Here is a 72089-nt window from a genome sequence, read left to right on the forward strand (position 1 = left end):
ATTCAACAACAAGGTACTGCAATGGGGGCGGCATGTGCCCCAGCCTATGCAAACCTTTTCCTGGGGGCATGGGAAAGGGAGATTTTCCTCACGGAACCAGACGTCAACATCCATAAAGTTAACAACTGGATGAGATATATTGATGACGTCTGGTTCCTGTGGGATGGTACCCCCGGGGAATTGAAGGAATTTATTGACAGACTGAATCACAACTCTGTCAATATATTTCTTACATACCGGTTTGGTCGGGAGATAGATTTTTTAGACCTCAGTATTCAGACTTCTGAGGATGGGAGAATAACAACTGAGATATATAGAAAACCGACGGCAACAAATGCATTTTTGCATGCTCAATCGTCACATCTTCCAGCAACAGTTAAGAGCATCCCGATAGCACAATTCTTGAGAGCTCGTAGAATTTGCTCTTCTGAGGAGGCATTCTCGGTGCAGGCGGAAGATCTTAAACAAAGATTCCTGCACCGAGGATACAGCAGAAGAGCAATTAAACACGGTTATGATCGGGCAAAAAAACGCACAAGGGAGTCCTTACTATATTGCAACTATGGGCAATTAAATAGACAAAAGCAAGACGGGGTCCGCCTTATTACAACATACAACAACCGCTGGAAGGATATTGTGGAGATTTGTAAAAAACATTGGGGAATTTTAGCAACAGACCCAGCACTGAGATCTACTATTCCACAATACCCATTAGTTACGGCACGTCGGGCCAGAAATATGAGGGACTACCTTGTGCGTAGCCATTATAATCCCACAATGAATCAACATAATGTGGGAACAATTGGATTTTACCCGTGTGGACTGTGCAAAGCTTGCAGCAATATGCGGAAAGGAAAAACCTTTCGCGGAGCTAGGGACAACAGAGAATATGTCATCAGGGCGTTTTTAAGCTGCTCTTCCAAAGCCGTTATATATCAAGCCTCCTGCCCATGCGGCTTGCTCTATATAGGTATGACCACCCGGGAGCTAAAAGTCAGAGTGGGTGAGCACGTCAGGGATATAAAAAACTCAAAAGAAACATCTAGTAGTGAGAAATTGAAGACCATCCCTCGACATTTTAGGGAGTGCCACAACTCTGACTCTCGACAGCTGAGTGTAAAAGCCATCGATCAAATTAGGATCGATGCACGAGGTGGTGACATCGGTAGAACTCTCGCACGCTTAGAAAGCCGGTGGATTTATAGGCTGGGCACTGTGACCCCTGAAGGTCTAAATGAAAATTTTGGATTCAATGCCTTTTTGTGAACATATGTCTTATCCTGTGGGGGACATCTTGTTTTTAATATTTTTATATTGTTTTAGTTATTTCTACATTCTATTGGCAAGATTTGTATTTATTGAATAGAGGAAAGTATACCTTGCTTGAGTCGTAATTTGTATTCTTATTTTTCTTGAGGTCATTGCAACGCGCGAATCTTGTACCTAATCGGTAGAATTGGTACATATACTGTGAATACCCTGGAATTGAAAAAATCAGTTACCGGCACTGGATGATCGACTTATGAAGCATTATGCGTTGAGCGATCGTCAAGATGGATGAATGTCGCAATATTATGGATTTCATCAAGTGGTCAAAGAATGGAAGACTAACCAATGAATGACCTATAATCAAGTTTAGCGTTATCCCATGTACTGGACATTGTTCTGGATGAGGGATTATGTGTGGTTATTTATGATTTTTTTGATTATAGGTGTATGGGTCTTGCTTCCCCTCATAATTAATCTGGCCCCTGTTTGTAACCTTCCCCTGGTATTGGATGGATTAAGGGTTTTGGTGATACATTAGTGCATCTAAGTAAACAGTGGTAACAGTGGCCTTAGGTTTTAGTGAAGTGGGGCTTTTAGTGTGGGTGGTTGGTCGTGTTTAGGTAACTATATGGGGGGGTTGTATAGTATATGTAAGGGGGCATCACTAACAGAAATTTGATATGGGATGTAGCCCATTGTATGGTAGCTGTTTTTTGCCGTTTGGGTGTATAAATTTATATATATCTGGCTCGAGGTTATGATAAGCATGTAAGAAATATGTAATATGTTGCTCGTGTGTAGCTGCAAATGGCTTGCTAATGTAAATAACCTCGAGCAAACACAATTTGTGCGCATTTTGCTACCTTAAAACTATGATTATAATGTGCATATGGCCCTTTATTTTAGGCATCAAGTGGCCTTTGTGTTCCTCCGATTTTTGAATAATATATTTATGAGATCGGATAGCAATAGGGTCTGCGCGTGGTTGGCCTCGATCGTGGTTTTTTCCACTTTATGAACACATGTGGTGGTTGCTGCTGCTCGGTGAGCCACGCTGAGCGCAGCTGGTATCCGGGAGGAGAACTCCTTACCTCTCAGTACGGCCACAACAAGCGGGCCGCGCGCATGCTCGGTAGCCTTGGCACCGCGTTGCCATGGTGGCCGGGTCTGCTCGCGTCCCGCCTCAGGCCGGAAGTGAGGTGAGGCAACTTCCGGAATCTCCTCCGACTGGAACCAGGCTGCGCCGACGTTAGCGTGGAGCCGGATATGCGATTATGCACCACATGTGCTCAATTTTAATAGAATATAAAAGGTGAGAGCTCAGCAAGGTGTGCATTAGCCTCCTGAGGAAGCCCTAGGCGGTGAAACGCGTCGAGGCGTGGTGGGTGGAGAGCAAACTACTCTGGTCAGGTCTGTACTCTATTGTATGATGTTACTAGTTATGCAGTAAATTACGATTACTATTAGTGTGGTGTGCCCCTGTAGGTTGCTTACATGGGCTGGTGGTATGTAAAGAATGACCCCTATGTATTGAGGCATGATCTAATATTGGTTTTGTTTAACTAGGTATGTTTGTAAGTTCACTGAATAACTCATAGTGGAATTTGGAGGGATTGATAGATGCTTAAGGCAGTCAGTGTATTAGGTAAGAATATTGTTACCAGACTGGCCTTTTTTTAGCCATTACCTGTGTACCCCTCTGTGAGAACAGATTGTTATTTGTGGCTATGAATCTAGGCATATATAGCCTCTTATGATTTACTATTAGAGGCCTGTCCTTGTTATTTTGATTGGTAAAATCTGCAGGGAGGTATAGAGACTTGGCCTAGGATTTGATTGCACCTTATTATGTGTACATGTGAGCGCATTTAATAGTCCATGGTGGAATTTTGAGGGACTAATAGATATTTAGGGCAATCAATGTACTAGGTGAGATTATTGTTATTAAATTGGCCTGTCTGTAGCTTCCAGTTTTCATAGCCCTATGGAGGAGCAAATCTGTATGCCCGACAATATCAAGGTCAACTAGGGAAGAACATAGAGGATGTGAATTTGTGACTGACCAATACAGGCATATATAACCGTTCATGACCAATTACGAGAGGTTTTCCCAGGTATTGTCCCTATGTGACCTTTATGGTTGCACATCACGCTATGGTGATATCTGCAAGTATAAGCAATTGTGAAATTAGGAAATAAAGTGCTGATTGAGGACCTGAGAGATTTGTTTTTGATCCCTAACCCACCTTCCCTCTAATTTGGGGGAGTTACATTTGCACTCTTGCTACCCTGTCGTGCCATTAAGTCCAAAAATGTGTGTTTTTATTATATGAAATAAAGTTTATTTTTATGGAAGTATGGCATCATTTGTATATTCTTGGTTCAAGGATATAAGTGGTTATATCAGTTGATAGGATGCATCTTTTGAGCACTTTTTTGATACAAAATGTGGAAAGTGTGGTTATATTCACATGACCGTACCATCTTTGCGGTCCGCTAAAAACAGTCCGTTTTTTTCACGGATGCATCCGTGTGGCATCTGTGTGCCTTCCGCTTTTTTTGCGGACCTCAAAAAAACGGAAGCAGCTAGAAAGATAAATAGATGGTTAGATATAGAGATGGATAGATAGATAGATATAGAGACAGAGAGATAGAGGGATTGATGGATGAATGAATGAATGAATGAATAGAGGGATAGACAGATAGACATATATAATGTCCTACCCCCCTGTATATTCTAAGCTGGCACCCTTTAGTGACTTTCATGTGGCACTAAAGGGTGTTTAGCCTTGTATTTAGCCAAAAAATAAATAATTTAAAAAAAAAAACACGTAGGGTTCCCCCTATCTTTTGTAGCCAGCTAGGGTAAAGCAAACGGCTGCAGCCTGCAAACCACAGCTGGCAGCTTTACCTTGGCTGGTAATCCAAAACAGAGGGCACCCCACAATGACATTTTAAATTAAATAAATAATTTAAAACAAAAAACGTGGGGTGCCCCCCAAATTGGATCACCAGCCAAGGTAAAGCAGACAGCTGTGGTCTGGTATTCTCAGACTAGGGAGGTCCACCGTTATTGGACATTCCCCAGCCTAAAAATAGCAGGCCACAGCTGCCCAAGAAGTGGCGCATCCATTACATGTGCCAATCCTGGCGCTTCGCCCCAACTCATCCCACTGCCCTGGTGCGGTGGCAAATGGGGTAATATATGATGTTGATGCCCGATGTGTAATGTCACCTGGAATCAAGCCCTGGGGTTAGTGATGTCATGGCATCTATCAGATACCCAACATCACTAACCCAGTTAGTAATTAAAAAAAATAGACAACAAAAAAGTTTTATTTGAAAAAACATTCCCCAAAACGTTCCCTCTTTCACCAATTTATTGAAAAGAACAATCAAATCCGGGTCCGACGTAATCCAATAAGGGGGTGCCACGACGATCCATACCATAGTCACTGTCCCAGTCAATGAAGAACAGAATGTTCCCCATTGGCTGGGAGAGTAGTGCAGTGACCTGAGCTAACATCAATAGGTCAGCCCAGGTCACTGCAGGGGATGACGAGCGCTGCTGTCAGGAGGTTAGATGAGATCATTACCTGCTGTGACGATCTCCTGCACTCCTGACGTCAGCGCTGTAACTGACTTCTATGCCCCTCGCGTTCACAGCGAAGGATCGCGGTAGCCCGTGACGTCACCGCTAATTGACGTAACGTGACGTTATGTGAGAACACAGCGGGCATAGAAGGCAGTGACAGCGCTGATGTCAGGAGTGTAGGAGATCGTCACAGCATCTAACCTCCTGACATCAGTGCTCGTCATCCCCGCAGCTGCCCGCACTGCAGTGTGAGAAGCTGCTGATACTGTAGTGCGGACAGCAGTCCATCTTGCGCTCTGTGCTCTCAGCACAGCAGTCACACCGGAGTAACGTCACCGCGCACAGGGGAGAATGACGGAGCATGGAGCGCCACTCTATGCTTCATCATTGCTGTGCGCGATGATGGGGAGGGGGCCTTATGCCACCGCTGATGACACCGGCAGGAGGGCCCGATGCCGCCGCTGATGACACCGGGCAGGAGGGCCCGATGCCGCCGCTGATGACACCGGGCAGAGGGCCTGATGCCGCTGCTGATGACACCAGGCAGGAAGGCCCGATGCCGCCGCTGATGACACCAGGCAGGAGGGCCCGATGCCGCAGCTGATGACACCGGGCAGGAGGGCCCGATGCCGCTGCTGATGACACCGGTATATATAGCGGCCGCGTGGTCTGCAGAGTGGGCCCCTATGCTGCCGGGCCCGGTCGCAATGGCGACTTCTGCGACCGTGGAAGTTACGCCCCTGTGTAAATTGTATCAAGTTTGTTTGGAAGCCTTTTATACCACTGTCCAATAAAGTAGCCAAACAATGACAACCAATATGCCACACATCCAGGGGTCACTTTTTCAGAAATGGACAAACAAAAATGGCAATTTCCAGGCTTGGATTGGCCCACAGGGAACAGGGGAATCTCCCGAAGGGCCCCTGTGCTGACGTAAGCCACTTATCCCCCAATATGGGCAGTATTTGGCCCCATTACATTATTCACTATGTACAGAAAAAAACAGCATGTCATTCACTAAACAAACTACTCAGTGCATTATTATATAGAAGCCCAGATAAATGTGTGAATGAGTTAAGCTGACCAGTGGGCTCCCAGAGTCAGTGTTACTAGTGGGCCCTTGGCAGCCCAGTCCGACAAAGGCAATGTCTGTAAGGCCTGTTTCAGACATCAGTGATTCTGGTACGCATGTGATAGTTTTTATACATACCAGAATCACTGACATACGCAGACCCATTATAATCAATGGGTCTGCTCACACATAAGTGATTTTTCACTGACCGTGTCTCCGTGCGGCGTACACGCGTGTCTGTGATTGCCGCACGGAGACAAGTCCATTTTTTTCTGGCATCATTGATGTCCCATGGACCACACTATAGTGTGATCCATGAAACACGAACCCGAAAATCACAGACATTGAAAATAAAAAACATTTTTAACTCACCTTTTCCAGCGAACCTGTGTTCTGCCTCTGCAGCTTCCTGAATGGCTCATTACTGTCGTGTATATTCATTATGCACGACATAGCTGACCCGGAAGTAGCTGCAGAGGTGATACAGCGGCGGCCGGATGCTGCATCGTGGAACTTTTCAGCACCACGGACAGCAGGAGTGGGGGCAGGTGAGTATACGTCCATGTGCAATCACGGATCACAGATCATGTATCACGGATTGCACATGGACAACCCACGTGTGCCGTGAATCACGGCACACGGAGGGACATATGCGTGTTTAACATGTCAGTGAAAAACGTCTGTGTTTTTCACTGACGTGTGAAACAGGACTATCTAAAATCAAACAGAAAGGTCATACTTTGCTATTGTTTTAACTTTTAGGTAGAAAAGTCTCTAAAGTCACTAAACTATGATATTTGTTGATCAGACAGTCAATTTCTGTCTTTTATGACTATGACTTTCTGTATATGGTTATCATGTTTGTATCCCAACGAATCGAAACGGAAAAATGAAGCAACTTTGCAATTAATTTGAAGTTATAGCTCCTATGGTTTTGCTTGTAGCTCCATATAGAACTATGCGTCTCCATGGTAACAAGCAACAAACAAACCCTGTGTCATCTGTGATTCTCTAATTATACTGCCTGCAGTCTGAAGTCTATGCTAACTGACCTTTGGTAGGTGAGCAATAAGTGGATGAAGAATGAAAAAAAATAGGACTGCAGGATTAAACTATATGGGATTTGGGAATTGTTTAACTAAACCATAAGGGTATGTGCACGTTGCGTTCTCTGCAGTGCAGAAAAGAACGCACCCTCTGGCAGACTGGACACTGCGTTTGTAAAAAAAAATGCATCTAAAACGCATGTATTTTGGATGCATTTTGCTTGCATCTTACATGCGTTTTGGATGCATTTTTTTCAGTGCGGTCCCCCGGCAATTCAGCTCTGCTACATTCCGGCTGACAGCAGACATAGACAGAGTCACGCGATGAGAATGAACTTGGGTGAACTTCACCTGACTTCATTGTCATACCGCGGCTCTGTCTGTGTGTGGCATCCTGATTAGCGGTCACCCGTGAAGGACTCACCCGTGACCGCTAATCCCCTGAGTGACTGAAGTGAGCAAGGGAGATCAGCGCTGCCATCACTCAGGTTACCCGTGGCCAGCTGAAGTCCTCCACCCGAGACAGCAACTCACCTGTGACTTCATCGCTGATCGCGCGGCTCACTTCAGTTGCTGTGTGGAGCTGACAGAGAGCGGTCTGGTCTGTGACCGCTCTTGTCAGCTTCATGTAACAGAACTGAGAGCGTAGCGGGACCTCGTGTGGATTACGTCGGACCTGGAGGGGTATTTAAGGATTTTAATAAAGTGGTGAAAGAGGGTGTTTTTTTGTGTTTTATTCCAAATAAAGGATTTTTTGGATGTGTGTGTTTATTTTCTTTAACTTACAAGTTAATCATGGAAGGTATCTCGGGGAGACGCCTGCCATGATTAACCTAGGACTTAGTGGCAGCTATGGGCTGCTGCCATTAACTGCTTATTACCTCGACTGCCACCACACCAGGGCAATTCGGGATGAGCTGGCTAAAAGTCCCGGGACTGTTGCATCTAAAGGATGCGGCAATTCCGGGTGGCTGCTGGCTAATATTGTTAGGCTGGGGGGCTCCCCACAACATGGCGCTCCCCATCCTAAGAATACCAGCCTTCAGCCGTTTGGCTTTACCCTGGCTGGTATCAAAATTGGGGGGAACCGCACGTTGTTTTTTTATTATTTATTTATTTTACTGCACGATATAGACCCGCCCACCTGCGGCTGTGATTGGTTGCAGTGAGACAGCCGTCATTCAGCGTGGGGGGGTGTCTGACTGCAACCAATCATAGGCGCCAGTGGGCAGGGAAAGCAGGGAATACCAGATTGAATAATGAGCGGCCGGCATTTTCAAAAGAGGAAAAGCCGCCGGAGCATTGTGACAGCCGTGCAGCGCCGCTCTGGTGATCGGGGATCGGTGAGTATGAGAGAGGGGGAGAAACTGACCGACGGATAGACAGAGGGACAGACAGAGAGAGAGACCGACCGACAGAGAGAGAGACAGACAGAGCGACCAACTGACAGAGAAAGAGACCGACCGACAGACAGAGGGAGATTCATCGACATCCACAGACAGAGATTAACCGACATTGACAGAGAGAGACTGAAAAGACCTGTGTTTTGTTTGTCAAAAAAGCATGCCGAATGCAACAAAAATGCAGTCCAAGTGCATTTTGGTTGCGTTTTGACCCACATCATTGATTTCAATGGGTGGAGAACGCAGCTGCAACGCACAAAAGAAGTGACATGCTGCTTTTTTTCCACAGAGATTTTGGGCATCCAAATCGCTGCGTTTACAAACGCAGCGTGTGCATTGATTTTTCGGTTTTCTCATAGACTTTGCTGGGGAAGCTGAACACATGCAATTTGGCACCGAAACGCTGCAGTTCAAAACGCAGCGTTTCCGCAGAAAAAAACGCAACGTGCGCACATAGCCAAACAGTAACTATAATACAATTAAAGTGAACATGTCAGCAGCAAATCACCTAGTATTTACATCAGGTTTTGCTGATGGATCTATTCTTTAAAACAAATTGATCATTTTTCTTCACTTTTTCATATCATAATCTATATAGGGGGGGAAAATAGAAATCTCCCACTTTTCATCCTGGTCTAATGATAAATTTATACTTCTAGTTCTTTTCAGCAGCCAAAAAGACTGGCCCTTACCTTATTGGCTTGATTAAAAGATTTTTCTGCTCACATTTTGATCTGGGTAAAGCTCATAGTGAAGTAAAGGGGAGGCGGTAGCTGTGACCATCACGTATTGTGAATGGCAGATTCTGCATTTACTACTGTGTATTCATTATAATCCTAGTCTAATACCAGGCTTAAGGCGGCATTACACGCTACGATTTATCTGACGATATGTCGTCGGGGTCACGGATTCCGTGACGCTCATCCGGCATCGTTAGCGACGTGGTTGCGTGTGACACCTACGAGCGACTCCAAACGATCGCAAATAGGTTGAAAATCGTTGATCGTTGACACGTCGTTCAATTTCAAAATATTGTTCGTCGTTTGGAACGCAGCAGACATATTGGTACGTTTGACACCCTGCCAACAACAAACAACATCCAAATGACCGCCTTGGTCAAACAATATCGTTATGTGTGACCGCTAATAAACGACCTATGTGCGATCTCGGCAAATCGTATCCGCGATCTGGGCATGTCACATCGTTTAAGAGATCGTCAGATAAATGATAGCGTGTAAAGCGGCCTTTAGTTAGCCAGTGACAATTACAAAATTTCCCCCAAAACTGTAGTCATCAACATGGAAAATAGGAAAAAAAAAACATTATCATTAAAAAATGTAACATTTAACAATAAAATTTTATTTAAACAATAGGTCATTTTCTGATAAAACATTTCCATTAAAAAGTAAGTTCACGTTCATAAAACTTTTGACATGTCAGAGGCACGTTAAAAGCTTTGATCATTGGGGGTCCAGGTGCTGAAACTCCCACTATTGACTACAATATAAGAGCAGAAGTGATCAGCAAATGGCTGTGCTCAACAGAGACTGAAAATAGGTCCAGCTGAACCCACCAAACATAACTTCTGATATGTGTCTATGGAAAAGAAAAATAGGGCCCACACACTAAGGCCCTGTGCGCACACTGAGTTTTTACCCGCAATTTTTTGCTGCAGAAATTTCTTGAGAAAATGGTTGTAATCTTTCTGCAGACATTTCCAAGCAAAACCTATGGAAAAAAAATAGCTGTGAGCACACTGCTTTTTTTTCTCAAGAAAATTCTTTCTGCAGAATTTCTTGAGAAAAATAATGTGCATGTCACTTCTTTTCTGCAGGTACCTGCGTTTTTTGCCATAGATAATGGTAAAAAACCACAGGGACCAACCAACCTGTGAAAAAAAACGCATCAAAAACGCATGCGTAATTGGTGCGTTTTTTGAACGCAGGTACGCTAATCTTTCACTCTCAAGAAATTTCTTGAGAAAACTCCTTTTTCTAGTGCACACAGGGCCTTAGTATTAAATTAATCTACATATGCACAAAAATGCTATGTGGCCAATATACAAACATACTGTATTGTCATTGGTGTAAGGGATCTCTGGCGAGTCTGGGACTAGAAGGTCACAGTATCTTATTGTGCAAAGGTCTGCATCTGATGTTTACATGTTAAATATAAATGTGACTGCTGCGCTAATAGAATTGAAAAGTCCTAAAGAAAATGATGACGATTGATACCTGCAAGGCCTGGAGGTTGATTATGTCGTCCGAAAAGAGGTGGCGCAGACCCCAATGGTAGTGCAGGGCTGGTGGTAATAAAGAGGACACAAATGAATAAGGCTGCTTTCACACATCCGGTTTTTGCTGAGCGGCAAAATCCGGCGCTTTGCAGAAAAAACGCAACCGTTTTTTTTTGCCGCAGGTTGCGTTTTTTCCGCATAGACTTGCATTAGCGCCGTATTGTGCCGCATGGCCTTGCGTTACATCCTGGTTTTGCCGGATGCGGCATATTTAGCCCATGCGGCGGCCGAATGAAACGTTGCCTGGCACGTTTTTTTGTGCGGCGAAAAAAAACGCATTGCACCGGGTGTGGCGCTGTGCAGCATGGTGCATAATGAAAGTCTATGCACGCCGAATCCGGTGGCATGCATCAAATGCCGGAAGTATGTACCGGATTCGTTTTTTACTTCTGAGCATGCACAGAAGTGATCTAATTCATTGCTTGTCAGAAAATCATTCTCTCTCTCACACACACACTGACTCACTCACTCACCGATCACGGGCGCCTCGCTGCATGGCTGTCACACTGACTCACTCACTCTCTCTCTCTCACTCACACTGACTCACTCACTCACTCTCTCTCACTCACACTGACTCACTCACTCTCACCCACTCACCGATCACCGTCGCGGCGCTGCACGGCGTTCACACTGCTCTGGTGGTTTCTCCTGATTAGAAAAAGCCGGCCACCCATTATTCAATCTCGTATTCCCTGCTTTCCCCGCCAACCGGCGCCTATGATTGGTTGCAGTGAGACAGCTGTCACTCAGCGTGGGGGCGTGTCTGACTGCAACCAATCACAGCTGCCGGTAGGTGGGTCTATATCTTGCAGTAAAATAAATAAATAAATAATTTAAAAAAATGGCGTGCGGTCCCCCTCAATTTTGATACCAGCCAGGGTAAAGCCACATGGCTGAAGGCTGGTATTCTCAGGATGGGGAGCTCCACGTTATGGGGAGCCCCCCAGCCTAACAATATCAGCCAGCAGCTGCCCAGAATTGCCGCATCCATTAGATGTGACAGTCCCGGGACTGTACCCGGCTTATCCCGAATTGCCCTGGTGCGGTGGCAATCGGGGTAATAAGGGGTTAATCATGGCAGGCGTCTATGAGACACCCTCAATGATTAACCTGTAAGTGAAAGTAAATAAACACATACACCCTAAAAAATACTTTATTTGGAATAAAAGACAAACAAACACCCTCTTTAACCATTTTATTAAAATCCACAAATACCCCTCCAGGTCCGATCCACAGAGGTCCCGCGACACTCTCAGCTCTGCTACATGAAGCTGACAGGAGCGGCAGTAGAACACCGCTGCTCTCTATCAGCTCCACGCAGCAACTGAAGGGAGTCGAAGTCAGCGGGGTCGTCACTGAGGTAATGCCGGGGTGTGTGCGGTGATGATGCATGCAGGTGTGCCGGTGTATGTGCGGTGATGGTACATGCGGGAGTGCCGGGGTGTGTGCGGGGATGATGCATGCGGGAGTGTCGGGGTGTGTGCGGTGATGATGATGGGTGCGGGAGTGCCGGGTTGTGTGCGGTGATGGTGCATGCGGGAGTGCCAGTGTATGTGCGGTGATGGTGCGTGCGGGAGTGCCGGGGTGTGTGCGGGGATGATGAGTGCGGGAGTGCCGGTGTATGTGCCGAGATGATGAGTGCGGGAGTACCGGTGTATGTGCGGGGATGATGAGTGCGGGAGTGTCGGTGTAGGTGCGGTGATGGTGCATGCGGGAGTGTCGGTGTAGGTGCGGTGATGGTGCGTGCGGGAGTGCCGGTGTAGGTGCGGTGATGGTGCATGCGGGAGTGTCGGTGTAGGTGCGGTGATGGTGCGTGCGGGAGTGCCGGTGTAGGTGCGGTGATGATGGGGTCTCTCTCTCTCAGCCTTTAAAAAAACAAAAAAAGGGGGGCGTGGCCTGCTTGCTAATGGCACCGGTCACCTAGCTGCTGAGCTCCAGCCACCTCGACTCCTAACCGGCTCACTGCGGCTCACCAGTGGCACCAATCTCTCTGCACACGGGGGGAAAGTGCTGCGGAGGTACCCAGGAACGAGGCATGCCAAGGGGAAAGTCCCAGAAGAAGCCGTCCCCGGCGAAAGTTACAGACTTCTTCTCCAGCACGGGAAGAGGGAAAATGGCAGCAGCATCCTCCTCCACAGCTTCCTCACGCTCATCCAGGAGGGGATCCACAGCAGGCCCAGACTTGGACACAGACGCTGCAGATATACCGCTTACCAAAGGTACCATGCAGAAACTGCTCAGTGCCCTCCGCTCATCACTGCAGCAGGATTGGAAAGATATGGTGGCTGAGCTGAGGGGAGATATCACTGCCATAGGCAGTCGCACAGCACACATTGAAACTAAAATGCAGGAGCTGACAAAGTCACACAATAGCCTCATTGATGCCAATGCAGCACTGGAGGAACAAGTGCAAAAGCTCCATACCAAGGTCTTGGATTTAGAGGACAGGTCCCGCAGAAACAACATAAGAATCAGAGGAATTCCAGAGGCCATACCAGACAAGGGGCTGCAGAGCTTTCTAGGCTCCTTGCTGCAGGAGCTGCTCCCAGACCTGTCTGCAACTGATTTCCTGGTGGACAGAATACACAGAGTCCCTAAGCCTAAATCCCTCAGTGCTGATGCCCCCCGGGACACTTTGGCTCGCCTGCACTTTTACAAGACCAAAGAAGCCCTGCTGCAAGCCCTGAGAAGGAGGCCGCCTCTGTCTGAGCAATTCCAGCACCTGTCCATTTTTCCGGATCTGTCTGCAGGAACCCTGGCAAAAAGGAGGGCATTTGCCCCTTATACCAAAATTCTCAGGGATGAAGCTATATCTTATAGATGGGGTTTCCCTGTAAAGATCCTGCTTTTCCGTGCAGGAAACACCCACGTCTGCCATTCCCCACAACAGTTGGCAAAGCTCCTATCCTCATGGAACATGGCAAATCTCCCGGCCAGATCTCCAAGAGCCACAGGATCATCCCAAAGGGATAAAGTGAATGAAGATTGGTCCGTCGCGTGAGTTATGTGATATGTCTGAGTCGCGGCTGAGACTTAGTTGCTACTTTTAAGGTCCACTGGTTCTGTTCAACCAGGACCCTGAGCCCCCATGGCGGTACATTTCCACCATACCGCAGGCCCCCTTTTTGGGCTTTTTTCTATGTGGACTGATGCTCCCTACATCAGTAATGTTAGTGATGTTAATGTTGTCAGTGTTACCTCTTTCCTGCCTAACCTTCCTTTCTCCCCCCGCAGCTCTAGGCAAGAGACTTTTTTTCATGTACAATGGTACTGAACTGTATGTCTATAAATGTTAGGGGCCTGAACTCGCCGGCCAAGAGATCCATGTTTTGGCGGGAAGTGGTTAAATCCAAATGTGACGTGATTTGTGGTCAAGAGTCTCATCTCCTCCAAGGGGACTCGCACAGGTTAAATAATGCTAAATTTCCTTTCATACTGCTGGCTTGTGGGAAAAAAAAAAAGGCTGGAGTATTCATTTGTGTAAAAAATACTGTTGCGTTCACACTACATTCCCAACATTTAGACCCTGAAGGTAGATACGCCATTATTAATTGCTCCATAAATGGCTCTAAGTATACTATTGCAACCCTTTACGCCCCCAACTCTGGTCAGATCAGCTTTCTGCGGAGGTTTCTTTCCAAGCTTTCATCCGTTACAGAGGGTAAGCAAATAATCTGCGGGGATTTTAACATGTTAATGTCCAGCACTCTGGATTGCTCCAATACTGCTGTAAAGAGGAAGGAAATGAGCACAATAATTTCAGAAAGGCATCTCCATGATATATGGAGATACCAACATGCAAATGAGAGGGACTACACATTCTTCTCACCTCGGTTCACCTCATACAGCAGATTGGACTACTTTCTGGTTGAAAGCTCACTTATTTTGGATTGCTCAGATTCAAAAATTGGACTTATAGCTTGGTCGGACCATGCCCCCATATACCTGACAGTCCAGGAGCAAAGCCGCACGCCCGTTTTTACCCGGTGGCGCATGAATGACTCCCTCCTAGCCTGTAGACAAATCTCTGAGGAGTTGCAGGCCGACCTCGCAGAGTTTTTTAAATTTAATGACAACAAGGAGGTGACAGAGGAAACGCTATGGTCTACACACAAGGCCTTTATTAGGGGGTCATTCATCAAAATTGCCACTAGGGAGAAAAGGAGGCGTCAGGCAACTTCCAAAGCTCTACTGTCCCACATAGCGCTTTTAGAAGCCCACAATAAATCTGCCCCAAACATGTCAACATCTGACGAACTCAGGAAACTAAGAACACAGCTCCGCCAATTGCTGATGGTAGACTATGAGAAAAATTTAAGATCCCTCAAACAGCGGTACTATATGATGGGTGACAGGGCGGGTGCCTTACTAGCCAGGAGGGTTAAAAAACGAGAAATGCAAAACAAAATTGAATACCTCGTGACGGGTTCTAATGCCACAATACGCAACCCAACGGAAATAGCCAATGCATTCGCTGATTTTTATCAGTCTCTCTACAACCTTAAAAATGACCCCAATGCCCCAAAGCCTACCCAATCGGCAATTAATTCCTTCTTAAACAATATTAATCTTCCTCGGTTATCTACAGTACATCTAGAGCAACTAAATTCCCCTTTCTCCCTGGAAGAGGTTCGCCAGGCGGTGATCACAGCCAAAAGAAATTCAGCTCCAGGCCCAGACGGCCTCACTAACTCCTATTATAGGCAATTCACTGAAACCCTGTCTCCTTTCCTCCTGAGACTTTTCTCCTCTTGGCGAGCCACAGCAGATATTTCACCAAATAATCTAGAGGCCATTATAACTACCCTGCCAAAGCCAGGAAAACCCCCTACATCACCAGGAAACTTCAGGCCAATATCCCTCCTAAACTGCGACTTAAAAATTGTACGCCAAAATAATCTCAGCTAGAATACATAAAGTCCTTCCATCACTGATTTCCCCGGATCAAGTGGGGTTTGTGGCGGGGAGGCAGGCGAAAGATGGGACGAGACGTATGCTGGACCTGATTGCGGTGGCTGAGGGGAGGAAAATCCCCAGTGTATTCCTGTCCTTGGACGCAGAGAAGGCGTTTGACAGGGTGCACTGGGGATATCTGAAATCTGTACTGGCCAAGTTTGGATTTGAAGGCCCCATACTTACCGCCATAATGGCACTATACTCTAACCCTAACGCCAAAGTTCTGGCATCCGGATTTATATCTCGGAGTTTTGAATTATCCAATGGGACACGCCAGGGGTGTCCGCTCTCCCCTATCATCTATGCCCTTGCTATAGAGCCTCTGGCGCAGACTATCCGTGAATGCCCTCGGATCTCGGGGATTCGAGTGGGGAGTACAAACCATGTGATTAGTCTATATGCGGATGATGTGATTTTATCCTGCACTAATGTAGAGGTGTCCCTAAAACACGTAATGGAGATCCTGTCCTCCTTCGCTCAAGTCTCGTATTACAAGCGTAATATTACCAAGTCCTTAATTTTTCCGCTCTTCCTGCCCGCCTCAACTAGAGCCACTCTTTCTCATCTTTACCCTTTCAAATGGGAAGACGAGGGTATCCCCTACCTGGGTATTATACTGGCCCCGCTACACTCCGTGATCCGGAAAAATCTGCTGACCCTGCACACCTCACTGGATAGAGAACTTACTCGCCTTTCTCTTCTCCCGCTCTCTTGGGTGGCGAGAATGCAGACCTTTAAAATGATCTGCCTCCCAAAAATTATCTACTTACTTCGGTGCCTGCCCCTAACAATTCCGCAACGGTATCTCACCAAAATTCATTCGCTAATGAGTAAATTTATATGGGCTGGGAAAAAACCTAGAATAGCCCTGAGATGCATGCATGCCCCGTTAAGTGGTGGAGGAATGGGTATTCCTAATATTCTAACATACCACAGAGCCGCTATCCTGGAACCGGCTCGAGATTGGTGGAGGAATGATTCAGACTTAAGATGGTTACAGATTGAGTACACCTGGGCACAGGTCCACTCCCCTAAACAATTCATAGACTCCCTGCTCCTAACCCCTTCGCCCCCCGGCGATCTTCTACCCACCACAGCAGCTCTAAAGAAAGCTTGGTCCTTGTGGAGCAAGCCAGTGTCACATGCTTTAGGTCCCAGCATTCCCCTTAGATCGCTAGAAGCCTTCATTCCGAACTTGAATCTTGTCGCCTGGACACGTGGAGGTCCAATCACCCTAGCAGATCTCTATAGAGAAGGCGTCCTACTCCCGTACTCAGAAATGTGTGATAAATTTAACCTTCCCCGACACAGTCTATTCCAGTTTTTTCAAATACGTCACTTTCTTCAGTCCGCTCCTCATCTCCCGGCTCCCACGACAGCTGACCACGCCTCAATTAAAAAATTCTTTCAAAATAGCAAAATCAAAGGCCTTTCATATATCCATAATATGCTAAACTCCCCACAACCGGACAAACAATTGCCGTATATGCTCAAATGGGAAAAAGATCTAGCTTCTCCGCTTCCGCCGCAAGAATGGTTCGCGGCCTCAAAATGGATCCACAAGTTCTCTTCTTGTCTCAATCATATAGAGCAATTAAAAAAGGTTCATCTGAGGTGGTACAACTCCCCTACTAAACTGGCTTCTTTTTCCCCACATGTGTCACCACTGTGCTGGAGGGGCTGCAACCACAGGGGCACCTTATGTCATATGTGGTGGTTTTGCCCTAAGTTATCTAACTTCTGGCAGGAGGTGTTCAATCTAATCCATGAGGTTACTAGTCTCCGCCTTTCTCCAAACCCAACCTTAGCGGTGCTACACATTGGCTTAGATGGGATCCCGGATCTTTTAAAAAACATCATTTCTCACATTCTCATAGCTGGCAGGTACTGTGTGGCATACAAGTGGAGGTCGGTGAGCCCCCCTACAAAAAGAGATCTAATTGAGAGGATCAACCTACACTGGCTATACGAAACCAACTTGGCCCCCAACCTAGAGAAGAGAACGGTGAGACTTAAACAATGGCACCCGTGGGCCACTTCCCTTTATGCAACGGCCCTCCCCCAGATACCGACACCTACACCATAAATAAATTGATTATGCCTAAGAATGTCTTGTAGAGCTGCTTCCCCCACCCCCTCTCTTTCCCCCCTCCCTCCCTGCTCCTATGTTCAGGTTGTTGTTGTAAGGGGTATTTAATGTCCCAGATTGATATTCTGATAATGGCTCGAGGCTATTCCACCTCTTGCTACTCAATGCTCCTGTTCTTGATGTTGTTGTATGAGAAGTTTGTATTTTTCTGAAAACTCAATAAAAACCTTTATGATAAAAAAAAAAAAAAAAAAAAAAAAAAAACAAAATTAAAAAAAAAAAAAAAACGGATCCGTTTTTTTACCGGATCCGTCACATCAGTTTTTACACAATCAGAGACGGATCCGTTGCATCAGGCACAAGCCGGATTGTGCCTGATTGCAAAAACCTGATGTGTGAAAGCAGCCTAATAAGTGAGTTTATGGGACCAGAACAACATGAAAAAATGCGTGTCGTTGGGCTAGAGTTGAAAATATTCTATTAGAAGCTGTCCTTGCAAAAGACGATATGCAAACACTTGCCTTTTGAAGCCCAGGCAGGGATGAGAGGTTTGGGTTGCTAGATAGTTGTGGAATCTACGAGGTTGCAGAGGTGGATAAATGGATACGTTCTGAAATTATGTAAAAATAATTAGATTAAATTGGTGATCACAGTGGTTATTAGGTATCAGAATGATGTAGTTGTATGGGTACCTTACAAATAGGCCTGCCTTGTTAGTGTGATGCAAGGGTGGCCAAGTAGATGATAGCCAGACTAGAATTAGTAGCCGGGAGGAGGGTGGCAGGCTGTATATAACGAACAGTGTTTTCACTGATTAGAAACTATAGCCTGTTCACGTAAACGCAAGAAGGAGAAAATAAGTACTTGCCTTATATGTGGTGGTCAGCTTAATCGCCACTGCGTGAGCAGGGTCAGGTGGTGCCTGTAATGTGCTCAGGGGCACCGCTGGCTGATGGATACTGTGGGCGGTGAGCGCTATGTGGTGTCAGTCGTACACGTGGAGGAGAGTTCCAGCCGGAAACTACTTCCTTCACTAAGGCTGCTTTCACACATCCGGTTTTTGCTGAGTGGCACAATCCGGCTCAAAAACCTATGCAACGGATGCGGCGAAAAAAACTGATCCGTTGCATAAGTTTTTCCATGCGGCCCATACGTTTTTTGACGGATGCGGCTTGATACTGAGCATGCGCAGTTCAAAAAACCGCATCCGGCGGCCGGATGCATTTTTTGCCGCAGGACGCCGCATCCGGCGTCCATAGGCTTGCATTGTAAATCGCGCCACATCGCGCCGGATCCGGTGCGATGCGTTTTTTTCGCTGCACAAAAAAACGTGCCAGGCAACGTTCCATCCGGCCGCCGCATGGGCTAAATATGCCGCATCCGCAAAAAACGGACGCAACGCAAGGCCAAGTGGCACAATACGGCGCTAATGCAAGTCTATGCGGAAAAAATGCAACCGGCGGCAAAAAAAACCGGTTGCGTTTTTTCTGCAAAGCGCCGTATTGTGCCGCTCAGCAAAAACTGGATGTGTGAAAGCAGCCTAACTGTGCACAAGGAGGAAAGCCAGGTGAGGTCACTAGGTGGAAGCTATGGAAACCTAGGAAGTGCAAAAAAACAGGAGCGCAATCCTATGCGTTTCAAAGGAAATCATGCCTTCTTCGTCATCGATAATGGGTGCTACTCTTTGTGGTCTTTAAATAGCTGCTGGGTCACCACAATGTACTGTCCGTCAGTGCCAATAATTGATTATAGGAGCCTGTTGTGTAGATAATGTGAAAGAGATCTGGATCAAGTCAAATAAATGAGGGTAGGACCTTCTAGCTGTCGTGGGATACAGAGTGGGGCTGTTTGATTTTTGGTATATTAAAAGTCTTTTAATTCATTGATTAGACTAAAGTAGGTAAAAATAGGATACTAGACTAATTAGTTAAATATAAAATATTATAAAAAATATTGAAAATAAGGAAAATATAAATATATTTAAAAAAAAAGTTTCATTATAATAAATCCTAATACATTTTTTTAATAAACTTTCTAATACATTTTAATTTTCATGAATGAGCTTGACTAAATGAATTCACTGTTTTAGCAATGAGCTTGCTTGTTCAGGAATGAATATAATATATCGTGTTATAGTACATTTAAACAAAAAGCCACAGAGAACCAGATGAAGGTCTACCTATTGGTGGCTGATGAGAAGATAGGAAAGAGGGGAAGGATGAATTTCGCTAGAGTATATTTAAAAGTGCTATATGAAATGAGAGACTCAAGTCTGGGCCAATGATGTACAGATAATTCTGAAAATATAGGTTAAAAGGTGGCCTCAGACTGGTCACCAAAGAGATGGTTTAGGATGATAAGGTAAAAAAGAAATTAATGGGGAAGGAACTAGTGGTATGGAGGATAGACACATATATGGAATATATAAAGGTCTATTCAGGAACTTGACTCCCCCTTCTTGAACTGGGTATGTTGTCCTTATATAGCTTTCAAGGGGCAGCTTTCTGAATTGTCAGGTCTGGGTCCTACTCTACCTTCATCTATTGTAAGGTCTGATGACAGAGACGGGAACTATAAGGCCTAGGACACAAAGTGAGTAAAACGGGCAGAGTGGAATGCAATATAAAATCACATTCGACTTGAACACATGTTACTCTATGGGGTCGTTCCCATCTGTGATTTTTTCTCAGCCCTAATTGGACCGAGAAAACAATAGCAGCATTCTGTGAGTGTAAGCTGATCTGTATTCACTCGCACCCATACAAGTCTATGGGTGCGAGTGAAACATTGCACTGCACTCGGATGATACCAGAGTGCAGTGCGATAATCGCATCAGCTGATAATGGAGGAGTTAGGGATATTAATCCCTACCTCTCCTCCACAGCTGTGATCCAATTGCAGGATTGGATCACAGTTTAATGACACTGGGCTCATGCTCGCAGCAGAGCACGGTATCATTAGCATATTGTATTGGATGCTCTTGCATCAGATGCCATATGCTCATGTGGCTCCAGCCTAAAGGGTACTTTGCACACTACGACATCGCAACCCGATGCTTGCAATGCCGGGTGCGATAGTACACGCCCCCGTCGCAGCAGTGATATCTTGTAATTGCTGCCGTAGCGAACATTATCGCTACGGCAGCTTCACATGCACTTACCTGCCCTGCGACGTCGCTATGGCCGGCGAACCGCCTCCTTCCTAAGGGGGCGGGTCATGCGGCGGAGATGAACGGTACGTAAACATCTCGCACACCTTCTTCCGCATTGCAGCCGGGACACAGTTAGGAGATGGTCCTCGCTCCTGCGGCTTCACACACAGCGATGTGTGCTGCCGCAGGAACGAGGAACAACATCGTACCGTCGCTGCTGCTAAATTATGGAAATGTCGGACCCTACACCGATCATACGATAACGACGCTTTTGCGCTCATTAATCGTATGTAAAAGGATTTGCACACTACGATATCGACAGCGACGCCGGATGTGCGTCACGTTTGATTTGACCCCACCGACATCGCACCTGCGTTGTCGTAGTGTGCAAAGTACCCCTAAGAGTCAGAACCCCTTCCGATTGGGTACACCTTATTGTTGTGGGATGGCTTTTAAGCTTTTTTGATCAAAATATTGTCAACTAAGGGCCTTATGGTATATGCAAATAGTATTGCATTGCTATTTATTGATTTATTCACTTACTACAGGGTACCTACTTTGTTTTTATTTTAGATTCTGTCCTACCCAAAAAGATTGAGTGCTGTCATAAATTTAAAGGGTAAAAAGATATTTAGAACATTGGTGTGCATGGATGTGAGCTATTTTTCAGTGTGTGCGTAACCCCATTAAGGCCTTCTGCTCATGCTGTGTTTTTGCCGCATTTTTGGGGTGTAGTTCTGGGCCCAAAACCGCATGCATGTCCTTCCCCAGCAAAGTATGAGATTTCAGTTTTTTGTCCACTCGTTGCAGCTTTTTTTTGGCTGGTATCTCCAGTATTAGATCAGAAAGACAATGTGGGCAGCGGTGTGATCTCCTACTGCACATGCTCACGGGCTCCTTAGATTGTTGGACAGGTTTCTGTCAGTGAAATAATTAATTGTCTACTTTAGTTCTATACTAATTATCTCTCTAGACAGAACTATTGTGATTTCCTAATTAAATGTAACTAATTAACCATTTATTTATAACTTTAGCCATTTTTTTCTATTCCTTTAGTTATTTCATGTTTGTTCTATTCCTGGAGAATCCTTTTAACATTCGGAATACTGCATGGCTCTTCAAGGCAGTAAAGCCAGTTGCAGGCTGACATACAATGGCATTGGTAGCAAAGTTTTGAAATAATTTCAAGCTATGAAGTTAAAATGCCTCTATAATAGAAGTAAATTGCTTGTGTATAATTGGTACCTGCCAGGCAGGGAAAGTGTTTTTGTCTTTTCTATTTAAAATGTGCACTTTCTTGGGAATTGAAATTTTGCAGATGCTTCTGTGTAATGTTCAGTGGAGAGAAACGAGAAAAGCCTGGAGAAACACATAGCGTAAACATGTCATTCAAGCTCGACATATTCATTTTGTATATTTTCTCTGTCTGCCAGTTATTTTATAGCATACAATGTGCAATTTTGCAGTTAGAGGAAAATTGAATTCTTTTCACACAGGAATTTCACATAAATGATTTAAATAGAGAGTTACCATAAATTTTTACCCTCTGGTTCAACAACAATCAGTGGTGTCCTAGAGGTCAGACATGCGCCTCCTCCTGTCTCAGTGAGGCTATAAAAGGTATTCAAAGAAAACATATCTTAAAGCAGGAACTCATTGAAATCCATGTCAGGATGGCTGAATAATTCTAATATTAAGATGAGCACATTTTTGCAATTAAATGCATGTTTTTTGCCACTCAATCTGAGTGCAGCATGATGTAGAGACAGAGACCCTGATTCAAGTGATGTCACTTACTCAGTTTCTTGTTAACTGAAGAGATGGTAATAATTGCAAGCTTTCGAGACTACGCAGGTCTCTTCATCAAGCTCAGTATAAGACAAAATCTGAAGAGTCACATATTTATACACAACAGGACATAGAATAGAGCAGTAAATAAGACAAGTTATGTGAAGCAAAACTATCACTATGGCAAGGGGGCAAACTGTTGTGGCCATAAATATTGCAGCAGTTCATAGATAAGCAGTGTGAAAGTTTTATTGTCCTCTGTTTGGGGTCTGGTCTGGGCTGGGATGCCCTCAATGCTCTGAGGAGCACATTTCTTAATTGATGTAAAAAGACTTAAATTCATGTGACACATTCATTCCTGCTCTGAATGTGTCCAAGGTCATCACAGGTTTGTATTACCAGACTCTCCTGCCTCTTTGGGAATTGAAATTTCCTTTCAATACCAGCAATTTCATGTCCATGATGCTGTGGTCTGGGTTACAAAAATGTTTGGCCACAGGTAGATATATATATATTTATATTAATATAATATTTATTCATTTATATAGCACTGTTAATTCCACAGCACTTTACATACAACGGCAACACTGTCCCCATTGGGGCTCACAATCTAGGTTCCCTGTGAGTATGGGTTTTTTTTGGAGTGTGGAAGGAAACTGGAGTACCCGGAGGAAACCCGCGCAAACACAGGGAGAACATACAAACTCCTTGCAGTTAGTGTCCTTAGTGGGATTTCAATCCAGGACCCCAGCGCTGCAAGACTGCAGTGCTAACCACTGAGCCACCGTGCCATCCATCCTTTTTTCTCTAATTGTGTGGCGGTGAGAATTCATCCTTGTCCTGAGCTGTTGTCCTGTCTCCCTACATATAGACCCCCAGTTGGATATTTGGTACATATAATCAAGTACACCACATTAGTTGTGGTGCAACTGAAGGTACAACCACTCCATTCAAGACACAAAAGCATCTAACTGTGTTATCAATCTCTCGGATTATAAACCCAATAAAGTGGAACTTGCTGTGCTTTCTAGGGGACTCTCATTTTGTCCTACTAAAGCTCTAGACAAAACTGAACTCTGCAGCGACATGGAAGATTACTTTAGGAAACTATGCCTGAGGGAATATTTTAACGATGCAGATGATTCGGAATCCACCCAGACTGAAGGAAGACGGATCTCGACAAACAAGAAAAGGTCAGATTGGATACCTGCCCTTGGACGCAACCCTCATTTGGATAACTATATAGACACTTTTAGACATTTGGTAAAATCCACTATCCTAGACACACACAGGAGGCAACCATCCAACATCAGTGCCCAGAAGAGAAGGGCCATAAAATCTTTTAAAACCAACAAAGAAATCATCATTAAACCTGCAGACAAGGGGGCTGCAATAGTCATGATGAACAAATCAGACTACATGAAGGAAGCACACAGGCAACTGATGGACACACGCTACTATGAAAAATTAGAGTCTGACCCTACACAGGACTAATACAAGGAACTTAACAAGTTGACCTCTTGTCTGTCTGACATATCCTTAAGAACTGATGAACTGATACCGGTGAGTCCAAGAATAGGCACATTCTACATGTTTTCCAAAATTCACAAATCTGGAAATCCAGAAAGACCCATCATTTCATGTGTGGGCAGCCCCACTGAACAAGTCTCTGGATGGGTAGAGGGTATCCTTAAATCCTTGGTAAGGGATACAACCAGCTACATCCAGGACACTACTGACCTATTGAAAAAACTATCAGCAATAGGTCCTCTACCAGAGGGAACCATCATTGCCACCATGGATGTGGAATCCTTTTACTCGAATATTCCACACCAGGATGGATTAAATGCTTGCAAAGTTTTTCTGGAAAATACAGGAATTGATGCCGATTCTGTGGTGAAACTTACAAAATTCATCCTCACCCACAATTACTTTGCATTTGACAATAACATATATCTACAGGAGACTGGGACTGCAATGGGAAGCAAAATAGCACCACAATATGCAAATCTTTTCATGACCAAGCTTGAGAGTGACTTTTTATCCTCTTGTCCTATCAGGCTTCTGGCCTACTACCGTTACATTGATGATATTTTAATCATCTGGACAGAGTCTGAGGGACAGCTGAAAATCTTCCATGAACACTTTAATCAGTTTCATCCCACCATCAACCTAACACTCAACTACTCCTGCACTGAATAATTTCTTTAAAATCACAAACTCAACAAAAACAACATATAAATACCTAAACACCATGTAGTGGCTGTCAAGTGTCAATATTCCCAGAAAATATTGTAAAAAAAATCAGAAAAAAATCAGAAAAAATTATTAGAAAAAAATTATATATATATATATATATATATATATATATATATATATATATATATATATATATATATATATATATACATATATATATATACCACAGAGAGGAGAGGAGACCTTCAGGTGGCTCTACAGAGTAAAAATAATTTCCCCAGATGACTAAAGGGATATATTAGTATGGTTCTGTTCCTTATCCCTAGGGCAGTTTGTCTGCCTGTCAATGGAGTACACCCTTATTTTTATGGTGCCCCCATTCCTCGACGGCTTTCCCTTATCTGTCCCTTTGTGGGTATACAATAAATCAAAAAAGTTTTTGATTGAAGGTTAGTCCTCTTCCTCCTGTTTCTGGGTGGTGACAGTCCACTAAATAAACATCTTGGGTGTAATCACTTTATACCCCAGAATAATCGTATAGTCAGGATTAATTACAATTCATTTCTTAACTGTCCCTAGATCTGTACCCTTCTTATCAATGGAGTACATTCTAATTTAGGTATTTGAGTTTCAAATGTGTCCATTGATTGATATGGGATTCAATTTAAGACCCCGGAAAAATATCAGATAAGTCAGCTGATGAAAATCATTTTGGTCCCGTACCTCTGGTCTATGTTGCATCATTGTTTAAGGCAGCAAATTAATGAGGGACAGCCGCCGAGGAATGGGGGCATTGTGTAAATTAGAATGTACTCCATTGATAAGAAGGGTACAGATCTAGGGACAGTTAAGAAATGAATTGTAATTAATCCTGACTATACGATTATTCTGGGGTATAAGTGATTACACCCAAGATGTTTATTTAGTGGACTTTCACCACCCAAAAACAGGAGGAAGAGGACTAACCTTCAATCAAAAAATTTTTTTTTTATTTATTGTATACCCACAAAGGGACAGAAAAGGGAAAGCCGTCGAGGAATGGGGGCACCGTAAAAATAAGGGTGTACTCCATTGACAGGCAGACAAACATCCCTAGGGAAAAGGAACAGAACCATACTAATATATCCCTTTAGTCATCTGGGAATATCCTGGTTACTCTGTAAAGCCATCTGAATGTCTCCTCTCCTCTCTGTAGTATATATATATAATTTTTTTCTAACAATTTTTTCTGATTTTTTTTTTTTCTGGGAATATTGACACTTGACAGCCACTACATGGTGTTTAGGTATTTGAGTTTCAAATGTGTCCATTGATTGATATGGGAGATAATTTAAGACCCCGGAAAAATATCAGATAAGTCAGCTGATGAAAATCATTTTGGTCCCGTACCTCTGGTCTATGTTGCATCATTGTTTAAGGCAGCAAATTAATGAGGGACAGCCGCCAAGGAATGGGGCATTGTGTAAATTAGAATGTACTCCATTGATAAGAAGGGTACAGATCTAGGGACAGTTAAGAAATAAATTGTAATTAATCCTGACTATACGATTATTCTGGGGTATAAGTGATTACACCCAAGATGTTTATTTAGTGGACTGTCACCACCCAGAAACAGGAGGAAGAGGACTAACCTTCAATCAAAAACTTTTTTGATTTATTGTATACCTACAAAGGGACAGAAAAGGGAAAGCCGTCGAGGAATGGGGGCACCGTAAAAATAAGGGTGTACTCCATTGACAGGCAGACAAACAGCCCTAGGGATAAGGAACAGAACCATACTAATATATCCCTTTAGTCATCTGGGGATATTCTGGTTACTCTGCAGAGCCACCCGAAGGTCTCCTCTCCTCTTTGTGGTATATATATATAATTTTTTTCTAATAATTTTTTCTGATTTTTTTCTGATTTTTTTTTATTTTTTTGACAATATTTTCTGGGAATATTGACACTTGACAGCCACTACATGGTGTTTAGGTATTTATATGTAGTTTTTGTTGAGTTTGTGATTTTAAAGAAATTATTCTAATAAAGTGTGATTTTAGAAATAGGTATAATCTGTCACTAAAAAAGTTTTCCATATACCTGTAAAAAACATTTAATCCTTCTGAATGCTCCTGCACTGAAATCAACTTTTTGGACATCATCATTAAACTACGGAACAATGAAATAGAGACATCCCTGTACAAGAAGCCAATTGACCACCCAACATGCCTGAAATGGGACAGTTTTCATCCAAAACACATAAAAAAACTCTATAGTGTACAGTCAGGCCATCAGGTACAATCGGATATGTTCCAACACTACAGATAGAGACAATCACCTAGAGGGCCTCAGAAAGCCCTTTTTGAATCAAGGCTACCACCCAAGAACAATTGAAAAGCAGATTACAAGAGCCACCAGAATATCAAGAAACCATCTCCTACATCAGGGGTGGGGAACCTCCGGCCCGCGGGCCGCATGCGGCCCGCCATGACCTTTTATGCGCCCCCCGGGCAGATTCCCAGGGGCTGCAGTGCTGGGGCCGCCGGCCCTTTAAATGACCACATGCACTGTTTGGGCGAACCAATGGGCTCTCCCGCTGTCCAGTGTTAGCGTGATCAACGGTGTGTGCCCATCTCTCTGCTCTTCGGAGCGATGTGCCCGCCCCTCTGTCCTCTTGTGCTGTGTGCCCGCCCCTCTGCACTCCGGAGAGATCTGCCTGACCCTCTTTCCTCTCGTGCGGTGTGCCCGCCACTCTGTCCTCCGGAGCGATCTGCCCCCGCTGCCCCCTTCGGAGCGATGTGCCCGCCCCTATGTCCTCTCCTGTGGTGTGACCGCACCTTTGAACTCTGGAGCGATCAGCCCGCCCCTCTATCCTCTCGTGCGGTGTGCCCGCCGCTCTGTCCTCCGGAGCGATCTTCCTCCTCTGCCCCCTTTGGAGCGATGTGTCCGCCCCTCTGTCCTCTCGTGCGGTGTGCCCGCCCCTCTGTCCTCCGGAGCGATCTGCCCCCTCTGCCCCCTTTGGAATGATGTGTCCGCCCCTATGTCCTCTCGTGTGGTGTGACCGCACCTTTGAACTCTGGAGCGATCTACCCGCCCCTCTATCATCTCGTGCGGTGTGCCCACCCCTCTGTCCTCTGGAGCGATCAGCCCCCTCTGCCCCCTTCAGAGCGATGTGCCTGCCCCTCTGTCCTCTCACGCGGTGTGCCCGCCCCTCTGTCCTCCGGAGCAATCTGCCCCCTTCGGAGCAATGTGCCTGCCCCTCTGTCCTCCGGAGCGGTGTGCCCGCCCCTCTGCCCTCATGCCTGCATTGTCTTCGGCGCTGTGTGCGCGCCTGCACTCTGTTCCCCGTCCAGTACTTTGTGTACCATCCCCCCAGAGTTGTGTGCAATGATCAGTGCTGTGTCCCTCACCCCATGCTGTGTATCACCTCAGGTTTGTGGCTCCCCAGTAATGTCAGGGCTCTGCAGGTGCTGTGTACAGCACCCCCAGTGCTGTGTGCCCTCCCAATGCTGTGTATCACCCCCAGTGTTGTGTTCCCCTCAGTGATGTCTTTGTCCCCAGCCCCTCTTGTGCTGTTTGTGCTCCCAGCCCCTCTTGTGATGTGTGTTCTCCCAGCCACTCTTGTGATGTGTGTGCCCTCAGCCACTCTTGTGATGTGTGTGCCCCCAGCCACTCTTGTGATGTGTGTGCCCCCAGCCACTCCTGTGATGTGTGTGCCCCCACCCCCTCTTGCGTTGTGTATGCCCCCCAGCACCTCTTGCGTTGTGTATGCCCCCCAGCACCTCTTGCATTGTGTATGCCCCCCCAGCGCGTCTCTTGTTATGCGTATGCCCCCCAGCCCCTCTTGGGTTGTTTGCCTCCAGCGTCTCCTGTGACTTACACATCACATTAGAGATGCTGGGGGCATATACATCACAGGAGACACTGGGGACATACACAACACAGGAGGGGCTGTGGGCATTTACATCACCGGAGGGGCTGGGAGCATTTATATCACAGGAGGGGCTGGGAGCATATATATATGTCCCCAGCTCCTCATGTGATGTATGTTCCTCGAGTGTCTCCTGGGATGTGTATATACAGCAGTCATAGCATTTCCTTTCTGTTGTGTATACATCAGTCCCAGCGTTTTTTTTATGTGATGTATATGCCCCAGCCCCTCCAGTGATGTATGTGCCTTCAGTGACTCCTGTAATGTATATAGGGCAGTCGCAGTGTCTCCTATGTGTTATATGTGCCTCCAGCATCTCCTGTGATGTATATACAGCGTCTCTTATGTGATGTATATGATTTACCAAATATTATTATGACAAAGAGTTGACTGCGCTTCAGACCGAGACAAACCTGGAAAAGCAGTTGTGAGAAGCAACATGATTACTATCACCGAACATCACAGCCGCACCAAAGAGAAGCAGCTCCGGCCGCCACAGTAGGGGCGAGTTAATTAATTGTTTGACCAAATATAGCAGGGTCATTTTCACATTGATAATTTTGTGCGGCCCACGAAGGTTGGTAGAAATTTCCAAATGGTCCCCGGCAGTAAACAGGTTCCCGAGCCCTGTCCTACATTATAAAACTAAAGAAGAAAACAACCGGGTACCTCTTGTGATCACCTACAATCCAAATCTGGAGGTGTTAAGCTCCATGGAAACTACAACCATTACTGCAAAAAGAAGCCCGATTAAAATCTATTTTTCTAGACCCCCCCACTTCTGTGTTTTAGGCAGCCCCCGAATCTAAGAAGCATCATTGTCAGAAGCTCCCTGTCCTCTCCAACAACAACAGGAACATTTCCCTGCAACCAGAAAAAATGTAAGACCTGTCCATTTATTTTGACAACGGACAAGATAAAAATTCCCAGATCACTTCAGGACTACAAGATCCCAGGTACCTTCAGCTGCACCACAATTAATGTGGTGTACGTGATTATATGTACCAAATGTCCAACTGGGTTGTCTATATGTAGGGGAGACAGGACAACAGCTCAGGACAAGGATGAATTCTCACTGCCACACAATTACAGAAAAAAGGATGGATCTACATGTGGCCAAAAATTTTTGTAACCCAGACCACAGCCTCATGGACATGACATTGCTGGTATTGAAAGGAAATTTCAAGTCCCAAAGAGACAAGAGAGTCTGGGAATACAAACTTATGATGACCTTTGACACATTCAGAGCAGGAATGAATGTGTCACATGAATTTATGTCTTTTTACATCAATTAAGAAATGTGCTCCTTAGAGCATCTGGGGGCATCAAAGCCCGGACCAGACCCCAATCAGAGGACAATAAAACTTTCACACTACTTATCTATGAACTGCAGCAATATTTATGGCCACAACAGTTTGCCCCCTTGCCATAGTGATAGTTCTGCTTCACATAACTTGTCTTCTTTACTGCTCTATTCTATGTCCTATTGTGTATAAATATGTGACTCTTCAGATTTTGTGTTATACCATGCCTGATGAAGAGACCTGCGTAGTCTCGAAAGCTTGCTATTATTACCATCTTTTCAGTTAGTCATTAAAAAGGTATCAACCACTGAGGACTCTCAGTTCTTTTAAACAAACTTTTTTTTATCTCTATTGGCTAACACTGTACAAAGATATACAGTATTTTACCTGAGTTTCTTGCTGCACTTTTGATTAAAAACTGGTTTTCCTGCTGCAGATCTTGCAGGATGCTGAGTTCTTCTATAACCCCACCCACACTCCTAATTGGCAGCTTTCTTTGTACACTGAGTGTAGCACCCCTGAAGCCATCAGGGAGCTACAAGTTACTGCATCCCCACCAGGATGCAGGGCCTACCCCCCAGGGACCCAGAAGACCAGTGCCGGTAACAACAAAACATTCCAGTTAATTCCTGTTTTTCCCCTATTTCCCCAAAGACTAGTGACAGACTAGGGTTAGACCCAATGGATGGCCACCTAGGGGTGGAGCCGATCCAGTCCACTAGACGACTAGGTGGGAGGGGGCAGACAGTGGAGAGACAGTTAGTTAGTCGGTGACAGCGAGAGAGTTTGGAGAGTCAGGAGTGAGGAGTGTAACGGTGACCTGAGGGCCCAGGCGTGTGGTTGCCGGTGGAGTATGGTGGAGTACTCCCGGAACCATAGCACCAACGGGGTACAGAATTGTAGGTCAGGCAAATGCTCCAGGGAGACCTGATAAAATCTGCACAGTGAGGGGACCATCTGGGACCTCACTGACCTTGAAGTTCAGGACATTGTAGCAACGGGAGAACCGGGGAACCGGACCAGAGAAACCGACCCCACAGGGTTCACGCTACCGTTATATGGACTAAAGTTGAGAGAATACCAGGAGGGGACCCCCAGACACTCCAAGCCACAGAGACCCACCAACCAGAGACAGGTGCAGGAAAAAGAAGCCACCAGGTCACTACACCAGCACTGGGACTAAGGGAACCAGCGGTTACCAGTTTCTAGCTTACTGTGAGTAAATGGAACCAGTTACACTGCAATTCATTGTGTGGCCTACCTTCTTTCTGTGCCCATCAACATCATGTATCCTCTGGGGCCTGGCCCTACTTGCGGAGGGTCCAACATCCGGGCTGCCACTAACACCAGCCCCAGTAGCGAGAACTATGCAGCGGCGGCTCCATTAAATAACCGCAACCCGCAAGTGGCGTCACGATAAAAACTTTTACCTAATCTCACCTGTAAATATACCCCTTTTAAAATGCATCCCTAGGGTCACGGAACCGGGCAACAGCCACCCAGTGACATCTCCTCAGCAATACACCACCTGGGACTAAGTACTCCATAGCCCTGGGCGACACACTGAAAGTAAGCTGCCAATCAGTGGTGGAGGCGGGGTTATACAGAAATTGTGAATATGGAAGACTACATGGGAGAAGGTTTATTAGTTTTCTAGCTTCAGGCTAGAAGCTGGAACCCAGAATTGCCACGAATTATTTTCAAAAGCTGTCCTGAGGTGAGACCAGGAGATATCAGAGCTACAGTCAGGAACAGACTCCAAATGAAACTAGGAAATATCAAGAACAACGACCAGATAAAACCATGAGCTAAGTGCAGAGACATGGTCACCAGTTATTACCTGATATCAGGAATAAGGATACCAAGAGCATGGCTGTTAACTGGAAACAGGACCATGGATATCAGGTGCACATCATGGAGCTGGAAAGAGGAGCACTGAAATCAGTGTAAGGCTATGTGCGCACGTTGCGTACTTGCATGCAGTTACGCTGCGATCTGCACCGCAGTGTAACTGCATGCTTCCTGCGTCCCCAGCATAATCTATGAAGATTATGCAGGAGACGTGCGCACGTGGCGTATTAGAGCGCAGCGCTTCGGCTGCTGCACGAAGCACGCGTTCTAAGACGTGACATGTCACTTCTTTCCTGCGCTCTGCATGCAGCTCCTGCTCTGCCTATGGGAGGGGCTGCACTCAAAGCGCATGGAATCGGCTTTTTTTTTTTTTCATTACGGACTCTTTCTGCAGCGATTTGAAGTGCACGTGTGCTGTTCAAATCGCTGCAGAAATTTCTGCAGGGCAGAACGCTACGTGCGCACATAGCCTTATACTCCTGACTCTGTTTTGGGTCCGCTCCACACCAGGCTTTGCAGGTAGTCTGGCGCATTGCTATTGCATGAGCTGCTGCGGTCTATGTAAGGACCTCCTGGACTCTCACCTGGGCCCTGGTATTGACTTTAATTTACTGACGTGAGCTCTGAAGGACTTTGCTAGACTTTGTTCATTTGCTTCGTGCTGGCTATGAAATCTGTAGTCCTGCTGGCAACATGACCCCAGGTCTATGACCTTCTGTTCCGTGGTTGTCGACATTCAATGTCTCTTTTGTGAGTCTTCTGTCCACTAACTGCCTGCCAGCGGTCTCCAGCCATCCTGTGACCTTCCTTCAGTATCTCTGCTGTCTGTCAGCCTGCGGTTTTTAGTCATCCTGTGTCTGTCTCAGCCTGTGATCTTGCCTCAACTTGTCACCTGTCTGCCAGTGGTTATCTGCCATCTGTTACCTTACTTCGCCCATCTGCATCTCGTTGGTCTGTCAGCCAGCTACAGAGTTGTGTGTGTCTGTATGTATGCAGTAGCTACAGAGTTGTGTGTGTCTGTATGTATGCATGTATGCAGCAGCTACAGAGTTGTGTGTGTCTATGCATGTATGCAGCAGCTACAGAGTTGTGTGTGTCTGTATGTATGCATGTATGCAGCAGCTACAAAGCTGTGTGTGACTGTATGTATGCATGTATGCAGCAGCTACAGAGTTGTGTGTGTCTGTATGTATGCAGCAGCTACAGAGTTGTGTGTTTCTGTATGTATGCATGTATGCAGCAGCTACAGAGTTGTGTGTCTGTATGTATACATGTATGCAGCAGCTACAGAGTTGTGTGTGTCTGTATGTATGTGTGACGCCCTGGGCAAGCCAGGGGTCACAGGTCATCACACCACCACACCCTACATCCCAGTTAGGAACACCAAAGCTACTAAAATCCTTGTTGCCTTCCTCCAGGGGCTGATGTTCACACTAGGGGGTGGGCCAGGCGGTTGGCTCCACCCACCGAGGAGTACACAGCCCTGGAGGCGGGAGGAACCAGGCAGAACAGTGAGGGAAGTGAAAGTAGAAGGAAGTGGTAGAGGAGCTAAGTGAAAGTGAAGTAGTAGTGGAGCAAGGAAGAAAAAGAGTAAAAGTGAGCTTAGAAAGCCCTGAAGTTGGTCCGGCTAAGTGCAGGACAGTGTCAGCAAGGTCAGCAACAGCGGTGATTGTCTGGAGGGGGACTGCTCGGAGGTTGCTGGAAGGACCGCGGACGGGTAGTGGCCCGGCGGTCTGGAGCAGTATACGAAGGACAGTCAGCACCAGGGCAGGGGCCTCTCGGACACCGGCAAGGCTAGGAGTCGCCATAATTTGCCAAATCCGTCAGTGAAGGGGACGTCGATCCCCCAACAACCAAGTCCCGACTGAAGGCAAAAGTCCAACCATTAAGGAGGAACACCGCCACCGCCAGGGCACCAGTTCCTCGGGGCCAGCGTCTGCGGGCAAAGTAGGGCTCCTCCGGCCCATATCCAAGCCGGGGAGCGGGTTACCGGTGGGAACCCATCGCTACCAACACAGAAACACTAGGTGCAGGTCAAAGGGACATCACCGTTACCTACTGGGAGAGCAAGTGCAGCCGTCCGTGGGAACCGTCTTTCCAGCCGTGTGGTTTACCGTAAAACTGTGTCAACGTCTCAGGCTGAGTGAGTACCACAGTGCCGCAAGGCACCGCGCTGCCCCCGCGTCCCTGCGCCCACCAAGCCCTGCATCTCCCATCTCATCACTGGGCCCCGGGATCACCAACCCCTACCCACGGAGGGGCAACACAACAACTGGCTGCTCCATACCACCCTTCCTGGGATCCGCATACAGAGCAGCGGTGGTGCCAATAAATCACCACAACCGTGGGTGGCGTCACGGACAATAAACCATCCCCACACCCAACAACCCCCTTTCACTCACGGGCGAGGAGCGCCGCTAGAGTCCCCGGGATCCGGCTCATCGCTCAAGCCACCGAGCAGCAGCAGGCCGCAGCAGCCGCGGCGGCCGGACCCGAGCAGCAGAGGGAGAGCGCGGCGTCCCCTCCTCCGCCCGCGACAACTTGGCGTCACGAACAGGATCTTACCGCTCTGCCGTTGGGTAGAGGTGCGCCTTGTAACCGCCGGAGGTATCCGGCTGAAAATTTCCAGAAGTCTCCATCTTTGGCGCGAAAAGTTCCCGCTCGAGCGTCTTCTCGAGTAGCAGAGGCGCGAAGGCCAAAACTCCGCCCCAATAAAGGAGGGGCCGGAAAGAAGCTAAGGGGGACGAAATGGCGGCTGGCCGCATGTGAGCGCAGCTATGGAAGCAGGGACGCCAGGACAGTGCGGCCATTTATTGGTTCCTGGAAGAGGCCGCTGCTAAAGATGCTGAGTCCGACCAACAACACCGTGGTCCCCGCGCCCGGCATGGCGGCGTGGGTGGAAGTCCGGACCGCCCAGCTAAGCAGCCATCTGCAGGTCCGCATGCAGCTCCTCCTGGAGGAGTGGGAGGCCGACATGGTGGAAGTGGTGGCTGCTATGCGGAGATGCGAGGTGGAGGAAGATTTGGAGGAACGGGTAAGAGACCCACGTCCCTGTATTCCCGAGGGATCGGCCGCTGCGGCTGAGGGGCCCGGCCTACACCCGTTCACCCTGCTGCCTCTCCCGCTACCCGCGTTAGCTGCTGCTGCCCCGCCACTAGGCCCGCTACCACCACCACCGGTAGCGGTACCCTGCCAATCCGCCCCGGCGGACCGACCTGCAGCAGAAGCTCATGACCACCCTGAACCGCTTCTATGGAAGAAGCCAAAGGTTGAGCCCGTCAGCAAAGATGCACCGGAGGCACGGCGGGGATGCAGCTGCCAGGAGGCAGAGGAGGCCATGTCACAGCGGGGTCCCTCATTACTGAAGGTGCCGGTCGTAGCCGACACGGAGGGACTCTGGCTGGGTCCGTCCCCCGCACACGCTGAACCGGAGCAAACAGAAAGTGCTCCCGGCTGGGAGCGACGGCAACAGCAGCTGCGCAGGGAGATCGATGCCCGAGAGGGGTGTAGAGCGGATGTGCATGCCCGCATGAATATGGAGGAAGATGACCCACAGCTAGCTACCATCGGGGTCCACGGCGGTGCACCATGTGAAGGTGGCACTAGAGCCCCGCGATTGAGGATGGACTGCTAAGCCAGCGGTCCTCCGCCTAAAAGTTGTCCCCGTTGGGACCACCACTCTGTTTGTTTGCAAGTTGAAAATGATGATAAGTGAAATGGAACCGAAGCTTCACCTGATTCACAAGTGATTGAACCGGCCGGAGCCGGCACCGTTGTCCCCGTGGGGACCGTTTAAAAAGTTAGCATGGGAACTATCCATGGACAAGCCCGTGAACTTGCAGGGCAACCACAAACGTTAAGTGGCTTGTAAATAAGTTGTTTTACCGTACCGTTTTCCGCAGTTGGCGCCTCCGGAGAGGCAGGTTGGAGGGAGGGCCCTCAGCAGAGCAGGCTGGGGCCCAGCCACCACAGGAACTGGTGGCTACCCTCTGGAGGGAAAGAACAGATCCCGCTCGGGTAACTTGTGCTGGACTTGGGTCAAGGGGTGCTGCCTGGGCTTTAGGGGCAGCATCAGGGCCAGGTTGCTTGGGTGGGAGAGAGCGGAAAACGTACCCGTAAAACCGTTTAGTAACGTTTAAGAAATGTGCCTCTCGTTGTGGGATGATGTTATGCTTTATATGTTACCTTTTTACATTTACAGAAAATAAAACCGGTGTTGGACGGGCAGCCCACGGACGGTCTGCATTTTGCTAAGGGGGAATGTGACGCCCTGGGCAAGCCAGGGGTCACAGGTCATCACACCACCACACCCTACATCCCAGTTAGGAACACCAAAGCTACTAAAATCCTTGTTGCCTTCCTCCAGGGGCTGATGTTCATACCAGGGGGTGGGCCAGGTGGTTGGCTCCGCCCACCGAGGAGTACACAGCCCTGGAGGCGGGAGGAACCAGGCAGAACAGTGAGGGAAGTGAAAGTAGAATGAAGTGGTAGAGGAGCTAAGTGAAAGTGAAGTAGTAGTGGAGCAAGGAAGAAAAAGAGTAAAAGTGAGCTTAGAAAGCCCTGAAGTTGGTCCGGCTAAGTGCAGGACAGTGTCAGCAAGGTCAGCAACAGCGGTGATTGTCTGGAGGGGGACTGCTCGGAGGTTGCTGGAAGGACCGTGGACGGGTAGTGGCCCGGCGGTCTGGAGCAGTATACGAAGGACAGTCAGCACCAGGGCAGGGGCCTCTCGGACCCCGGCAAGGCTAGGAGTCGCCATAATTTGCCAAATCTATCAGTGAAGGGGACGTCGATCCCCCAACAACCAAGTCCCGACTGAAGGCAAAAGTCCAACCATTAAGGAGGAACACCGCCACCGCCAGGGCACCAGTTCCTCGGGGCCAGCGTCTGCGGGCAAAGTAGGGCTCCTCCGGCCCATATCCAAGCCGGGGAGCGGGTTACCGGTGGGAACCCATCGCTACCAACACAGAAACACTAGGTGCAGGTCAAAGGGACATCACCGTTACCTACTGGGAGAGCAAGTGCAGCCGTCCGTGGGAACCGTCTTTCCAGCCGTGTGGTTTACCGTAAAACTGTGTCAACATCTCAGGCTGAGTGAGTACCAAAGTGCCGCAAGGCACCGCGCTGCCCCCGCGTCCCTGCGCCCACCAAGCCCTGCATCTCCCATCTCATCACTGGGCCCCAGGATCACCAACCCCTACCCACGGAGGGGCAACACAACAACTGGCTGCTCCATACCACCCTTCCCGGGATCCCCATACAGAGCAGCGGTGGTGCCAATAAATCACCACAACCGTGGGTGGCGTCACGGACAATAAACCATCCCCACACCCAACAACCCCCTTTCACTCACGGGCGAGGAGCGCCGCTAGAGTCCCCGGGATCCGGCTCATCGCTCGAGCCACCGAGCAGCAGCAGGCCGCAGCAGCCGTGGCGGCCGGACCCGAGCAGCAGAGGGAGAGCGCAGCGTCCCCTCCTCCGCCCGCGACATATGCATGTATGCAGCAGCTACAGAGTTGTGTGTGTCTGTATGTATGCAGCAGCTACAGAGTTGTGTGTGTCTGTATGCATGTATGCAGCAGCTACAGAGTTGTGTGTGTCTGTATGTATGCATGTATGCAGCAGCTACAGAGTTGTGTGTGTCTGTATGTATGCTGCAGAGTTGTGTGTGTCTGTATGTATGCTGCAGAGTTCTGTGTGTCTGTATGTATGCAGCAGAGCTGTGTGTGTGTATAATTGGCGTACATGTGTGTAAAAAGGTGAAAGTCTAGGACTAATAGCAGCAGTCTACAATTAGATCTTTGATTGTACTTCCATGAAAAATAAATATTTTGATGGTTTTCCGGATTTTTGAAAGTTTCTGGATTATCGACGGCCAACGGAGGGGGGCGGCAAATTTGACGACCGCCCCGGGCGGCAAAAGCAGTAGCTACGCCACTGCTTATGCCGTATCTTTATATATTATGACATGGCCACTTTTCTGTCCTGCCCAGCTCATGCAATCATGTCTTACAAAGTACATTATGGGAAAGAACAAAATGTGATCCCATGCTGCCATAATCAGTAACTGTCTTCTAAATTGCTGCTGTAAGATTTACTCATGGTATTAGTCGTTTCAGTGGGATGTTTCAGCATAAATTAGCATATTTTATTCAACACAACATCATGAACTACCCATGTAATGAAAACACAAAGACTGTGATTCTATTAGAAAATTTGAATAAGGGTGAAGAATATAGTGCTGCTCTCCAGGGCTGCAGAATTTGGGTCACTTGTACAGTTTGCGCTGAACATGATCTACATTACTAGAACATATGCATATCAATTCTTTAGCAAGGTACTATGAATGCTGTGTAAGAAATACCATTATCACAAACAATATCAATATTGAATGACATGGATACTAAACAATAACAATATCAAGAAATATTGCTCGTGACAATACCAACATCAAACAATAAGAATATTGCACAACAATGATATTTCTACGTAGATCAGAGGGGATGGTCAGCAAAGAAAGAACACCAACAAGAGTATAAAAAGAAATTATTTTATAACCAGAATCAAATGTGCAGCATAAAGTTGATAAAACTCATAAACATGAACAAAGTCAACACAATATTGCAACAAATAGAAATACATTCCTTAAGATTACGGTCATTTCTATACTAGTTACCAGAAACGAACCCTTCACATAGTGCAGGGTTCTCAAACTCTGCTTGGTATATGGGCTGTACATAGAAAAAATAAATAAATTTGGGGGACTGCATTCTTTGCAGGCAAAGTGACATTTATTTGTGATACTATTTGTTTTTCTATACACCTTTTGATAATTTTTTTTTACATTTTTGTAGTGTTTTTTTATTTTATTTTTTAAATGGCATTAATTGTATGGGCTATGTTACAGTTTTAAAGCTTAGGTAGTTACGGATGTGGCTATGACAAATGTGCACTTTTCTTATTTTGTAGTAATGTCACTCATCCTGTCCCCATTCTTTTAGTAATGTCCCCCATTCTGGTCCTCATATTGTATTAATGTCTCCCATTCTGGTCTCCATCTTGTAGTAATGTCCCCATCCTGGCCCTTATGTTGTGCTAATGTCCCCATCCTGGTCCTCATCTTCTAATAATGTCCTCATCCTGGCCCTCATCTTCTATTAATGTCCCCCATCCTGATCAGAATCTTAAACTAATGTCCCCTATTCTCTGGTTCTCATCTTGTCGTAATATCCACATGCTAGTCCTCAGCTTGTACTAACATCCCCCATTCTGGTCCTCATTTTGTAGTAATGTCCTCATCCTTGACCTCATCTTGTAGTAATGGCTCCATTCTGACACTCATCTTGTAGTAATGTCCCCATCCTGGTCCCCCTCTTGTAATAACGTGCCTCAACCTGGTTCTCATTTTGAAATAATGTCCCCATCCTGGTCCCCATCTTGTAGAAATGTCCCCCATTGTGGTCCCCCTCTTGTAGTAATCTACCCCATCTTGGTCCCTATCTTGTAGAAATGCCCCCATGCTAGCCCATGTCTTGTAGTAATGCCCACATCCTGGTCCCCCTCATATAGTAATATCCCCCATCCTGGTCCTATCTTGTAGCAATATTCCCCTTTCTGGTCTCCCTCTTGTAGTAATATCCCATATAGTGCTATTTTCACATACACTTAAAAAAAATAGATTCTCCTCAGCTGTCCTCCTTTCCTTTGGCATCCTGTGTTCATTACAGCTGGGATGGAGCATGGCATTGACATCATACCCCACTGCGCTGTTGAATTGAAACTAAGCACTGATGTTGACGGGCTGCCTGAACCGAGACGTGATTATCAAGGATTAAGGGGTCTAAGGTGCCTGCGAGCCACATGAAGCAGCTTCAGGGGCCACATGTTGCCTGTGGGCCGCATGTCTTAAACCTCTGACATAGTGCCTCCTGGATATAGAATGGCCTTCATCTATCAGGGAGCTATCCTTCAATCACTCTCCTACAGTGGCTTTTCATCTCTCCTTTCCAAGGACTCTTTTTCAATAGTCTCCTCTCTAGGAATGACTTCTCCCATTCCAAATTGGAGACACTGTATCTCTCTGATCTCATTGAGATCAAATAACTTGATTCATCCACTTAGCCTTTGTAAAGGCCCCGTCACTCAACGAGAGTGCTAACGAGATCATTGCTGAGTCACAGTTTCTGTGACATAGCAATGATCTCGCCAGCGGTCTCGTTATGTGTGACACCTACCAGCCATCAGGCCCCTGCTGAGAGATCGCTAGTCGTTGTCGAATGGTCAGGACCATTTTCTTCAAAGGTAATGTCCTGCTTGGCAGGATGCATTGCTGTGTTTGACGCCTACCAACGACCTCCTAACAAGGTCCCACCGCTGCCGAGATCATTATACAGGTCGCTCATCGTTACTGCGTCGTTGATAAGGTCTGACTGTGTGACATCTCACCAGAGACCTCCCAGCGACTTACCAGTGATCCTTATCAGGTCGTATTGTTGTCAGTATCACTGGTAAGTTGTTGTGTGTGATTGGGCCTTAAGCATAGTGTAGGAAAATAACATGACATCCTGATAACTCAATATTCGCACACTGTATTTAAATTATAGAGACTTGTTGGCCAGGTGGTATCACTCCTTAACGGTTGTAATACAATAGGACAGTTCTAGTGGTCTCGATAGCCTTTGTGTCATGTGGATGAGATGACTGGACAGGGACAACTAGGCTGAACCTCAGACTGGGAACCCTGCACTGTCCCTTAGCTCAGAGGTAAGTTTGACGGCAATGAGGTCTGAATCACCAGCGCGACCCCAACTGCTGTTCAAGCCCTAGTGTAACTCCCCTTCCCCTCCTCCACCCAAGGGATGAGCTGGGAACGTAGTCACACCCCACAACGAGACACCGACAGGGGAAAGCCCAAAACTCGAACACACTACAATCAAGCACAAAGGAGCGACAATACGTGTACATGGGAAAATAACATAAAATAACATAAAAGTGAGGCAGTAAACTTACACACTGCGCAATAAGCACACCACAGATCACCAACAAATTGGATCACCACAATAAGACCGGAAATGCTGCTTGGAGCTATTATCAGCACTGAGCACCAGGATCCAGGACCTTATATAGGAAGGAGGCTGCTGTGATTGGTAATTAGCAACCTGAGATCCTAGCAGAGTTCTCCAGGTGAACAGGATTTAACTCCTGCAGGACTGAGGAACAGTGCACATGAAACAGTCGACGCCTGGCTCTGGCTGAACAACTAGAAGACATCAGGTTGCCTGTCAGACTCTGCAGTTTGAACAGAGTCTGACCTCGACTTGACACCTAATGAGTTTTGAACCGAACATCGCATGACAGTATTTTCAGATACCGTAATCATTGATATGAGCAGCTTGATTACCAGTTCTAAGGGCTTCTCACTCAGCAAACCCAGGCCTAGTGATTTAGGGAAATTTTAGATACGGAAAACAAAATAATTTATACCAATATTTCAATATCTTATATATGACTATCTTACAGCTGGCCTATTGATCCATATGAAGATATTATATTGAAAGTCAAACATTTTTGATAAATAGACTCTCTCTCTCTGCCCTCTGGTTTCATAAACTTTTGATATTTTTTATCTGTTAGTAAAGATGTTAGGGATGTTAGTATATATTATAGATTTGGCTTAAACGCTATTTATACTTTGCCCCCAAAAATGTTTTATTCCTCATTTTCTCCCTACATGCAAAGATAATAAACTTTCTAAATAGTCTTCATAAAAAAAATTCTACCTTTTTCTGCTATAAGTCTGTAAGTGTCTGTAAGTCCTCTAGCTAGCTTAGGGTACTTTCACACATCCGGATTTTTGCTCTGCGGCACAATACGGCGTTCTGCAGAAAAACCGCAACCGGCTTTTGTAACGCCGGTTGCGGGTTTTTTTGCATAGACTTACATTAGTGCCGTATTGTGCCGCAGGGGCTTGCGTTCGGTCCGGTTTTGGCCGCATGCGGCAGATTTAGCCGATGCGGCGGCCGGATCGAACGTTCCCTGCAACGTTTTTTGCTCCGGCAAAAAACACCGCATCCGGCCGCTGCGGCGCATTTTTCAATGCATACCTATGGAGGCCGGATGCGGCACGATGCGGAAAAAAACGCATCCGGCCGCCGCATGCGGTTTTTTCCACTGCGCATGCTCAGTAGCATTCCGCAACCGGAAAAAAACGGACGGGCCGCATGTAAAAACTTATGCAAAGGATGCGGTGTTTTCGCCGCATCCGTTGCATAGTTTTCACAGCCGGATTGAGCCGCAGTGCTCAAACCGGATGTGTGAAAGTAGCCTTAACGATTTACAAAAGTGATAGAAATCTGCCATGACTCCTGCTCAATTCTGATGGCTCCATTGTGTCTTTCTTCCCCTCTCTCAGTATTAGGCTACGTTCAGATGTTCAGTATATGGTCAGTATTTTACCTCATTATTTCTAAGCCAAATCCAGGAGTGAATAAAAAATGCAGAAGTGGTGCCCGTGTTTCTATTGTTCCTTAGAAATTAAGAGGGTAAAGCTGCATCATGAACGAGTGTTGTTAAAAACAAAATAATCATGAACAAGAGTTAAAAATGCTTGTTTCACAATTATCTTGCCATGTAAGCAGGCTGCTGATCATCTTTCTCGGTGGTCATCATTATATGTAAACAGGAGGCATACTGCCAAGAACCATGGCACTCTATGTTTACTGAGCAATCTAGTATATATCAGTACCTATCATTTACTTTTGTCTGCCTATGTAAACAGGTATTTTAACGACTGCTGATCTGTAAAAGTTTACTGGTAGGAGGGAGGAGGCTCAACATGGCTGTGTATCAAAATTCAAGGGACCCCATGAGGCTTTTTTTTATAATTATTTAAATAAATCATAAAAAAACTGGGGTTGGATTCACCCCAATTTTGAAACCTAGCCAAGATAAAGCAGACAGTGGGGGGCTGGTAATTTCAAGCTAGGGAGGCCCATAGTTATTGGGCCCTCCCCAGGGTAAAAATAACAGGTCGCAGCTGCCCCAGAATTGGTACATCTATTAGATGCACCATTCCTGGTGCTTTACCCTGTTTATTCCGATTGCCATGGTACCTAATCACAGACGCTGTCACAGAGGATGGGCAGGGGAAGCACTGAATATTCATAAGGTTTAATGAGCTGACTTGGAAGCAGTGTGATAGCAGCACAGAAATTTGGAAAGTATAATTGTCCCGCTTTAATCCCCATTTTGCTTCTTTGTTTAAAATAAATAATTATCCAGGTGGTCGAACCCGACCAGTAACACATACTAACCTGAGAAATCCATGTTCGGGGTCTGTTCAAGGCCACTAGGTGTCCAGTATGGACCCTGAACTTTATAGTTCGGGTTCGACCATCACTAATAAAGGGTTCTTCTCAGGCCTCATTCAGACAAGTGTATTAAACATCAATGTGCAGTCCATATGCACAACGGATGGTAAATGGACAGCAAAAGAACCAATTCTAATCAATGTAGTAGTTCACATGAACGTTCTTACAGACTGACTGATAGTCTGTATGTAAAAATCACAGCAAATGCTACTTTGATCCGTATTCCGGGTCAGACTCACCCATAAGATAGCAATGGTAGTGTAAAGCTTAGATCACATATGGGTTATATTGTGTTTTTATTTCACAGATCCATTACAATTATTAAGATACCAGAAGGTGGCCCGATTCTAACGCATCGGGTAGTCTAGAATTTATTGTGTAGTTAATGTATGATTTTTGTTATATATATAGATGTTGCTGTGTGTAGTTGCCAAGTGTTTGTGTAGGGGCTGTAAATGTTCTGGGTGTTGTCTGGCTGGGGGTGTGTGAGAGCGGTGTTGTTTGTGTGGAGCGCTGTGTGTGTGTTGCGTTGTTTGTGGAGCGCTGTGTGTCTGCAGTGTTGTCTCTGTGTGGTGCTGTGTGTGTTGCGCAGTTTGTGTGGGTGTGGGGTGCGTGTGTGTTGCGCGGTTTGTGTGGGTGTGTGTGGGGTGCGTGTGTGTGTTTTGGGGGGAGGTATGTTTTGTGCAATGTGTGTGTGTTGCGCGGTATGTACGTATATTTGTGTATGCTGCGGTGTTTGTGTGTTGGGTGTTGTGTGTGTGCGGCGTTGTCTGTGTGTGTGGGTGTCTGTGTAGGGCGGTGTTTGTGGTTCCCAGTGTGTGTGTGGTGTGTTGTGCGGTGCGCGTGTGGCAGTGTGTGTGTGTGTGTTTTGGGGGGAGGTGTGCACCCCCATCGTGCTCCATCCCCCATGCTGCGCACCCCCCATCATGCTCCATCCCCCATGTTGCGCATCCCCATTGTGCTCCATCCCCCATGCTGCGCACCCCCCATCGTGCTCCATCCCCCATGCTGCGCATCCCCATCGTGCTCCATCCCCCATGCTACGCACCCAGCATCGTGCTCCATCCCCCATGCTGCGCACCCCCCAACGTGCTCCATCCCCCATGCTGCGCACCCCCATTGTGCTCCATCCCCCATGCTGCGCACTCCCCATCGTGCTCCATCCCCCATGCTGCGCACCCCCCATTGTGCTCCATCCCCCATGCTGCGCACTCCCCATCGTGCTCCATCCCCTATGCTGCGCACCCCCCCATCGTGCTCCATCCCCCATGCTGCGCACCCCGCATCGTGTTCCATCCACCATGCTGCACACTCCCCATCGTGCTCCATCCCCCATGCTGCGCATCCCCATTGTGCTCCATCCCCCATGCTGCGCACCCCCCATCGTGCTCCATCCCCCATGCTGCGCATCCCCATCGTGCTCCATCCCCCATGCTGCGCACCTCGCATCGTGTTCCATCCACCATGCTGCACACTCCCCATCGTGCTCCATCCCCCATGCTGCGCACTCCCCATCGTGCTCCATCCCCCATGCTGCGCACCCCCCATCGTGCTCCATCCCCCATGCTGCGCACCCCCCATCATGCTCCATCCCCCATGCTGCGCACTTCCCATCGTGCTCCATCCCCCATGCTGCGCACTCACCATCGTGCTCCATCCCTTATGCTGCGCACCCCCCATCGTGCTCCACCCCTCATGCTGTGCACCCCCCATCGTGCTCCATCCCCCATGCTGCGCACCCCCCAACGTGCTCCATCCCCCATGCTGCGCACCCCCATTGTGCTCCATCCCCCATGCTGCGCACTCCCCATCGTGCTCCATCCCCCATGCTGCGCACCCCCCATTGTGCTCCATCCCCCATGCTGCGCACTCCCCATCGTGCTCCATCCCCCATGCTGCGCAACCCCCCATCGTGCTCCATCCCCCATGCTGCGCACCTCGCATCGTGTTCCATCCACCATGCTGCACACTCCCCATCGTGCTCCATCCCCCATGCTGCGCACTCCCCATCGTGCTCCATCCCCCATGCTGCGCACCCCCCATCGTGCTCCATCCCCCATGCTGCGCACCCCCCATCATGCTCCATCCCCCATGCTGCGCACTTCCCATCGTGCTCCATCCCCCATGCTGCGCACTCACCATCGTGCTCCATCCCTTATGCTGCGCACCCCCCATCGTGCTCCACCCCTCATGCTGTGCACCCCCCATCGTGCTCCATCCCCCATGCTGCGCACTCCCCATCGTGCTCCATCCCCCATGCTGCGCACCCCCATCCTGCTCCATCCCCCATGCTGCGCACTCCCCATCGTGCTCCATCCCCCATGCTGCGCATTCCCCATCGTGCTCCATCCCCCATGCTGCGCACTCCCCATTGTGCTCCATCCCCCATGCTGCGCACCCCCCCATCGTGCTCCACAGTCACACATCAGACAGTATACACGCACACATCTGATCGCATACACTCACACCCCACTTCTCCCTGTGCCCTCTGGTGGGTGGTGCCAGCAGCTGTGCTGCACGCCGTGCTCCTCTGCCTTCTGCCGACACGCACACATCCGATCGTATACACGCACACATCCGATCGCATACACGCACACAACCGATCGCATACATGCACACACACGATCGCATACACACGATCGCATGCACGCACACACACGATCGCATGCACGCACACACACATTGACGATATCGCAGATACACGCTCACACACTCACAACATCCGGAGATACCACTTGCTTCCGGCCATGTGATCCTCTGGCAGGTCCTGGAAGGTCACTGCATGCACAGTATCGCCGCCGAGAAGCAAGCGATATCACTGGATGTTGTGTGTGGATGCGATCTGATGTGTGTGTGAGGTGTGTGTGAGAGTGTGATCTGATGTGTGTGTGTGTGTTTGTCTGTTCTTATGTGTGTGCGTGTGTGTGTGTTCCGCCGCTGCAGGACCTTGATGCGCTCACCTGCTCCCAGTCGGCTCCGGTGAGTATGATCGGGGGTCTTCATTCTTCTGTCTTCTCTCTTCTGCACATGTGTACCGGGAGCTGGTGTACGCTGGTAACCATGCTACACAATATTACCTGATGTGTACCATGGTTACCAGCGTACCCCGCCCCCCACATGCACGGGAGCCCACACCAGCGTACACCGGCAACCCCAGCAATGCGAGGGTATGTGTCGGCTGGGTTGCTGGCGTACGCTGCTGTGGGCTCCTGGGGGTACAGCACTCACCTGGGAGTCAGGGCTCCGTGTCGGTTCAGGGGAATGTGTCGCCAGGGTGAGCGTGCAAAGCGTGAGGGGGGCGGGGCGTGGCCGAGTTGCCAATGCGTGCAGGGGGCCAGGGTGAGAGGCCAATACGTGTGGGGGGCGGAGCCTGGGTGAGCAGCCAATCTGTGCGGAGGGGCGGAGCCAAGGCGAGCGGCCAATGAGCCGCTTGCCACAGTAACGACAGAATTTTGGAGCAAGACAGACAGACAGACAGACAGAATAAGGCAATTATATATATATACTAGAAGGTGGCCCGATTCTACGCATCGGGCATTCTAGAATTTATGTATTGTGTAGTTCATGTATGATTTTTGTTTTTATATATATATATATATATATATATATATATATATATATATATATGTTGTTATGTGTTGTTACCAAGTGTTTGTGTAGGGCGCTGTACATGTTCTGGGTGTTGTCTGGGTGTGACGGGGGGTGAGAGCGGTGTTGTATGTGTGTTGCGTGTGTTGCGTTGTTTGTGGAGCGCTGTGTGTCTGTAGCATTGTGTGTGTGTGTGTTGCGCGGTTTGTGTGTGTGTGGTGTGTTTTGGGGGGAGGTATGTTTTGTGCAATGTGTGTGTGTTGCGCGGTATGTGCGTATATTTGTGTGTGCAGTGGTGTTTGTGTGTTGGGTGTTGTGTGTGTGCAGCGTTGACTGTGTGTGTGGGTGTCTGTGTAGGGCAGTTGTTTGTGGTTCCCAGTGTGTGTGTGTGGTGTGTTGTGCAGTGCGCGCGCGTGTGTGTGTGTGTGTTGGGGGGAGGTGTGCACTTCCCATCGTGCTCCATCCCCCATGCAGCGCACTCCCAAACGTGCTCCATCCACGATGCTGCGCACTCCCAAACGTGGTCCATCCGCCATGCTGCGCACTCCCCATCGTGCTCCATCCCCTATGCTGCGCACCCCCCATCGTGCTCCATCTCCCATGCTGCGCACTCCCAAACGTGCTCCATCCGCCATGCTGCGCACTCCCAAACGTGCTCCATCCGCCATGCTGCGCACTCCCAAACGTGGTCCATCCGCCATGCTGCGCACTCCCAAACGTGCTCCATCCGCCATACTCCGCACTCCCCATCGTGCTCCATCTGCCATGCTGCGCACTCCCAAACGTGCTCCATCCGCCATGCTGCGCACTCCCAAACGTGCTCCATCCGCCATGCTGCGCACTCCCAAACGTGGTCCATCCGCCATGCTGCGCACTCCCAAACGTGCTCCATCCGCCATGCTTCGCACTCCCAAACGTGCTCCATTCGCCATGCTGCGCACTCCCAAACGTGCTCCATCCCCCATGCTGCGCACCCCCCATCGTGCTCCATCCCCCATGCTGCACCAGCATCAGCCTCTCTACCCGCAGCATCAGCCTTTCTGCCCGCAGCATCAGCCTCTTTCCTCCCAGGATCAGCCTCTCTACCCGCAGCATCAGCCTCTCTCCTCCCAGCATCAGCCTCTCTGTCCCCAGCATCAGCCTCTCTCCTCCCAGCCTACCCCAGCCTCAGCCTCCCCCAGCATCAGCCTCTCTCCTCCCAGCATCAGCCACTCTTCTCCCAGCATCAGCCTCTCTCCTCCCAGCCTACCCCAGCCTCAGCCTCCCCTAGCATCAGCCTCTCTCCTCCCAGCATCAGCCTTTTCGGTCCCCAGCATCAGCCTCTCTCCTCCCAGCCTACCCCAGCCTCAGCCTTCCCCAGCATCAGCCTCTCTTCTCTCAGCCTCCCCATCCCAGCCTTCCCCAGGATCAGCCTCTCTCCTCCCAGCCTCCTCCAGCACGCCGTGCTCCTCTGCCGACACTCACACACCCGATCGCATACACTCACACACACACACACACACACCCGATCGCATACACTCACACACACCCGATCACATACACTCACACACACACACACACACACACACACACACATTGACGATATTGCACATATGCGCTCACACTCACAACATCCGGAGATACCACATGCTTCTGGCCATGTGATCCTCCGGCAGGTCCTGGAAGCTCACAGCACAGTATCACCGCCGAGAAGCAAGCGATATCCCAGGATGTTGTGAGTGTGTGGATGCGATGTGATGTGTGTGTGAGGTGTGTGTGAGAGTGAGTGTGATCTGATGTATGTGTGTGTATGTGTGTGTGTGTGCTGTTATGTGCGTGCGTGTGTGTATGTTACGCCGCTGCAGGACCTTGATGCGCTGGTAACTATGCTAGCATGGTTACCAGCGTATCTCGTCCCCCGCTCGCACGGGAGCCCACACCAGCATACGCCGGCAACCCCAGCAATGCGAGGGTATGTGTCGGCTGGTTAGGCGGCGTAGCTAGCGTGCATTACGTGAGGGGGGCGGGGCGTGGCCGAGTTGCCAATGCCTGCAGGGTGCCGGGGCAAGAGGCCAATCTGTGGGGGGCGGAGCCTGGGCGAGCGGCCGGCCAATCCGTGTGGGGGCGCAGCCTGGGCGAGCGGCCAATCCGTGCGGGGGGCAGGGCCATGGCGAGGCCAGCGGCCAATCAGCTTTGTGTCACCGTAAGGACACAATTTTGGAGCAAGACAGACAGACAGACAGACAGACAGAATAAGGCAATTATATATATATAGGTAGATGAAACAGTATTTATTAAACTGTTCATGTAAAATCTGGATACCACACACATACAAAAATGGCCATAAGGATACACAGACCTAAGAAACAGACAAACGGATGCAAAAAGGATGTGAAAATGGACCTTCAGAATACAACGTATATAAAATCACCAGTTTTTTCACATCACCTTTCTTTTCGTTTTTGTTTTCTTCTCGCTTTATTCCAACAGCCATAACTTTCTTATTTTTCCATGCCTATGGCCGTATGAGGGCTTGTTTCTTGTGGGACAAGATGTACTTTTAAATGAAGCAATTCATTTTAACATAAGAACATTTTAACATATACAGTGCCTCCAAGTAGTCTTCAACCCCCTGCAGATTTAGCAGGTTTGATAAGATGCAAATAAGTTAGAGCCTGCAAACTTCAAACAAGAGCAGGATTTATTAACAGATGCATAAATCTTACAAACCAACTTGTTATGTTGCTCAGTTAAATTTTAATAAATTTTCAACATAAAAGTGTGGGTCAATTATTATTCAACCCCTAGGTTTAATATTTTGTGGAATAACCCTTGTTTGCAATTACAGCTAATAATCGTCTTTTATAAGACCTGATCAGGCCGGCACAGGTCTCTGGAGTTATCTTGGCCCACTCCTCCATGCAGATCTTCTCCAAGTTATCTAGGTTCTTTGGGTGTCTCATGTGGACTTTAATCTTGAGCTCCTTCCACAATTTTTCAATTGGGTTAAGGTCAGGAGACTGACTAGTACACTGCAACACCTTGATTTTTTCCCTCTTGAACCAGGCCTTGTTTTTTTTGGCTGTGTGCTTTGGGTCGTTGTCTTGTTGGAAGATGAAATGATGACCCATCTTAAGATCCTTGGTGGAGGAGCGGAGGTTCTTGGCCAAAATCTCCAGGTAGGCCGTGCTATCCATCTTCCCATGGATGCGGACCAGATGGCCAGGCCCCTTGGCTGAGAAACAGCCCCACAGCATGATGCTGCCACCACCATGCTTGACTGTAGGGATGGTATTCTTGGGGTCGTATGCAGTGCCATCCAGTCTCCAAACGTCACGTGTGTGGTTGGCACCAAAAATCTCGATCTTGGTCTCATCAGACCAGAGAACCTTGAACCAGTCTGTCTCAGAGTCCTCCAAGTGATCATGAGCAAACTGTAGACGAGCCTTGACATGACGCTTTGAAAGTAAAGGTACCTTACGGGCTTGTCTGGAACGGAGACCATTGCGGTGGAGTACGTTACTTATGGTATTGACTGAAACCAATGTCCCCACTGCCATGAGATCTTCCCGGAGCTCCTTCCTTGTTGTCCTTGGGTTAGCCTTGACTCTTCGGACAAGCCTGGCCTCGGCACGGGTGGAAACTTTCAAAGGCTGTCCAGGCCGTGGAAGGCTAACAGTAGTTCCATAAGCCTTCCACTTCCGGATAATGCTCCCAACAGTGGAGACAGGTAGGCCCAACTCCTTGGAAAGGGTTTTTTACCCCTTGCCAGCCTTGTGACCCTCCACGATCTTGTCTCTGAAGGCCTTAGAATGCTCCTTTGTCTTTCCCATGTTGATCAAGTATGAGTGCTGTTCACAAGTTTGGGGAGGGTCTTAATTAGTCAGAAAAGGCTGGAAAAAGAGATAATTAATCCAAACATGTGAAGCTCATTGTTCTTTGTGCCTGAAATACTTCTTAATACTTTAGGGGAACCAAATAGAATTCTTGTGGTTTGAGGGGTTGAATAATAAATGACCCTCTGAATAAACTTTTCACAATTTAAAAAAAAAATAAAAAAAGAAATAACATACTTTTTTGCTGCAGTGCATTTCACACTTCCAGGCTGATCTACAGTCCAAGTGTCACAATGCCAAGTTAATTCCGAATGTGTAAACCTGCTAAATCTGCAGGGGGTTGAATACTACTTGTAGGCACTGTATTGTGCTGTAAAATGGAAAAAAAAATCAAAGTGCGGTGAAATCCCAAAAAAAGTTCAATTCCACAATAGTTTTTTTTTTTATTTATCATGTTCACTATATGGTAAAACTGGCATTATGATTCCCCAGGTCAGTACGAGTATGAAGATACCAAACATGTATAGTAGTGATGAGCGAGTACTAAAAAGCTCGGGTGCTCGAGGCTCGGGCCGAGCATCCCAAGATACTCGTGTACTCGGCCCGAGCACCGAGCCCAATGTTATCCTATGGGAGACCCGAGTATTTTTGTGAAATGACCCCCGGCAGCATGTAGAAACCCTAAAAATGTCACAAAAGTCTCAGAAGAGTGCTCAAATGACATGGCAACAGCATGGGGAAGACCCCTTGAAGCATTTATCACTCAAAAGTCACAGCTGTGAACAATTTTGTCCGCGTTTTACGCCATTTTTACGGACTCACCAAAAAACCTTCCAAAATGACACCAAAATGAATTTTCATGGCGGAAATGTTAAGGGCACATACCCAATAGTGAGATAGAGCTGGTGTATGTTACTTTTTGAGATTAATACATGAAAGATTTTACGTAAAACATTGTGTGGCACTCCGATGTCCAAAACGCACGTTTTGTGCTTTTTACTAACAATGTCGGTCATTTTTTTTTTAATTCTATCTCCCATCGGTCGGTCTTGCTCTGTCTGTCTCTCTCTGTCTTGTCTGTCCCCCTCTCACAGTCTGTCGGTCATTCTCCCCCCTCTCTCTTACTTACCGTTCCCCGATCACTGCTGCGGCGCTGCACAGCTGTTCACTAAACTCCGGCGGCTTTTCCTCTTTTGAAAAAGCCGGCCGCTCATTAAACAATCTCGTAATCCCTGTTTTCCTGCTTTTTCGGCGCCTATGATTGGTTGCAGTGAGACACGCCCCCCACGCTGAGTGACAGGTGTCTCACTGCACCCAAACACAGCAGCCGGTGTGTGTGTGTATACTGTGCAGTGAAATAAATAATTAAATAATTTAAAAAAACGGCGTGCGGTCCCCCCAATTTTAATACCAGCCAGATAAAGCCATACGGCTGAAGGCTGGTATTCTCAGGATGGGGAGCTCCACGTTATGGGGAGCCCCCCACCCTAACAATATCAGTCAGCAGCCGCCCAGAATTGCCGCATACATTATATGCGACAGATCTGGGACTGTACCCGGCTCTTCCCGATTTACCCTAGTGCGTTGGCAAATCGGGGTAATAAGGAGTTAATGGCAGCCCATAGCTGCCACTAAATCCTAGATTAATCATGTCAGGCGTCTCCCCGAGATTCCTTCCATGATTAATCTGTAAATTACAGTTAAAAAACACACACACCCGAAAAATCCTTTATTAGAAATAAAAAACACTAAAAAAGTCCCTCATCACCAATTTATTAACCCCGACAAACCCTCCTTGTCCGGCGTAATCCACGGTCCTCCAGCGTCGCGTCCAGGTCTGCTACATTCAGGTGACAGGAGCTGCAGAAGACACCGCCGCTCCGGTCACCTCCACGCAGCTAATGAGGTGAGTATAGCGATCAGCTGAGCTGTCACTGAGGTTACCTGGATGCAGCGGTGGATGCAGCGGTGGCCGCGGGTAACCTCAGTGACAGCTCAGCTGATCGCGCTACTCACCGCCGCTCCGGTAACCTCCACGCAGCTAATGAGGTGAGTATAGCGATCTGCTGCTGTCACTGAGGTTAATCGCGGCACCGCTGGATCCAGCGGTGGCCGTGAGTTACCTGACTGACAGCAGCTGATCGCTATACTCACCTCAATTGCTGCATGGAGCTGACTGGAGCGGCGGTGAGTAGCGCGATCAGCTGAGCTGTCACTGAGGTTACCCGCGGCCACCGCTGCATCCACCGCTGCATCCAGGTAACCTCAGTGACAGCTCAGCTGATCGCTATACTCACCTCATTAGCTGCGTGGAGGTGACCGGAGCGGCGGTGTATTCTGCAGCTCCTGTCACCTTCATGCAGCACAGCTGGACGCGACGCTGGAGGACCGTGGATTACGCCGGACAAGGAGGGTTTGTCGGGGTTAATAAATTGGTGATGAGGGACTTTTTTAGTGTTTTTTATTTCTAATAAAGGATTTTTCAGGTGTGTGTTTTTTAACTGTAATTTACAGATTAATCATGGAAGGAATCTCGGGGAGACGCCTGACATGATTAATCTAGGATTTAGTGGCAGCTATGGTCTGCCATTAACTCCTTATTACCCCGATTTGCCAACGCACTAGGGTAAATCGGGAAGAGCCGGGTACAGTCCCAGACCTGTCGCATATAATGTATGCGGCAATTCTGGGCAGCTGCTGACTGATATTGTTAGGGTGGGGGGCTCCCCATAACGTGGAGCTCCCCATCCTGAGAATACCAGCCTTCAGCCGTATGGCTTTATCTGGCTGGTATTAAAATTGGGGGGGACCGCACGCCGTTTTTTTTAATTATTTATTTATTTATTTTACTGCACAGTATAGACACGCCCACCGGCTGCTGTGATTGGGTGCAGTGAGACATCTGTCACTCAGCATGGGGGCGTGTCTCACTGCAACCAATCATAGGCGCCTGTGGGCGGGGATAGCAGGGAATATGAGATGGCTGTGTACAGAGCACAGCGCGCCCGCCGGTATAAAGTCTCGGTCACGCTGTGCAGGCCGGCCAATCACTGCAATTCCACAACTAACAGGGCTGTGGCATTGCAGTGGTCTGCCAGCCAATCCCTGCATGAGGGCTGGCTCTCAAAAGAGCGCCAACATGCAGGGATGAAGACCACGAGTACAGCACGAGTATTGCAAAATTACTCGGTACCCGCCGAGTAGCCCGAGTACAGTGATACTCGTGCGAGTACCGAGTAGTAACAAGCATACTCGCTCATCACTAATGTATAGTTGTTTTTTTTATTAAAGTATTAAAAAAACTAATAGTAATTACTAGTACTAGTAATTAAAAAAAAAATTGAAATATATATATATAAGAACATTTCTTATGCCATTTTCCGAGACCCGAAATGTTTTTTTTTTATGATCTGACACTAAATGAAGGCTTACTTTTTGTGCCCTAAGCTGACATTTTTACTGATATCATTTTTGGGTACATACAATGTTTTCATCACCCTCTATTGCATTTTATTGCAATGTTGCGGCGGATAAAAAAACGTAATTCTGGTGTTTTATTTTTAATTTTTTTCAAAACGCTGTTTACAGATCGGATGAATTTATTTTATATTTTGATAGATCAGACATTTCAAAATCAAGTGATACCAAACGTTTACTTTTTAAAATTGTTTTATTTTTAATGGAGGCAAAGGGAGGGTGATTTGAAATATTGTGTAGTTTTTTTTATACTTTTACTTGTTTTACTGTATTTACTAGTCTTCTTAGTACGACCGCAACTTTAAGTCCCATATCAGAAATCACGGTCTCCTATGAACGACAACTTGCTGCCAGCATTCACAGGAAGATCTTCATTGCAAACACAGGGGTCATCAGTGGACCCCTGACTGTCATGACATGCTATCGGGGAGCGGGGAATGACGCGTTTCCCACCAGCGCATGTTAAATTTAGCCGTCACAGATTGAATTGACAGGGAGATTTAAGTGGTTATCAACTGTCACGGACGGGGAAAGATGCCGGCTCAGCGTGCGAGCCAGCATCAAAGCACAATATACATCATATATCATGAACGGGATAAGAATGAAAAATGTACAATTTTGCATGCGCTCGTCCTTAGGCCCCTTCCACACGTCAGTGATTCTGGTACGTTTGTGCTTTTTATTTATACGTACCAGAATCACTGACATACGCAGACCCATTATAATCAATGGGTCTGCTCACACAGCAGTGATTTTTCACTGAACGTGTCTCTGTGCAGAGTACACCCGTGGCCGTGATTCTGCACAGAGACAAGTCAGTTTTTTTCTGGCATCACTGATGACCCACGGACCACACTATGGTGTGATCCGTGTGGGATCAGTGAAACACTTACCAGAAAATCACGGACATATTTGTGACGCCCTGGGCAAGCCAGGGGTCACAGGTCACAACACCACACACACCCCACATTCCCTGCAGGAACACCAAGGTCAGAACACAAACCCTTGTTGCCTTCCTCCAGGGGCTGATGTCCACACCAGGGGGTGGGCCAGGCAGTTGGCTCCGCCCACCGAGGAGTTCACAGCCCTGGAGGCGGGAAAACCAGGCAGATAGAGTTGAGAGATGAGTCTAGACAGAGCTCAGCTAGGGAAGTAGAGAGAGAAGTGACAGGTGAAAAGCCTGAAGTTAGTCCGGGTGAGTGCCCCGGACTGAGACAGCAAGGTTGGCAGACGGCGGTGACCGTCTGCAGGAGAGGCTACTTGGAGGTTGCCGAAAGGACCATGGATGGGTGGTGGCCCGGCGGTACCGGAGCGGTATACGAAGAGAAGCAAGCACCAGTGGCAGGGGCCTTTCGGATCCCGGCAAGGCTAGGAGTCGCCATAATTTGCCAAATCTGTCAGTGAAGGGGACCTCCGGGTCTCCCAGCAGCAAAGTCCCGATTGAAGGCAACAGTCCGACCGTGAAGGGGAGATACCGCCACCGCCAAGGCACCAGTTTCCCAGGGCCAGCACCTGCGGGCAAGAGAGGGGCTCCTCCGGCTCATATCCAAGCTGGGGAGCGGGTTACCGGTGGGAATCCATCGCTACCAAAGAACCGTACTTAGGTGCAGGGAAGTGACCATCACCGCTAACTGCAGGGAACATCAGCACCGTAGCCGTCCGAGGGACCCGTCCAACCAGCCGTTTGTTTACCGTGAACTGTGTCATCATCCTTGGGCTGAGTGAGTACCTTCGTGCCGGGCGGCACAGCGGTACCCCTGCGTCCCTGCACCTCCACAGGCCCCATAACCCGCCTGTCCACCATCCCAACCCCATCACTGGGCCCCGGGACAACCAACCCCCCTACCCATGGAGGGGAGAACTAACAACACCACAACCGTGGGTGGCATCACGGACAATAAACTATCCCACCAACCAAACCCCCCCTTTCACTCACGGGCGAGGAGCGCCGCTCGAGTCCCCGGGATCCGGCCCATCGCTCGAGCCACCGAGCAGCAGCAGGCCGCAGCAGCAGCGGCAGCCGGACCCGAGCAGTGGGAGAGCGCTGCGTCCCCTCCTCCGCCTGTGACATATTAAATATTAAATATTTTCAACTTACCTTATTTGCGATTCGCTCTGCAGCCTCCGCTCTCTGCAGTGCCTGCCTGGCTCATGAATATTCATGAGAGCAGGAACAGCCGACCAGGAAGTAGGTGCAGAGAGCAGTGGGCGGATGCTGCAGAGCTGGAGACTTCAGCACCATGGACAGCAGCAGTGAAGGCAGGTGAGTAATGTCCATATGCAATCACGGATCACGGATTGCACATGGACAACCCACGTGTGCCGTGAATCACGGAACACGGAGGGACATGTGCGCGTTTTACACGTCAGTGAAGAACGTCAGTGTTTTTCACTGACGTGTGAAACGGGCCTTAAAGGTACAATTATACTGAGCTGAGAACGGATGAAGAATACGAGGGAGAGCTGCATGACACATCGGCAATTAGGTGTATTTTTTTAATCATTTTCTTTTCCTTTACACTTGTCATTAATTCATGGATTTAGATTTATCCTCTCTGGTTGCCTAAAGTGAATAAAACTAAATCTAGCATTGATTATATTTCTTACATTGGATTTTGCCAAGTATGCGATCTGACCTTCTCTTTCTTATAAAACAAACACAGTGTCAGTCAGGAGATTTACTGATTATTGACAAAGGAAAGAGGTAAGACAACATAGATGTGAATACTGAGAACATTCTCACACCAAGGCTCTGATCTCTGCATACCACGGCTATCTGATGTGAGGATAATGTACTTAAGCTGGGTTTACACACTGCAACATCTCAAACGACATCGCTGTAACGTCACCGGTTTTGTGACGCAATAGCGATGTTGTTTGCGATGTTGCAGTGTGTGAAACCTATCAGCGACCCGGCCCCTGCTGTGAAGTTGTAATCGTTACAAATCGTTCAGGACCATTCCTAGGTCCTTTGTTTCCCGCTGTGCAGCAAGCATCGCTGGAAAGTTTCAGTGTGTGAAGACTTTGCAGAGACTTTGTTAGCAACTTCCCTTTCAAAAGGCTGCTTATCAACGTCCCCAACAACCAGCTAGGTCGCTCTGCAGGTCCGGATCGCTGTTGAGTTGTTGGCCAGGTTTGCCTGTTTGACAGCTCACCAGCGACTTAGCAGAGACTTAGGGAGGTCGCTATTGCGTCACCAAACCGGTGACGTTACAGCGATGTCCTTTGCGATGTTGCAGTGTGTAAACCCAGCTATAGAATGGGTGAATGACAACAGTGGAGTGATAATCCTCCTCAACTGCTATAATATCATTAATACGTGATATTAAAACTACGTACAGGGAGCGTAAAGATGTATGTAAAGCTGGAAAAATCAGGTACTCACACAATGACACTTCACCTAAGTCGGCTCAAAGCTTTAACCAATACTAATCTTATACGTGTAGGATCATGCTTCCAAAGACGTAGATTTTACATAAATATAACGATCAATCTCACAACCACCCCAAAACATTTTACACCACTATGAGTCTCATGATGCAGCAGAAGTAGGAGTTCTCCATGCCTACTTTTTTGGATTTTCTCCCTGTGTATCTCTATCACCAGGTTTTTGTCACCTAATCTGTGAGCAGTATAATATAGAGACAGAGAACCTGATTCCAGCAATGTGTCAATTACTGAGTTGCTTTCTGCAGTTTTGATAAAATCACTATTTTATCATCAGGATATTATCACTAGAGGACTAATAAATCTGCCATGTAGTCCTCAAATTCATGAGCTCTGCCTACCCCCCCCCCCACCATTGATTTGCAACTTTCTACTTATGCACAATGTACATAAGCCAATGAGTACCATGGGTGGAGTTATACAGAGCTCAATATTCAGAGAACTGGTAGATCTTCATCAGATAAAACAGTGATTTTATCAAAACTACAGCAAGCAGTTCAGTAAGTGACTTGACTCATTGCTTGAATCAGGGTCTATACATAATACTCTAAGATGGGGTAGTAAAAACCTGATGACAGATTCCCTTTAATATTGATTTGTTCTGGGACAACCATTGTAATTTGACAGCTGTAACGGGGTGCCAGGGGTGCCTCGGGGTTTGTAGTCGTGGCCCCGGTTTCGCTCAGGCTAACCCCCGGCTCCGCCGTCACTATTGGGTCGGGAGGTGACTTGGTGGGGCAGAGTGTGGTGGTGTAGATGCCGCCGTCAGTTGCACTAAGACTCTGTAGACGTGGATCAATTGAACCAGCAGGCTTGTTTATTGAGCACTTCTGCATCACAGAGGCAAAACACAGTAGATGACTTCACACTTTTGCTAGGGGAAAAACCTGTTCCTGACGTCTCCTCCAGTGGGGATGTGCCCGGCTAATCCACTTCACCTGGCTCCCACTCCGGCTAACACAGACTGAACCCACACCAGTACTGCTTCGCACTTGAGGCTACTCCTTCTCTTCTTTTCTCCGGTTTTCCTGTTCACCCAGCTCCCACACTCTGCCCCTTCTGCTTCTTCTCTCCCGTCCCGGACTCAACTGCCCCCCTGGTTCTAACTTTTTCTAAACAACTCTTTTTCTCCCTCCCCTTTCTTCTGCCGGCTCCTCCTTTCCTCTACCCCGTTCCTATGGGGACAGCCGTCCCACCCGGCCACTAGGGGAGCCCACTAAAAACAGTGCAATTACAATAAAACATTTTTATTAAATAACATCTATGTTAACTACGTCCAGGGGACACTACCTCCTTGTAAGAGGTCTGCCCACCCCTTACACAGCAATTGTAGTCTGTGATACATAGGAACTGGAAAGGCATGTGCCCAGTCCTCTCTTCCTTATTGTCAAAAAGGAAAGGAAGACAGTCAGTAACTCCTTGTCTCACTGCAGCGTCTCGAGTTTGTGGCCGCTAGCAGCAATGGAAGACAAAAGGGTTAACAAACAGCATAAAAAAGGATGCCTGCCACCTACAGAGATTTAGCACTAGGAATAATTTCTGCCTACATTATACACAGCCTAAGGGAGCTGTTCACTGTAGAAGGCACTAGAGCTGCAGTGCCTCCATTGTTTCCTGCTCCTGGGTTATTGCTTCCCCTGCTAACCATCACATTACAACCACTGATGTCACGAAATAGGCCTCACTAATATGGCAGGGATTTTTCTCGAACATAAAACCACAGACCATTGTTTATCAGTGTTTTGGATCCGTAATTCATCTTTTTTGGTCAGTTAGTGGTTTATCAGTGTTTGAATCCAGGTTTCATCTATTTTTGGGCAGTTAGTTAGTGGTTCATCAGTGTTTTGGATCCGTCTTTCATCGTTGTTTGGTCAATTAGTGGTTCATCAGTGTTTCGATCCGTATTTCATCGATTTTTGGTCAGTTAGTGGCTCATCAGTGTTTTGGATTTGTCTTTCGTAGATGTTTAATCAGTTAGTGGTTCATCAGTGTTTTGGATCCAGGTTTCATCTATGTTTGGCAGTTAGTGGTTCATCAGTGTTCTGGATCCGTCTTTCATCAGTATTTGGTCAGTTAGTGGTTCATCAGTGTTTTGGTTCCGTCTTTCGTCGATGTGTAATCAGTTAGTGGTTCATCAGTGTTTTGGATCCAGGTTTCATCTATTCTTGGTCAGTTAGTGGTTCATTAGTGTTTTGGATCCGTCTTTCATCGGTGTTTGGTCAGTTAGTGGTTCATCAGTGTTTTGGATCCGTATTTAATCGGTGTTTGGTCAGTTTGTGGTTCATCAGTGTTTTGGATCTGTGTTTCATCTGTGTTTGGTCAGTTAGTGGTTCATCAGTGTCTTGGATTCATGTTTCATCAGTGTTTGGTCAGTTAGTGGTTCATCAGTGTTTTGGATCCGTCTTTCATTGGTGTTTGGTCAGTTAGTGGTTCATCAGTAGAGATGAGTGGTGTTCGAAGCGAACCATTCGCCAATTTCAAATTCGAATTGTTTTGGGCGATGTTCCAGTCATTCGACGAACTCGAACGATTTGCCTCACGTTCGACAGTTCGAGTTAACGTTCGATAACGGTTCGATCACCAAAAGTGTGGCTTTTCACAGTAAGGCTATGTGCGCACATTGTGTATTTGCATGCATCCTGTGTCCCCAGCACAATCCCTCTCTCTTTCCTACTCACCGATCAGCTGCACGGCTGTCACAAAGCTCCGGCGGCTTTTCCTCTTTTGAAAATGGGTGCCGCTCATTATTCAATCTGGTATTCCCTGCTTTCCCCGCCCACCGGCGCCTATGATTGGTTGCAGTCAGACATACCCCTACGCTGAGTGACAGCTGTCTCACTGCAATCAATCATAGCGGGTGGGTCTATATCGTGCAGTAAGATTAATAAATAAATAATTAAAAAAAAAAAAAACCTGCGGTCCCCCCCAATTTTGATACCAGCCAAGATAAAGCCACACGGCTGGAGGCTGGTATAGTCAGGCTGGGGAGCGCCACTTTATGGGGAGCTCACCACCCTAACAATATCAGCCAGCAGCCGCCCGGAATTGCCGCATTCATTAGATGCGACAGTCCCGGGACTCTACCCGGCTCATCCCGAATTGCCCTGGTGCGGTGGCAATCGGGGTAATAAGGAGTTAAATGACAGCTTATAGCTGCCACTAAGTCCTAGGTTATTCATGGCAGGCGTCTCCCCGAGATACCTTCCATGATTAACCTGTAAGTGAAAGTAAATAAACACACACAACGAAAAATCCTTTATTTGGAATAAAAGACAATAAAAACCCCTTATTTACCACTTTATTAATCCCCAAACACCCATGCAGGTCCGACATAATCCAAACGACGCTTTCAGCTCTGCTACATGAAGCAACTAAAGTGAGCCGCGCTGTCACTGGAGACTTCACTCAGGTAGTGCCTGCATGTGTACGGGGATGATGATGGGGGCGGTAGTGCTTGCATGTGCGGTGATGATGATGAGAGCGGTTGTGCCGGGGTGTGTGTGGGGATGATGATGGGTGTGGTAGTGCCAGGGTGTGTGCGGGGATGATGATGACTGTGGTAGTGTTTGCGTGTGTGCCAGGATGATGATGGGGGTGGTAATGATTGCGTGCGTGCGGGAATGATGATGAGTGCGGTAGTGCCGGGGTGTGTGCAGGGATGATGATGAGTGCGGTAGTGCTTGCGTTGTGCAGGGATGATGATGAGTGCGGTAGTGCCGGGGTGTGTGCGGGGATGATGATGGGTGTGGTAATGCCGGGGTGTGTGCGGGGATGATGATGAGTGCGGTAGTGCCGGGGTGTGTGCGGGGATGATGATGAGTGCGGTAGTACTTGTGTGTGCAGTGATGATGATGAGTGCGGTAGTGCCTGCGTGTGTCTCTCTCTCTTTCTCTCTCTCTCTCCCTCTCTCTCTCTCTCTTTCCCGCCCTCCCTCTCTCTCTCTCTCCTGATGCCGTTGAACAGGGGTCTGCACAGAAGTGTGTAGTTTGTTTTTTTTTGCACTGATGCATCAGCTTATTGTATAAAAGGCTGATGTGTCATGTCATTCAGGCCCTTGAACCTGACACATCATCTGATCGCTTTGCCTTCCAGCAAACCAATCAGATGATATTGGATCCGGATTGGGCGGCGCAGGACCCTTGACCCAGGATTACTGCGGAAGGGGGTTCCTCATTTCAATAAAGATGGAGTCACTAATTGCGTTGTGTTTTATTTCTAATAAAAATATTTTTCTGTGTGTTGTTTTTTTTTATCTGTACTAGAAATTCACGGTGGCCATGTCTAATATTGGCGTGAAAGCAAGAATTTCGGTCTTAGGGCCAGTTGATAATATACAGCTAGCCCTAACCCCATTATTACCCAGCGAGCCACCCATCACCAGGGCAGCTGAAAGAGTTGGATACAGTGCCAGAAGATAGCGCTTCTATGAAAGCGCCATTTTCTGGGGTGCCTGCTGACTGCAATTTGCAGCAGGGGGGCCCAGAAAGCTTGGGCACACTGAGCTGCGGATTCCAATCCTCACCTGCCTAGTTGTACCTGTCTGGACACAAAAATTGGGCAAAGCCCACGTCATTTTTTTTTAAATTATTTCATGAAATTCATGAAGTAATTAAAAAAAAAGGGCTTCCCTACATTTTTGGTTCCCAGCCGGGTATAGGCTGGTGGGGGTTGGGGGCTGCCCGTAGCTGCCTGCTGTACCTGGCTAGCATACAAAAATATGGCGAAGCCCACATCATTTTTTTGGGGGGCAAAAAACTCCTGCATACAGTCTTGGATGGAGTATGCTGAGCCTTGTAATTCTGCAGCTGCTGTCTGCTCTCCTGCATACACTAGTGAATGGAGCATGCTGAGCCTTGTAGTTCTGCTCCCCCTGTCTCTCCCTCCAGCATACAGTCCTGGATGCAGCATGCTGAGCCTTGTAGTTTTGCAGCTGCTGTCTGCTCTCCTGCATACACTAGTGGATGAGGTATGCTGAGCCTTGTAGTTCTGCTCTCACTGCCTCTCCCTCCAGCATACAGTCCTGGATGGTGGATGCTGAGCCTTGTAGTTCTGCAGCTGCTGTCTGCTCTCTTCCATACACTAGTGGATGAAGTATGCTGAGCCTTGTAGTTCTGCTTCCCCTGCCTCTCCCTCCAGCATATTGTCCTGGATGGAGCATGCTGAGCCCTGTAGTTCTGCAGCTGTCTGCTCTCCTGCATACACTAGTAGAGAATAAAGAACATATTTGTCACGCTCCCCGGGTCCCCTGCCACGCTCTCTGGCTCCCCTGCCTCGCTCCCCGGCTCCCCTGCCTCGCTCCCCTACCTCGCTCCCCCGCTCCTCTGCCAGGCGTCCCCCGCTCCACAGCCTCCAGGCCCCATCACCTGCGGTCCCCAGGCGGCCCGGTCCCCGCTCCCGGCGCCCGTCGGCAGCTCTGCTCCAGCCCGGCTCTCCTGCCTCCTGTTCACCGCTCCCTGCTCTGGCTTCTGGCACCCGGGCCTCGCGCATGCGCATTAGGACGCGCACACGGTCATTGACCCTCTCTTAAAGGGCCAGTGTCCTCCAACAGGATATTGAAGAATCAGGTACAGGGTATATAGGGGGATCCTTTCCAAGTGGGCGGGGCCTGGTCTTCGTGTTTTGCTAAGCTAGGAGTCAGGTCTCCTTGTGTTTTGTGGTATACTTACCTATCTCTCTCCTAGAGCCGCTCCTGCCTCGCCTACCGGTTATGACGATACCCGAACCCCGAACGGTGACGGTCTGCCATCCCGTCAAGTTCATACCATCTCCGATCCCTGTGGTGACCCGTCTTCTCGCTCCGTTGGTTCCGGACTCTGCCTGACGTCATCTCGGCCTCCGAACCTGAGCTCCGTCACCCGGACTACCTTCAGTGACTCCGTGGTCCCAGGGACTTCTACACTCCTCTGAACGGACTGTCCTGCTACCTGTAGTGCTCCGGCTACCGGGCACCTTGCCCTCGGTGAGGTGTTCAGCCCAGTGGATCCACCTCCTGGGTCTGCCCGTCCACCTGGCCCTAAGAGTAAGAACAGGCCATGGATCCCGCCGAAGCACTAGCGGCCCAGCTGGGCACCCTGCAGCAGGAACTCGTACGACAGCGCGAGACCCAGTCCCGCATGCTGGCCTTCATGTCCTCTGTGGATACCCGCCTGCACACGCTGAAAGCATCTGCCACGTCCCTGGCATCTCAGGTTACTACTGCACAGTCCACGGCCACGGTTCCCGTGGCGGCTACCTCGGAAGCTTCTAAACTCCGCTTGGCCTATCCACCCCGATATGCCGGAGATCCCAAGACCTGCAGAGGATTCTTAAACCAGTGCTCCCTCCATTTCAAGCTGCTTCCGCACTTGTTTGCCTCCGACCAAGCCAAGGTGGCGTTTGTGATGTCCCATCTAGAGGGTGAGGCACTGGCCTGGATGAACCCCTTGTGGGAAAAGGAGGACCCTGTGACCACTAACATCCAGGACTTCCTGCAGGCATTTAGAAACACCTTTGACGAACCCAGACGTGCCACCGCATCCGCCTCATCACTCCTCAGGCTACGTCAGGGGACCATGACGGTGGGGCAGTATGCCATCCGCTTCCGCACTTTGGCCTCAGAATTGGGGTGGAACAATGAAGCCTTCACCGCCGCCTTCTGGGAAGGACTCTCCAGCCGTATTAAGGACGAGCTGGCAGGCCGCGATGTTCCTTCCACCCTGGATGCCCTGATCGCACTAGCCACCTGCGTGGACCTCAGATTCCAGGAACGATCCAAAGAGGTGTCCCGTGAGAGACGTCCGATACGGCATTCCTCTCCTCCGCAGAAGCCCGCCGTACTTCAGTCAGCGTCGTCTGGTGGCTCTGTCCACAAGCCCATGCAGATTGACCGTTTGCGGCAGTCCGAACAACGCCGAGCAGAACGGCTCGCCAAGGGCCTCTGCTTCTACTGCGGAGAAGGCACACACCTTCTACGCTCCTGTCCAGAGAGGCCAGGAAACTCCAAAGCCTAGGGTTGGTAGGAGAGGCCACCCTAGGTGCTGGGACTCTCTCAGACCCGGTTACGTGGACTGTTCAAGTGACAACGGGAGAGACGCGGTTCACGGCCGAGGCGTACCTCGATTCCGGGGCAGCAGGCAATTTCATCCAGCAGGCCACGGTGGACAAGTACCAGGTGCCTGTTACTCCACTCGACAAACCCCTCGTGATTGCCTCTGTAGATGGGAGACCCCTCTCTGACACCATCTCGTGGATCACCAAGCCGGTGGAACTACGTATCGGTGCCCTGCACACCGAGAACATCGCTCTCTACGTCCTCCCACACATGTCTCATCAAATCCTGCTGGGACTCCCCTGGTTACGGACACACGAACCGTCAGTCAGCTGGGGTACTGGTGAAATCACCCGATGGGGCTCCTCTTGCCACGAGAACTGTCTGAAGACTATACAGCCCATCCGACGACCTCCGGTTCCGGAGTCCCTACCGGGACTGCCCTCGGCCTATTGGTCCTTCGCGGACGTCTTTGATAAAAAGGAGTCAGAGGTACTTCCGCCACATCGTCCTTATGACTGTGCCATCGACCTACTCCCGGGAACTACACCACCTCGAGGACGGATATATCCGCTGTCTCCTGCTGAAACAAGGGCCATGTCTGCCTGCATCACGGAGAACCTGGCAAGGGGATTCATTCGGAGATCCTCCTCTCCTGCGGGAGCAGGCTTCTTCTTCGTTAAGAAGAAAGAGGGCGACCTACGCCCATGCATTGACTACTGGGGATTGAACCAAATCACCGTGAAAAATAAATACCCCCTGCCGCTCATCCCCGAATTGTTTGATCGGCTTAGAGGAGCTCGTGTGTTCACCAAGTTGGATCTTCGGGGTGCCTACAACCTGGTCCGTATCCGCTCTGAGGACGAATGGAAGACCGCATTCAATACTCGCGATGGGCACTACGAATACTGTGTGATGCCCTTCGGCCTGTGTAACACACCAGCAGTATTTCAGGAATTGGTGAACGACGTGTTCCGGGACCTTCTCTACGTCTGTGTGGTGGTGTATCTGGATGATATCCTGGTCTTCTCTCCGGACCTCCAGACCCACAGAGAGAACGTGCAGCTGGTACTACAAAGACTGAGAGAGAATCGTCTGTACGCCAAGTACGAGAAGTGTGTCTTCGAGCAGTCTTCTCTTCCCTTCCTGGGTTACGTAATCTCCGATACCGGTCTGCAGATGGACCTGGAGAAGGTCTCTTCCATTCTCAACTGGCCCCCTCCTTCCGGACTGAAGGCAATCCAACGCTTTCTGGGATTCGCAAACTATTACCGTCAGTTCATCCCTCACTTCTCTGCTCTGACTGCACCTCTCTCCGCCTTGACCAAGAAGGGGGCTAATCCAAAGGACTGGTCACCTGCGGCCGACGCCGCGTTTGGCTCCCTGAAACAGGCATTTGCTTCTTCCCCTGTGCTCCACCATCCTGAGTTAAACCGACAGTTCACCTTGGAGGTGGATGCCTCCTCCTCGGGAGCCGGAGCAGTGCTCATGCAGAAGTCCTCCTCCGGGAAGATGGTTACTTGTGGTTTCTACTCCAAGAGCTTCTCAGCGCCTGAACGCAACTACACCATCGGTGACCGAGAGCTATTGGCAGTCAAACTGGCTCTGGAGGAATGGCGCTACCTTCTGGAGGGAGCAGTGTACCCCGTGATTATTTACACGGACCACAAGAACCTGTAATACCTGCGGTCCGCTCAGCGACTGAACCCACGGCAAGCCAGGTGGTCCTTGTTCTTTGCCAGGTTCGATTTTCAGCTCCATTTTAGACCCGCGGACAAGAATGTACGAGCAGATGCCTTGTCCAGGTCACTCATGCCCCTGGAACAGGAGGAGGAGACATCGCAGCCCATCATCTGCCCTAATAAAATCATTCCGGTGGCCCCTGTCACCCTGGCCCAGATACCGCCCGGGAAGACCTATGTCTCTGAGACTGACAGGCAAAAAGTGTTGCACTGGGGCCATGCCTCAAAAATAGCCGGCCATGCTGGTCAGAAGAAAACATGGAGTACAATTGTACGTCACTACTGGTGGCCATCCCTTCGCACAGACGTCGCTTCTTTTGTCTCAGCCTGCTCCTCTTGTGCCAGGAACAAGACGCCGAAACACCTGCCATATGGTCGTCTTCTGCCTCTGCCTATACCCTCCGTTCCGTGGCAACACATTGCAATGGACTTTATTACGGACTTGCCCCTGTCCTCCGGACACACAGTCATATGGGTCGTGGTGGATCGGTTCTCCAAAATGGCTCATTTCGTCCCTATGGCTGGACTGCCCTCTGCCCAGGAACTAGCTGACGCTTACATACAGCACATCTTCCGGTTGCATGGCTTTCCATCTCACATTGTGTCCGACAGAGGAACTTAGTTTACCTCCCGCTTCTGGAGGGCCCTCTGCAAACATCTGGGAGTGACTCTGGACTTTTCTTCAGCCTGCCATCCTCAGTCGAATGGTCAAGTGGAACGAGTCAATCAGATCTTGACCTCCTTCTTACGTCACTACGTTAACGCCCATCACGACGACTGGTCCACGCTTCTTCCTTGGGCTGAATTCTCCCATAACCACCACGTCAGTGAGTCCTCCTCCAGCTCTCCCTTCCACGTCATTTACGGACTTCAGCCTTCCGTCCCTTTACCTGTATCCTCTTCCTCGGATGTCCCTGCTGCTGATGCTGTAGTCCGTGACTTTACGACAATTTGGGACCCTGTCAAGACATCCCTTGGACGTGCTTCCCTGCGGATGAAGAGACACGCAGACAAGAGGCGTCTGGATCCTCCGTGTTTCTCTCCAGGAGATCTGGTCTGGCTTGCTTCCAAGTACGTCCGATTGAAGCTACCATCATACAACCTGGGTCCTCGCTACATCGGGCCGTTTAAAGTCCTCAGCAAAATAAATGAGGTCTCCTACAAGCTGCAGCTCCCGGCCACGATGAGAATACCCAACTCCTTCCACGTCTCCCTGCTCAAGCCGGTTGTCCTTGGTCCCTTCTACGCTGCTGCCAGTTCTGCTCCTCCTCCTATTGCTGATGATGACATCTATGCGGTAAGGGATATCGTGGCCATGAAAACCGTATGGGGCCGACAGTTCTTCCTGGTGGACTGGGCAGGGTATGGTCCTGAGGATAGGTCCTGGGAACCCCGGGAGAATGTGGGTACTCCCCTGATACGTGCCTTCCTGTCCCGGTTGTGGGGAGGGGGGCGTGGGGGAGGGGGTACTGTCACGCTCCCCGGGTCCCCTGCCACGCTCTCTGGCTCCCCTGCCTTGCTCCCCGGCTCCCCTGCCTCGCTCCCCGGCTCCCCTGCCTCGCTCCCCGGCTCCTTTGCCAGGCGTCCCCCGCTCCACAGCCTCCAGGCCCCATCACCTGCGGTCCCCAGGCGGCCTGGTCCCCGCTCCCGGCGCCCGTCGGCAGCTCTGCTCCAGCCCGGCTCTCCTGCCTCCTGTTCACCGCTCCCTGCTCTGGCTTCTGGCACCCGGGCCTCACGCATGCGCATTAGGGCGCGCTCGCGGTCATTGACTCTCTCTTAAAGGGCCAGTGTCCTCCAACAGGATATTGAAGAATCAGGTACAGGGTATATAGGGGGATCCTTTCCAAGTGGGCGGGGCCTGTTCTTTGTGTTTTGCTAAGCTAGGAGTCAGGTCTCCTTGTGTTTTGTGGTATACTTACCTATCTCTCTCCTAGAGACGCTCCTGCCTCGCCTACCGGTTCTGACGATACCCGAACCCCGAACGGTGACGGTCTGCCATCCCGTCAAGTTCATACCATCTCCGATCCCTGTGGTGACCCGTCTTCTCGCTCCGTTGGTTCCGGACTCTGCCTGACGTCATCTCGGCCTCCGAACCTGAGCTCCGTCACCCGGACTACCTTCAGTGACTCCGTGGTCCCAGGGACTTCTACACTCCTCTGAACGGACTGTCCTGCTACCTGTAGTGCTCTGGCTACCGGGCACCTTGCCCTCGGTGAGGTGTTCAGCCCAGTGGATCCACCTCCTGGGTCTGCCCGTCCACCTGGCCCTAACAATATTGAAGAAGAAAATGACATCAGACCTTTTTTTTTCTTTTTCAACAATGTTTAAAAACGCATAAAAATGCAGTGAGAAAAAACGCAGCAAAACACAGCCAAAACCGCAAAAAACGCATTTTTGATGCGTTTTTTTAAGATGCTGTGTTTTTGTGCGTTTTTGTGGGAAAAAATGCACAAAAACGCAGTGTCAAAAAAACGCAGTGTGTGAACTTATGGTAAGCGTTTCTATTACTATAAACACAGCTATAAACGCAAGGGGTAGGTAGTACAATCACGTGTACAGGAAGAGGATTCCTTGTGTTGGTAAACACAGAAGAGTGGATCCTCCCGGTACTGCCACCCCTGCTTCCACCTGCCATCCGGCACCATGTCCAGACAGGAGGTGGAAGCAGCTGCGAAATCAAAAGTGAACAGTAGAAAAGAAAATATCATATTGACCTGTCTGCAGACTCCCGGGACACGTCCGATGGCTGCAGGACCTGGCGGTGATCAGCTGATGTGGTAACCTGACGGCATCAGCTGATCGTATAAGTCCAGCGGTGAGACCGGCATTTTACCACCCGGCCGGCTTAAACTATTAGCTGATGCTGTCAGGTTAAAAGGATAAGGCACTTCTACCGAATTTCTAGTTACCAGGGTGCTCAGGTAGGTTTCCAGACCATATACAGTAGTAATATATTCAAGGCACTCCTGAATTTAGTAAAATGATGATTTTTTATTATTTCATACTCAGTATAGTCAAGTCAGACGTTGCGGCCCAAACATGGCCTTCATCAGTAACTAGCACCTGAGATGAAGGCAGTATTTGGAATGCAGCCTGTTATTTCTGCCATGGGCAGTTGTAGTAATGCTATTAAGAGAGTCTCTGTGGTTTGCAGCCTGTCATTAGCAGTATACACAGCAGTGGTTAAGCCAAGCAGCTACTGGCTACTAACCCCCACTGCTTGGTGTTACCTTCACTGGCAATGGAAAATCCAGGGAAGTATTTTTAATTTTTCTTTTTTTTAAGTTTTTTTGCAAAAAAAAAAATGACGTGGGCTTCGCCATATTTTTGTATGCTAGCCAGGTACAGCAGGCAGGTACGGCTGCCCCCAACCCCCAGTTGCCTATTTGTACCCAGCTGGGAACTAAAAATATAGGAAAGCCCTGTGCCAAATTACCCTTTGGTGCCCCCAAACCATGTCACAGGCGACCTGCAGCCAATCAGCAGCTGGTTTACTCTCTCATCCTTTAGATAAAACGGACATCCAGAGGAAGTCATAAAGCAGCAGCAGCTCTCATTTCTTCTGGATTACAGTTTTGATAGAGAGATAGTGAAGCAGCCGCTGATTGGCTGCAGATCACAAGACCCCGGTGCCCGGTTGTATTGCTTTTCTGCTGCGTTTGTTTTTTTCATGTACTGTAAAATGACAAAAGCCTCGCCCTAAGCATACTGCAATTTAGTTATTTAAAAAAAAATAAAAATCCTTTGCAAAAAACATCTTGAAAGTCTATATGTATGCGCCGTTGTTACTGGCTTCATTTCTGGTGTCCATTCAATGACGGTATTCTGTGTCCTTTACGTTTATAGAGCGAGTGGCTTCTTCCAATTTGAGACACCCCACGAATGAGAAGGTTACTTCTTTTAGCAGTTTCATCGCTTTTGAAGCCTACAGCAGCTAAAATAATTAACCAAAGACGGAACATGTGCACAGCAAAATCATTTTGAAATTGCTGTGCATCATGTCCCTTTGCTATGGTGTATTTGCAGCGCTTTTTTAGGCAGGTACTCCCTGTTGCTCACACGCTTTATCTGTTGCTCACAGAAACATGTCCATTTTTTTCCAGCATCACTGATGTCCCACAGACCACACTATGGTGTCATCCGTGAAGCATGTACCAGAAAAACACGGACATTGAACATAAAGTGATTTTTACATTCAACTTCTCCAGCTGTCTCCAGCCTCTGCTGGCTGCTGCTTCCTGCCCGGCTAATTACTGTCATGCATATTCATTTATGCATGGCACAGCCGACCCGGAAGTACTTGCAGAGGGAAGACACAGCGGCGGTCAGATGCAGCAGAGACGGAGAGTTCAGCACCACGGACAGCAGGAGCGGGGGCAGGTGAGTTTCTTCATGTGCTATCATGTATCACAGATCACGGATTGCACATTGACAACCCATGTGTGCTGTGAATCACGGCACACAGAGGGACACATGCGCTTTTAACACGTCAGTGAAAAACATCTGTTTTTCACTGACATGCAAAACAGGCCTAAAATCTTAAATCTTAGAATATGTCAGAACGGATGCAGTCAGTAATCTCTGGTGAGGTAGCAAAAGCCTGCTGACAAATTCTCTTTGTCGGTGCTGTTACAGTGATACCAGATTTATATTGTTCAGCTTCTATCACACAGTGAAAATGCTTTTTTTCTTTATAAAAAAAGGTTTTTTGTCGCCATATTGTGAGAACTGTAACTTTTTTCTTTTTGGAGTGAACAGGGCTGTGTGGAAGCTTATTTGTTGCGCAATAAGCTGAAGGATTTTTGGTACTATTATGGGGTACATACCAGTTCTTGATTGCTATTTATTCAAATTTTTGAGGGAAAACCAGCGATTCGCTTATTCTTTTACATTTTTTGCTCAGTTCACCATGCGATAAAAGTGATGACTGATTTATTCTTCGGGTCAGAACGATTACACTATACCAGATTTATACAATTTTTTAGACTTTGCGACGTTTGCAAACTAAAAGCAATATTTTACAAAAATTAATTTCTTTTTGCATCGCCATATTCTGAGAGCTGTAAATTTTTAAAAATTTTTTGTTCAAAAGAGCTTTTAGGTCTTATTTCTTCACATATGACTTTTGTTGGCTTTTTATTCAATTTTTGTGTTTTCAGTAAGACTAAAAAACATTTTTGGAGTGATTTTTCCAAAAGTTTTTTTTTTTTTTTAATTTACGGTGTTTGCGTAACGGCATTATAATTTCTTTATAATAACCTACACCTTAGGTTAGACATTTACTAAAAGAACAGCCCCTTTAAAAGGGCTGTCCACTAAATTTAACAACCCCTATTCATTCCATTTGTTGAAGCATAACCACATACACCCTTTGTAATAAAATGATGCCCCACTTCAATCCATAAAAGGGATGTCAATAACCCCTTCTCATTCCCCTTGTTTGCCCCAGAAAAATAAATAAAGCTATACTCCCCTCCGGTACAGCCTCGGTTCCAGCGATGTCTAAAGCTGCGTTCCATGAGGCCCTTGACCAAACAGCGCCCAGTGTCTCTTTCTCCGCCTTCAGACATTTGAGCAGGATGTGAGCGCTACACTGAATTTCTACCGAAATGTCCAAAGGTGGGCATAAGAAAGCCGGCGCTGATTGCTTTTGGGGCTTGTGTGTCATAACAATGTCACAGATGTCCCTGGAACG

This window comes from Anomaloglossus baeobatrachus, chromosome 1, assembly GCF_048569485.1.
Source record: "Anomaloglossus baeobatrachus isolate aAnoBae1 chromosome 1, aAnoBae1.hap1, whole genome shotgun sequence".
NCBI classification, from domain to species: domain Eukaryota; kingdom Metazoa; phylum Chordata; class Amphibia; order Anura; family Aromobatidae; genus Anomaloglossus; species Anomaloglossus baeobatrachus.